Source organism: Xenopus tropicalis, chromosome 3 (assembly GCF_000004195.4).
Source record: "Xenopus tropicalis strain Nigerian chromosome 3, UCB_Xtro_10.0, whole genome shotgun sequence".
In the NCBI taxonomy this organism is placed as follows: Eukaryota; Metazoa; Chordata; class Amphibia; order Anura; family Pipidae; genus Xenopus; species Xenopus tropicalis.
This window is the reverse complement of record NC_030679.2, coordinates 54,496,595-54,568,683: the sequence shown is the minus strand read 5'-3', so window position 1 is coordinate 54,568,683 and position 72,089 is coordinate 54,496,595.

The window sequence follows — 72,089 nt, the reverse complement described above, 5'->3', positions numbered from 1 at the left end:
GAAGGTAAGCGCTGGGGAGCGGGGGGGCGGCATCCAGGAGCCGCCTCAGGCGGCGATATGTCCAGAATCGCCACTGAGTATAAGTATAAATGTGTTGCAGGTACTGTAATGTAATTAATTCTGTTTTTATTGATCTGTGAGGTACAATATACATATATAATACAATATGTATATTCTTAATCAAATGCTTATAAATATTTTAAACTTATTATGCAGTCACCAGAGCTTTGCTGTCACTGCCCAGCAACCTCTTGATATTCACTATGTGGCTATCAAAGCTTAGGGACCTATTTAAGGGTGCCCTAGCCGTTGGGCATGAGCATTCAGATACTAAAGCCAATAAGCTGCCAACTTGGTCAAGAGTATCTTAAATAGTCAAGACTCATCAGCCAATATTGGGCATTGTGTGGGCATTGTGTGGCCACCTGAAGTGGCAGAAGGGCTTTCATGCAGATAAGTGTAGAGTATAAAAATATAAAACCTCCTTATATTGATACTCTAGTAATAGGTCAGGTGATCACTTGAGGAAAATAATGGTGAATTGTTTAAGATATTGGGTGTTGCGATAAGAAATGCACATCTGAAGCAGCTGAATTCAAAAGGCTAATTCTGCCCCATTACAACGGTTTTAGAAAAGATCCTTCTAGAATATGCAGCCACATTTTGATCCCTGATACATAACAAGGGCACTATACAACCGACTACAAAACAGGCACGGGCAATAACGCCAATAAAGATAATGGAGGATCCTAGATATAAAGATAGAGTGACTAAGTTTGGATTATTTGCACTTAACAAGAGTTCTTTATTCACTTTGTATAAATATAGGAAAGAAAGTTAGATTGCTGACTCCCAAAGCCAGTCTAAAATCTTGCCTTAAAGCATACTGACGAAGATGACACAGTCAGACAAGAAAGCTTAATCCAATAACCACAACATTCTGATCCTTTTTAAATTCCCTTGTCACATTTTACAGTCACATAGACCATGTTTGCTTCTGTCCTCTAATTATTTCTTTTTTTTATTTTTCTTTCCTTTAATTATTTCATAACCTAATGGAATCCTTAACATGTTCACTTGTCATTCTAAATGGATTTGTGCTACTGACAAGCATCATTGCCAAAGGCTTTTTACCCAACAGTCAGAGCTACATATAACATTCTTCTAAAATGTACTATGTATCTTCTATTTTTCAGTCCAGAAGACATTTGCTTATAAAAATGTATTTACAAAACATTACATGCTTGCTAGATAGACTAGATTACCGTGCTCGTGTCCTAGCTTGAGTTGGGTGGATTTCCTGTGCTTTGACTTGACCTTACCTTTCTTGTTGGCTCTCTGCCTTCTGATTGTTGCTTGCCTTGACCCTTGGCCTTTCTTCTTTATTTGTATTCCTGTAGCAGTATTCCCGATTCTTTCCTAGGGTACACTGTCCTGTTCCAACATAAGGTGTACATATCATGATATCAAGGGTCGAGAGTAGTGACAAGGAAGGAGCTAGATGTGGGGTTAGCACATTTTTTTCCACTGGTGGAGAGGAAACAAATACTGCCCTGTGCGTGCAGGTACTTAATTAGAATTTTCTTGTGACACAAATGGGGTAGATTTCAGAGATAGACCTCACATTTTATTTTCTCCTGGCCACAATCTGTCTGGTGTGCTCAGCCATGGGTGTATACCATTTAAGTAAGACCCTGCATACTTGGGGGCTGAAAAGGCATGTTCTCCACCAACAGAGAAATGCTTCATATGACAGGGATCTAAAGGCATGTTCTCCACCAACAGAGAAATAATCCATATGACAGGGAATTAAAAGCTACCATGCTACACTGAAGTAAAAGAAGTATACAGACAGTATCTTCCTCTGCTAATTACCTGGCTTTTCCATTTATTCCTTACTAAAGTATCCTGCCCTGATTAGACCCTTTGTAAACACTGCCTAGTGCCTATTGCTTTTAAGAAATCACATAGAATTGTTGAAGTAAGGTGGCCATACATTGTCAGCAAACAAGCAGATATTTCCCCAATAGGCTCCTATGTATAAATGCATTTTCTTTGCTTGGTGTTACTGGTCTATAAATTATTTTTCACTCCTAAATAAAAAATATCCAAACAGCTGCATCCATACAATACCTTTACTGAATTTAAAAAAAATCATACAATCATATGTTATTTTGAATTTCTGAATGCAGCTTGGGATGTTTCTTTCTTTCTTTTTTTGACGAGTACCTAAATAAGTATAAAAATGACTGGGCAAAGAAAGCAATTTTAGAAAGGCATGCTTGAAAAAAAACACAGACATCTGTTATTGCTTTGAAACAAGTTTTACGTAGAAGTGAAGGGGAAATTACTTATAAACACCTTAAGCACTTGATTTGAACTGATCCTATTAGTGTTCTAGAAAAACACCTCCAAGGCTACACAAAACGGCAGTGTGGTCAAAGTGTGTAATTTGGTTTGATCTTTATCTTTCAAAATATGTAAAGCTGCTCCCTTATAATCCGCAAAGTCCTGGAGGACAATTCCTTACCTCTTATCTCACTTACAGTTTTCATTTTTCTACATAATTGGTGTAAACTCCTGTCTAAGTTTATGTTATAAAAAACTTTTGAGTCAATTTGGAATTCCCTTCAAAATGCTGAAAAAGTATGCATAAAAGACATTTAGAGAGATATAAAAAGACGTAAAAATATGCAAGCCACGTATAGCCTTAATGGGACTGCACTAGGCAAATCCATAATGGAGAAGAACCTTGGAGTCCTTGTAGATAATAAACTTGGCTGTAGCAAGCAATGCCAGGCAGCAGCTGCAAGGGCAAACAAGGTTTTGAGCTGTATTAAAAGGGGTATAGATTCACGGGAGGAGGGAGTTATTCTTCCCCTTTACAGAGTGCTGGTAAGGCCCCATCTAGAATATGCTGTTCAGTTTTGGTCTCCAGTGCTCAAACGGGACATTATTGAGTTAGAGAGGGTCCAGAGAAGGGCAACTAAGCTGGTAAAGGGTATGGAAAGTCTCAGTTATGAGACTGGCCAAGTTGGGGTTGTTAACACTGGAGAAGAGGCACTTACGGGGTCATATGACAACTATGTATCAATAGGGGAAATAGGGGATCTTATAATAATCTTTATTTACCAGTAGGTCCTTCTAGCACACAGGAGGGCACCCATTCTAATTAAAACAAAGGAGGTTTGTCTTAATATACAGAAAGGGTTTTTTACTGTGAGAGCTGTGAAGTTGTGAAATGCTTTCCCTGAATCTGTTGGATACATAAGATAGCTGTAAAAAGGGGTTGGATGGCTTTTTAGCAAGTGAGGGAATACAGGGTTATGGGAGATAACTTTTAGTACAAGTTGGTCCAGGGACCAGTCCGTTTGCCATCTTGGAGTCAGGAAGGAATTCCCCCCCCCCTCTGTGCCAAACTGGGGAGCCTTCAGAAGGGGTTCTTTTACCTTCCTCTGGATCAACTAGCAGTTAGGTAGGTTATACTGTATATAGGCATAAAAGGTTAAACTTGATGGACGCGTGTCTTTTTTCAACCAAACTTTCTATGTTACATATGTTTTATATTCGTAGCTAATTCATATTTAGCAAGGAGTAATTCCTATACCAGCTCCTGCCAACAGGTTATTAGCTGACCAAAGGTACTGTAAATGCCATCCAGACACTAACGGTTTATTTACCCATTATGCAAATGAAGTTATACACAAAAATAGAAACAGCCCCACTTACACATTTAAAAACTGCAGTAGTTTGATATACAATACAACCCACTATCCATTGTCTTCTGAACCTATTTTTCCCCATTGATATTCTTCTGTATAGACACTAAATTGGTACCTTAAATGTGTACACTAGCCACCTGGTGGTAAACCCAAAGGACAAGGAGATCCTCCTTTACCCACTGCTTGCATGTAACAAGTAGTGATGAGCGTTCCAGGTTTCACCATCAGCTAATTTTTACACAAAACCAGCAGGTTGATTTCTTTTTCTACTTATGAAAACTTTCCTGACTATAAAAGAATATTTTTGCAAATGTGGGGGCAAATAAGCCACATAAGCCCAAATTAACTTGGGATATACATCACAAGCAGATGCAATCCTATCACATCTCCTGCTTGCCCTTGCTGTCAATGTAAATGGGGAATAATGTCATTAATTCACTGTGAGTTCACAAAATCTACAAGGCAAGGTGACTGACATAATAAGAAAAAAGGTAAGGGGTTATGTTAGAGAAATCATGGTAAAGTGTGCTTCCTACATAGATTTTTGTCTTTATCTCCTGCGTCTTGTTCCATTGAAGGCGAGAAACCATCTAGAAGGATTTTAAAAAATGAATACTCAAAAATCCACACTGCATGGCAGCATTGAATGTATTTCTATAATATTACAATGCCAAACAAGTTTTTGATAATGTGTCCCTTAACCCTTTCACTGCCAATATTAGATTTCTCTTCCGATACAAAACTTTTTTCTGTATTCCATTGTTGCGAGATATGTATATGGATATGGATCTGCTGTGAGACTGTGCTCACTTAACTGACATGATGGCAAATTAAGGCAACCCCCAGACCAGGAGATTTAGGGATAGGCTTTCAAAAACCACACAGAAAGTTAATGATAATATTGATAAATATTGGCCTAGTACTTAAAATTTGTAATTGTATAGGAAACTGGTTGAAGGATATATTACAAAGAGTAGTGGTAAATGGAACATTTTCTAATTAGGCCATTTTTGTTAGTGGAGTACTGAAGGGGTCAGTCCTTGGTCCCTTAAGAAGGACATTAATGAGCTGGAGAGAGTGCAGAGATGTGCAACTAAACTGGTAAACTGGTAAAGGGGGACTATAAGGTTAGACTGGAAAAAAGGCACTTGTGAGGGGACATGATTACTCTTAACAAGTACATTACAGGATATTATATACAGTTAGGGGATGTTCTTTTTTTCCCGTGCACCAGAGGCCACCCCTTTAGAATGGAACTTCCATTTGAAACAGCGTAGGTGGTTTTTCACAGTGAGGGCAGAGAGGTTGTAAAAATGCCCTTCCTAGGTGATATTGTAATGCCAGATAAAGGTTAATGCTTTTAAGAGGGGCCTGGACGATTATATATAGTTTATGTATGTGAGTGTATAGATAGGTCAGAATAGGTTCGGGTGTGCCAGGTTCACTTGGAAGGGTTGAACTTGATGGTCTTTTTTCAACCCACCTCAACTTTGTAACTATGTAACAATGTCAGAAAAAATTAAAGACCCATTCTAAGAAAGCTTCTTTAATTTTCTTCCTCTCTGTATTACTCCTCATTGCAACAAAGGAGCTTTTTGATTCTGTATATATATATATATATGTTGTCATTTTAAAAATAACATTTTTGTTTTTCTCTCTAGATCCTTTCTCACTAGATCCTGTTTAAAATGAGTTGATTTCCTCAAAGACTGGAAAGTTCTCCTAAAGTGTAATCTATGGTGTAACAAAATTCTTCAAAGAAGTCAGCAGAACAAAATAATCATTTATTAACCTAAGACACCAAATGGCATTGTCTGGACAGTATATCTGAAACAATCAGTCTGTTTAAGGAAACCCCACACAGAGCTTATTTTAGTACCTTGAGCACAAAAATGTTCATGGTACAGCTATGGAATGTTAAAGAAGAACAAAACCCTTACTGTTTACGAGTTTACTGCATTTCTTTTTATACATTATAACCTCCTCTCACCACTCTGGCACCAGTAGGGTTGCTGCCCGCATGGTATATTACTGGTCTAGCCAGAAGAACACCTGCCAAAGCTTGGTCTGGAAGTGCAAATTTAATGACAATGTACTTGCTTGTAAATTTGTAATACCCTTCAGTTGTGCCCCTGGCCCATTCACATAAAGTCCAATCTGCCACAGTTTTAACTCGTCTTGTACTAGATAGCTTGTTACATCATCGCCCTGCCCCAGCATGCCATCAGCCTGCCCCTGTCCCTCTAAATACATCACTGTCCCACACCTTTATGTCACCGGCTCTTTATGGCCTAGCCGGTAAAAAAAAAAAACTTTTCAAAGGGTGGCAACCATAGGCTAAAATGGGTTTTTCATTTGTTATTTTCTATTTTTCATGTATAGTTTCTAACTAGCAACTGGCACTGGAGAGGAAAAAGATGGTGTCTGGAAGTCCAGTGATTTGTTCAAAAGATATTTGGGTTATAAGGTACTTGTGGGAATGTACCTTAGAGTTATCCTGTCACTACAAAGCCATACTATCCAGTACTGTAAAGCTGGTTGCCACATGAGAAATATGCTGGTGTTTTTATTGAAGATTACATTCTTACGACGTGAAAATATGTAATATATGTAAGGTTTTGAAATGAGTAAGCTTGACTTAATCATTTGTCATGTAGTTGCAAATTAAAAAAGCTTATATGTTTTCTTTTTTTTGTTGATTTATTTCCTGACCTGACCTTACGTATGACTGACAATTAACAAATTAGCTGTCACTTTTGCAGGAAAATCTGACTATCAACGTGTGAAAATCAAGAGAAGCACATGCTAACAACATCTGCAGGACACCTGGACTTCGTTAGTGGATATATATATATAAAAGATAACTTTTTCCTATAAATAATCGTTTTTGCATTGTTTTACAGATTGGATTATATTAAATCCCTGAATAATCTCCTATGTGGCAAGTTAGAAACAAATGTCTTCAGAATAGCTACCATTTAATTGAGCCAATCTAATTTTGCTTTCTAAATAAAAAGCAACGCTTGCCTGAGAACATTTTAACTGTATAGATTTATAAAGTCTGTTACTCACTGCCTTGCCCCCTGCACTTCCCACATAGTGAACTAAGTTGTGACTTGAGAAATCCCCTACTTAAATATTTCCCTCTGTTTTCTAAAAGAAGTCCCTGTGCCTTAATACCTGCAAGGATAGTTCTCCCTATTGGCCCAGGGGGGTTATGACTATTTCCTGTGATGGTTTAATAGGATGACTGGAAGCTCATGGCTCTTTCTTTCTGGATTTCAACTTCAGGAGGGATGCTGCATTGAGAGCCTGGGACTCAAGGTTCCAGTAAAGGAACAAACCTGTAGTGTAATTTGAGGAACAGGGACCCCAAGCACACCCTAGGCTTATAAAGCAAACTGTTTCATACAAGGTGCTTGTGCCCAAATGTGCTTCATGAATTTCCATTTACTTGAACGCCAATGTACCTGCCCAGAAAAATATTGCACATATACGCCTCATGACACTAGGAGCCCTGGAAACACTGTGCCCTTGACATTAATTGTGTTTACAGGGATTCCACAGCAGGTTGCATCCACAGACACAACTGACTTGCACCAAATGAAGCACACTCTAATGCAATTATAAACGCCAAACACATTAGCTCTGAAGAAATTACTCCTCCTCTATCTCCTGTAATTCTGGCCACAACCTGTGCGTGTTTCAGAAAAATACGCATGTGCATTAGCAAGTATTTTGGCACATTACGTACATACAATTGTGAAACGGTGTTAGAGTTCTGGAAAAATGCAGCACTTAGGGATTTGTATCTATAAAGTGTACTTTGCACACGGAGCTATAAATGTACAGAGTAAAATCAAAAAGGTAGACATTTATCCACACAATAATGATGAAAAATTCACAAGGCCATCATTTTTTGTCTTGTTCCAAACTTGGTTTTTACAAATTGCTCATTGTCATCATATGAATCTGAATGAAAGACTCCATCAAAATACTGCTACTTACGACTGCAACCACTGAAATGTTAATTGTACCACAATCACTTCACTAAATTATTATTCCATTAGTGCTCTGTAATAGCTGTCAATCTGTACTTAAAGGGAAAATATACTCCTTTTTTGAAATGAGCTAATGAAGGAAAGGTGCATAAAAATCTAACCACCTAGATACCAATATACGTAAATGGATTTATATAGGTAAAAAGGGGGGTATAGTTTCCCATAAATAAGTTAACTTCACCAGTCAGCCTCCTTAATTTCTACACAATAGGGGGCAGATTTATCAACATGTGAGTTTAGAGCTTAATGCTTAAAAACTTACCCATGTTCTATTCATTCCTATGGGATTTTTAGATGTATATTTAACAAATGGTGAGTTTTAAATCTCACCCATTAATAAATGTGCTTCTAAAAATCCCATAGAAATGAATAAAACATATGTATTAAGCTCTAAACTCACATTTTGATAAATTTGCCCCTATATATGCCAATCCTGAGTTAAAAGAGATTTCCTGTTTTAATATTTTCAAAATGTTTCAGTCCAGGGTGCCAGAGCTATTCATACAATGTCCATGCATATGATGAGATTTAGCCCAGTCTTTGCTGAACTGTATCTGGGTGTAATGTGTGCCCTATGTAGGCCTAGGTTTTAAACCATTTGCAACTTAAATAAATGTTCTCATGCTGCATGCCTGCCCAAAAGCTTTAAAAGACCAACCCTACCCCCACCCTAGTGGGTTTTTTTTTTGTGTCCTTCTGCATCACTTTTTATTTTGCTCCCATTGGAAGCATTTTTTTCTTTTTAGCATTGGGAAAGCATTAGGGCTGCCAGAAAGCTTAATAGGGACTGGGGGTTTTGGTCCATGAGTTCTTTTATCCCCCCAAGCACATTACCTCTTTTTTTTTGGAGTCCTTGATGTCTGGGATCAGGTGGGCACGGTGGTGCTATGGCAGGTATCACTTGTTTGTCCTTGATCCATCTGCTCTCCCAGGCTGTAGTTGGCATGTCTGGTGGCAGGTGCATGTTCCCCCCCTCATCTGTGTGCCTACAAAGCGTCCAGGCTTTGGCCCCTACACTCCTCTTCATTTTTACAGATGGGAGAGGGAGGTGGCAGTTAGCTAAGCATCAGGAGACGCAGACTTAGTTAGCGGCCTAAGCCTTATGGCCGCCTTTTCTTATACTGGGGCATCATGTTTTTCTTTAAATGGAGGATTTCAGAGCCAGCTGCCTTCCTCACAAGTCTTTTCCAAGGTTGGGGTAATTATAAAAAAAGGGGGGGGGGGTCCCTTTAGGCCAGCACATAGAGTCTCAACGTTTGCAAGTTTGTCTATTCTGTGAGCTGTGCAAATGCAATGCTTGTTGGAGCAGACACCAGTTGCAGGTGATTAGGTAATTACTTGGCATGGCAGTATTCAGCTGTAGGTAATGGGGTAGGTAGGTCCCCTCCCCCTTTCCTTCCTTCTTTGCTGTTAGGATGAAGCCCTAGGAGTATGAGGTAAGGTTCTCTGGGTTACATTTATGTTCTGCTAGTTTCAAGCTGCTGTTACTTCCTTTCATACTACTTTTTCTCATACAGAGTTGGGTTAGTCGTTTACGCTAGGGAAGTAGTGTCTGCAATATGTACTGTATATGTACATTTGTATTTGTGCTAGCCTGGAAGGGGCAGCACTTGGCTCTGATTATTGGAACAACTAATCTGAATGTGCAGCTCATAACACTTCAGTGGTTCCCATGCTGGCAAATTTACCATTTGTACTGAATGTATATTAAAACATTTCAGTGGTTCTCATGCTGGCTAATATACCATCTATACTGAATGTATATGTTAAACATTTGAGTGGTCCTCATGCTGGGTAATATACCATTTAAACTGATATGTATGTTAAAACACTTCAGCAGTTGTCTGGTGGGCTAAGATAACTAACCATTTGAATGTACTGTATATGCTGAAGCATATTTGCAGTACTTTGTGTTGGCAATGTCCAAACTGTAAGTATGGGTAACATATCACTGATAGTGACCCTGTATCATTTTTGTTTAAGCAACATTCAAATCTGTTACAAGCAAGGCTTTCTATTGAAACATGCTTTGGGTATTGCTCACCCAGCAACTATGGCTTATGTAGAAGCAACAGCCAAGCTGGATAATGCAGTATGCATTTTAATGCAGTCTCTATGCTGTATTTTATTTGTATTTAAGGTAGTGGTCAACTGACTTAAGGGTACCACCAAGCAGAATTTAGGTTGTATATGTATTACATCTAACAGGTGTGTTGCATGCAGGTATTATATATTTGTATAAAGGTAAATTCTGAAGGTGGCAGCAACACAGTATTTATGTATTTTTCTCTTCTTTCAATACAGAGACCAATACAAACAGCCAGACTGTGTATAGGTAGGATACACTGGTCTGAAACCAGCATCCATTTTGGCCTCATATGCACTGCTATACTGTGTAGATGCTAAGGGCAACACTCAAGGTGCAGACAGTTATTATACACTACATATGCACTGGCGTGCAACGGATGTTCAAATTATGTGTATGTGTTTAGTGTGACTGAACTCTGAGCTGTGGCCTTACTGTAGACACAGTATTCAATGATGTGTTATCTTCCAGTTATGTTTATGGTTTACAGACCTGATTTGTGCCAGTTGTTCTCAAGACTGGCTGTAGGAGGATTCCCACTATTGCTTTGCTTCTGGGGTAAATGTTATGCATGTTTATCACTTTTTAAATTGCCAGGGCTTCTGATCTGGCAGATACCTCTAGGAACAAGGAGCAGCTCAGAGCAATGTGGCTCACAATGCCTGGTAGGTTGCTATGGTTATCCATATAGCAGGGCATTATGCTATAGTCGATAATGATTAACATGCTCTGGACATTGAGGATCAGTTCACTATTTTCTTAGTCCAGTATTCAGTGGCTGCATTGGTTTAAATAACTTTTTTTGTATGTGTGACTACAGATTTAATAACTATGGCTAGGGGATGTTTAGTGTTTTTGAGATCACTCAATATTGAAACTGTTTAGCACCTTGATTCAATATGGGCTAAAAAGGATCATTACTTTTTTAAAACTACACCATTATTGAATGTCCCAATAGATCCTCTTTTGTCCTTGCCTGTTATACAAATGAAAGATGTGTGTGTCCTTTCCCGAGAACACACTAGGATGTACTTTGACCCACCCAGCTAACAGAATATACTCAACAACCCCACCCTATCTATGGGATTTTAGTGCAGACATCCACTGTAGCCATTTTGTTGAAGGTAGCAGGCAACAACATGATGCAATGAAAATCTCATCTTTTTTCCGATATAAAGTGAAGCAACAATGAGATGAGAGATCTCTCTATGTACAAATAGAGCAAAGAACAGATAAAAGGTGGCCAATCATAATTCTAAAATACTATGGCTATGAAATAAAAGGCACTAAGTTTGCCCAGAAGAAGTAACCCATAGAAACCAACCACATAGAACTTACCAGTCACCTGTTTAAAAGCAAACCTCTTACTGATTGCTATTGGTTACTGCTACTGGTCAAACTTAGCACCTTTTATAACATATGGGGGATAGTGTGAGCAGCAATCTTAGTCACAGTTTCTTGTATTTCTGTGGTCCCGGTATGTACAATTAAAATGTCCCGTAACCCCTTGCATTATTTTCTTTATGTTTCAATACAACTGCTAATCTAATAAAGAGTGGGGGGGCATTTATCAATACTACACTATGGAACATACCCTAGGGTAGCTTTTGTAATTTTACTGCTAGTTTTTTAGCACTAGAGGAACCGCATTAATGCAGTCGTGCATCCCTTCACCGATACTGCTCGCACTTCTGACTCAATTGCATATTATTAAAAATTAGTAGTAGAACAAAAGACATACCAGTTTAGTCTTTAATGAGAGTTTCTGCAGTTTTGTTCATGGTGGGAAACTGTTTCATATAGAAAAAAACTTTCATGCCATTTTTATTATTTCCTATGCTTTATAAATCTATGCTTTATTTTAACTTTAAAACATTACATTTAAGTGATATCTTTGCAATCATTTATTTTTCAGAATATCTACCGGGTCTTTTCAGTTGAATTCTTTGAGCTTATTAATCCGCTGCTAAAATAATTATGCAGCTTAGTGGTTATATGCCTAGTTGTACAGCCAACTCAACACTTTTCTTTTGAAACAAGCAGCGCTGATGTCCATTAACACTAGATAGCTTTGCAGTGCTTCTAGAGTTTCATAAACCAGACACCTGCACAAAATGGATAATTAATATCTACAATAGGCCATTTAAAGTCTTCCGTACAAAAAACCAGAATAGCAGACTGAGCATGTTTTAGCCATTATCCTGGGTAACATAACACCAATATTAGCGCTGGATCCAGGCCAAAGACCAAGGCCCACGCATGAACAGTTCTCTGTGACACATCTCATTAGACACCAGACCCGTAATGGCACAATTTGATGGATCTTTATATGGTATTGAAATACCTCTGGAGAAGAATAAAATACTTTAAGAGTATGCACACACCATGTAATGCGTGCAAGCTTGGACTCTGGGGAGCACTCTTAAAAGGAGCTGCCGTGTTTATTAGCTTACTGAACTGGTAGAGAAGGCCGCACACATCCCAACAGTCATCATTATGGAGAAGACAGATTTATTCATTTAAGTCCTTTTTATAAAAAAAAAAGAGAGAGAATGAAAGTAAAGGTATTATCACAACTAACCAGAACATAAAGTCCCAAGTGAATATTTCGGTGCCATATTTCAACAAAATAAATGTGTCTAGTGAAGAAAAAACCCAGAATCCACTGAAACATTTTACAAGTCGCTTTATTTTTTTTCAAGAAGTTTTGCTGGATTTGCTTTTTAGCTGAATCCTTTAAGGAAATTATAAACATATATTACAATGTGCTGAAATATTCCTCTCCCAATTACATTCCCTCATCTTCCCTGATCCCATCTTGGAAATCTCCAAGCCATCACTTTGCTTTCTATATATCTCCTAACTACTTTACAGCTTAGTATAAAGCCAAGTGACCTGCTTCCTTTCTGATCCTGCATTGTAATATTGGCAAGCAAAACCTGCACAATAATCTCCATAAGTAAGACAATAACTAGAGAATCTTCTTACAGCTGTAATTAAGAAGTTTTAAGTCCCCTTTGACTTGACATCTATTCAGTCAGTTCAGTCAGTATTTGCCATTTCTATGCCCAGACTGTGGAGAGGTAGTCGCATGTATAAGTGATCATATTAAATAGATTAAAAGAAAACGGTGGGTGGGCAATCTCTTACAACATATCCGAAAGGGCAAGGACTAAATTAAAAAAAATACCCACTTGCAGCTGTGACCAATGTCAACAAAGTATCCATAAACAGATAGTATAAAAACAAGATAATTGTGCAAGAAACAATATATATGTTCTTTTTAACAGAAACACAAAGGAAAAGGGATGGGTGAGTGGGATGATCAGTCACCATTATTGGGTGCCAGACATGCTGCCAAGTGTATGCACAGTGCTCCAGTTGCCCATGATGTGAAGGGAAAAGGCGGGGAAGAACCTAAAACCTCCCAACAATCCTGTACTCCCACGTAGTAGCTCCCAGGGGTCCTCACTGCTCCCAGCACCTCCCCACAGTTCGAGGCACCCTTTGTTAACCACTTTGGTTCCGGAAAGTTCATCACAGAGACAGATTAAGTTTAATGGCATTTTGTGTCTAAATAGTTCAGTAAGCAAATGTCAAATTCCAGCCAGAACTTTTGAGTACAGATTTATGGCTGCTTGTTCTATTTTTATGAGCATTAATGATATTTATTGCTCAGCAAAAAAGAAGCAGGTCACATTTACAAATAATTTTCTGCATTACAATAATTCATAGTAACATGGAAAATGATTTCTGTTCGGGCTAGTCCTCAATAGACTTGCATTTTCTTGTAGGAAGGAGTTTTGAGTCGATCAAGGATATTAGTTCAGTGCTGCTGATGAACTCTAACTCCTGATAAAAATATGAAAAGAACTGAATGCTTCTCAAAGCACTGGTGAAAAAACACCTACTCTGCCCATTGACCAATGCATTTGTCTAAAGAAAAAAATTGCCCATTAAAGCCAATGCATTTGGCACAAGAAAAAACTGCATTTTCAGCGGTCTCACAAAGTGAAATGAGGCAGTTTTGCTTACTACTAAATTAGTAATTAATTAGTAATAAATGTGATCTATAAGGAATCTGTCCCTTAGTTCCTGCCTACTCACGGGGGCTGATGTATTCATTTAAGTTCTTAGGAATCAGATAAAGAAAAGGAACGTGAATTACCGTATTTCCCCCATAAGGGTAGTCTTCTCAGGCCCAAGTCAAACTAAATGGCTTCAATATACATTTAGAAATTGGAAATCTACAATTGTAACAATGTATATAAGTATTATACTCCTCTGGGATACAGATAGTCTTACATATCTTTAAAAATATTTACAATTTATTGGGACAGGTGGTGGATATTAAAACAAGCATCTTAATGATATCAGAGCCCCAGGAGGGGATCCCTTCAGTGTTATTGCATTATTATCTTGACTTATTTGAACAGATGTAAATGAGAATGGACAAGAAATCTATGTTTTAAAATATTGAGAATGCGTCCCATTTATACTGTCTGGAAGAAGTGAAAATTACAAGGTTTAAGTGTGCTTAAATATCCAAGAATGAACCACAGATTAAAACAAAAGTAATAAACCACCAAAAATAATTATGCTTAACTGTACTGGAAACATAATCTTTCAGATGGAATTCATTGCGGATATAGAAATATGATAATCAGCTTGACAAACTTAGTTTCCTTCATGGGTTTAGAATTTCTAGAATGTGATTATTCATTGTCTTTGCTGTAACACTGTTATTTTTGCTAATTCTATCCTCTTCAGACAGTAGAATTATAGCAGGTTATGGAAAGCACAAAAACTTACAGTACTTTGTTGCAACTGAAACCAGAGGGAAAAAAATAAGTTTTACTTTGCTGCCCACAGAAACCAAACTGTAAGCCTCCTGTCCTAGCCTTAAAAGGGGTGCAAAACATAACCATTACATAGTGAATTAGGGTTGAAATGTTTAACCCCTCCAAATAACCCCCAGTGAATATATACACATACATACTAATAAACTAAACCAACTGTAGATCTAGAGATCACTAAAGCCTTGGATATTACTTGTTTAAGGAATCACCAAAGTCACTCTTGGGGTGAAGACACACGGAGCTACTAGTAGCAGGTACTTTTCGTGGCTACTAAGGGCTCTGGCACACGGGGAGATTAGTCGCACGCGACAAAACTCCCTGTTCGCAGGTGACTAATCTTCCCGTGAAGATTTCAGTGAAATCGCGCCTCCATGTAAGTCGCCGGTGGGATGGCATTCGCGCCGATTTCAGTGAAATCGCGCCGCCGCGTATGCCATCCCACCGCCGATTTACATTTTTGTCGGTGGGATGCCAATCCGGGGAGATTAGTTGCCCGAGACACGGGAGATTTGTCGCTGGGCGACTAATTTCCCCGTGTGCCAGAGCCCTAAGATAGACAAAGCTGATCGTTTACTGATAATTGTCTCTACATGTGTTTTTAGGCAATTCTCAGTATTGTCTATGGTAAGGTATTTCTTGGTGTTTAGTAGCCATGAAAAAGTAGCTGCTACTAGTTGCTCAGTGTGTCTTCACCCTAAAAGGCCATAATAGAATCTGCCATTACAACTTTACCTGGCAGGGTTTTCCACAAACTCATTGCCTGTGAAAAAACATATACACTGCTTCAAATTAAATTTTATTTCCTCAAGTCTAAGGGGATGGCCTCTTGTTTTTTGTTCCTTTCTATGTATAAGAAAATGTGCTGCTCATTATTTATAATATCCTCTAGAGTAATTGTAAAGAGTAATCATGTTCTCTGGAGAAAACATCCCAAACCTTTCTTTCAAGCTTAACTCTACCTTTCCTCTTACCAGTTTATTTTCATGTCTCTGCACTCTCTCCAGCTCATTAATATCCTTCTTAAGGACTGGGGCCTAAAACAGCACTGCATACTCATGGCTAGGCCTCGCTTGATGTAAAAAGATCCTCCAGAGAGAATACTGTCTGCTCTATTTACACATAGTTTGCATCTATCTTAGTATTACCAAAGGCGTAAAACTTTTTTTTCTAGTTGTGAATATTAATTTGCACAATATCCACCCTTTTGAAGTGATTACAGTGTAATATTGGCAAACACAAATTGCATTGTCTTGGTATGGATGATTCCTATTAGAGAACTACTTCCATCTGTAATTGGGATGCCTACTATGGGACTATTTGTGGGGGGGGGGGTAACACAATCTGCTTTAGGCAAACTTTGTCCCCTTTAACTACATTAGGGGGCCAATTTATTAAAATGTGAGTTTGTTTGTTTTTTTCACGAATCGAGAAAAAATGCAAAAGCTACTATACTCGAGAATAAGACCTGCAAATAGGCAGTATTTATTAAAGAAAAAATCCTAGAAAAGTCGCCAGAAAAAACTCAGCAAGTACAAGCTAGCAAGGATCATTAGAAGTCAATGAGAATTGTCTCTAATTATTTTATTTATGGATTTTTCCAGTTATTCTTACAACTGACTTTTTTATGAGAAAAAAAACATGCGGGAATATTCTGTTATTTTTTCTTAAATAAGCTAGCGTTCGAAAAGAAAAGTCGCACAAGTTTTGTTGTGGTTTTTTTTTTTTCACAAACTTAAAACTTTGATAAATCTGCCCTTTGGCTTAAAGTAATGAAATGAACTCTTTGTTCCATCTTTGATTATTGAATTTAATTTGTTTTTAAAATAAATCAGGAGTAAAAATTTCAATGTGTATCATCAAAGATCATTAAAAAATAAAAAGACGTGAAATTCTTCACACAAGATACACTTTTATAGAAATCTATCCTTTTGTCTAGGCTGAATTCTTTTTTAGCTTCATAGGTTCACAAAAGTACAACTCTGGTACAAAGAGCCCATCATTGGGTGCATAAAGGAAGGAAGAACATATTTGCTTTTTGTCTGCTCTGTAACACAATGGTGAGAGCTAGTAAGCTTTTGTTTTTCCCAAAGCTAAGCCCCAGACCATAAACTATTTTAAAACTGTTGTAAAATAAATAGTTATTTATAAAATCTAGGAAGGGAAAGCTTGTTAACTGTCTACAGAAGAATACAGACACATTTCATGCTCTTCAGCATTCCAGGGCAAGCAGTCATCCACATTTTGTACAAACATTTTGAAATGAAGATAAAAATATTAAAATTCAAAGTAAAAAACAAAATCCCTAATAACAAGAAGACCTGCGCATTCATGGCTTAGATTCGTGGGCAGCAATACCTGGAAGTTTATCGGAAGGCCAAGAATCAGCCCCTTAGGTGGAAGGTTGGTATGAAAGGTTTATGGCACATTTTGTTTCCCAAGGGTATTCTGTCCCTCTAATCATAATTTTGTTCAGATTGATGCCTGAGAGGATCCATCTTCAACAGACTACATTGCTGTACATAGCTTTATGTTATAATTGCAAAAGTATTGCATGAGTGGGGAGATGAGGGGCGTAGCCATGCAGGCGTATCAGACCCAACTATAATTGATAGCAACCCTCCCTAAAATATGCATGAATGTGCTATTAAATTGAATTTCAGTCGCAGGAGGAAGTGTAACATCCAGAAGGTGAATGGGCAGAAGGCACAGGGTAAGTAACACTCTCAAGGATCAAGGTCTAGACTCATTCCCCTAAATGTTACTTCCAATAGAGAAGCCATCGTGTCAGAGTACATTACATCTTTATAGTGCTGAAAGTGCAAAGTCAGATGCATTACTTTACCATAACACATTCACCCATGGGCTTTGTATGTAACCCAATCCTTTCACTGGTGTCCAGTATAGTATATGTCTACATAAAACAGGCAACAACTCATTAAAGACACCAGACTACAAAATGGCCAAATGCACTTTCTAAAAACCCTTTTACCCCGAATAGCTCACTGCAGACAATTGGTAAAGGAGAACTACACCCAAACACAACTTAAGATTATTAAAAAGTAAACATAATTTCAAGCAATATTGCAATATACATCAATTAAAAAATGCAGCCTTTTTATGATTTTAATGTAATAATTTGGTTTGGAACAGTTAACTAAGCCTGGCCCCCTGTTTTCCTGCTGATCTGGCTGACTATTCTAAGACTCGGATAAAAAAAAAGTAATACAAGTCGATTGTCTTCAGTCTTACCTTTAACCACATCCCACAATGCCCTGCACTTTTGAAGTCAATAAGGAAATGGAACATCACAGTGCAATGCATTGGGGGTTATGTAGTTTGTGCATGTTATCTGTAAACTACGGTGACCAGATGACTTGAAAATTCAGGGACACATCTAATAAATACATGAAGGCCACATTTAAAATAAACTGCAATCAGTTCAGCCCTGATAGCTGGATTTTCTATACGTGTCCCTGAATTTGTAACTGATTTTGTCACTGTTTTAGTCCCTCATCCCCTAAAAGGACTTTAAATTATGCATTTTGCAGCTGGATTTCAGCATATCAAATGGTATTTATTCATACTTTTTGAAGGAACAGATTACAGTGATAGGTATATTAAGGGTTTCTGTGTTGTGCTGGGCTCTTTAACAAATTTTGATTCAGAAGTCAGTGTTCCCCTTTAGGCTGTTTATACACATACCAATAAAATTCAATGTAAGGATGTTTTATACAGCTTTCCATATGTGCATACTGCCCAGAAGAGCTCAAACGGAATTGAAAATTGGTCCATTCTTTGACTGGACATATAAAATATATTCTGCCAATTCACCATATCGACCATTGTATTGTGCTTTGCCAGATGAGGCTCCGGAGCTCCTCTTCACTTCCAGCTGTTCCATTTGTTGCCTTGAATGAATTGAACACAAGAATGGTCCTTTACAGTATTTGTCCATTCAGCCCACTAGCTTATTGTTCGGTTACAGTACACACTGCCATTGTATGGTCACCTTTTTTTCACTCATCAATCGCATTTACAGCTCCCTTAGGTTTCTTTGTATGCAGGACTTACTTATTTCCAGCATTTTGCACACACAGACTGCAGAGAGTTGCATCAACTAACAAGAACACTATAAACAGCCAAAGATTAGTTTAGACAGAGAAATGGAAAGCATACGCATTGGCCATGTTAAACAGCAATAGCAGAACACTGCTAAAATGAAAATAATAAGAAGCACATTGTTTAAACTTTCTTGATTTAACTCAGGAAATGCATTTTTTTACCCACAGTACTCATTTGGCTGTTGGTCATGGCACTGTACGAGATAAGAAATATTTTGCACTGCATACATATATTGGCTTCTACTGAAAATAGCCTGCCATCTTAAGTTGAAAACACCACAATTCTTTTAATTGCTATAAACTGAATGTTTTAGATAGCTTTGTCCTGTGTTGTTGTGCTCTGCTCTCTGGCCATTCTTCAAGCTTGCAGTCCTAGTTTAAAAGTAAAACTTTTTGTGTATGTGAATCTGTAATCCTTATGATAAATTAACAATAGCATGACGCAGGTATTTACTGCCTGCATAATATCATAACTGAATAAGACTGAAAAACAATACCTTCTCTATCTAATGAGCCAATCTTTCCTGCGGCTCCAGCACCGCCGTGCTTAGGTCTGTTTAATGGATGCTTTTTGTTTTCATTGGAAAGAGCCACCTGCCGGCAGAGGTGCGATCTCCTTTGGGCTGGGGGTTAAGGCGGCTGCCTCGCAAACAGAAGGTTGTTACATCAGGTCCTGCTGTGGCCTCTTTGAGGTAACGTAGGTTCTGCTAACAACCTTGCCCACCGCTCTACTTGTCCGGCCCCTATTTTACCTAGATACTGGTTTTCCCTTTCTATCTAATGAGCCAATCTTTCCTGCGGCTCCAGCACCGCCGTGCTTAGGTCTGTTTAATGGATGCTTTTTGTTTTCATTGGAAAGAGCCACCTGCTGGCAGCGGTGCGATCTCCTTTGGGTCCGGGGTTAAGGAGGCTGTCTCGCAAACAGAAGGTTTACAAACGGAGACTTGCGGCTACCATTTCTGCTCACTTCTTAGAATAAATTTGCTTCATTGTAAAGAGCCACCAGCCGACGGAGGTGCATGCCTCCTTTGGGCACGTGGTTAGGGTGGCTGCCTTGCAAATGGAAGTTCAAGCGAGTTCAAGCCCTGTCGTGGTCTCGTTAAGATACCGTAAGTTCTGCTTGCAAAAGGGACATTTTGCCTTCAATTTCTGCTCTCCTCTTGGAATATCTTTGCTTCATTGTAAAGAGCCACTTGCCTGGAGTGCTTGCATGCCTCCTTTGGGCATGGGGTTAAGGCGGCTGCCTTGCAAGCGGAAGGTTGTGACATCAAGTCCTGCTGTGGCCTCTTTGAGGTAACGTAGGTTCTGCTAACAATGGGAAGGTTGTGGCTTCAATTTCTGCTCTCCTCTTTTTGAGATGCTTTGGCCCATCATGAAGGGCCATCTGCTACATAATTTCTTCACTTTGCTCTGCGATTTCAGCGTTGTGGTGGAAAAGGCAGCTGCCTTGTAAGTAGACGGTTGTGAGTTCCGCTCTTGGTTTGAAACTGTCTTTGGGATGCTTTTGTTTGAGTGATTTTGCTTCATCGTGAAGAGCCACCGGGCAACAAATTGACAAAGATGAGCGCACGTCACCGGCAGCTTAGAGGATGCTTGTGAAGGACCATCTGCCACCAAATTTGCCAACCTAAGTGTGGGGCTTTAGCAATGTGATGACCAGCCAGGCTGTTTTATAAGAAGAAGGTCGTGAGTTAAATCTGAGAGACTTCCCACATCTGTCTTTTTAGGATGGTTTCCTCACAATTGCCTTGGTTCTTCATAAAGGACCTTTTGCCACAAAATGTGCCCAGCCAATTGTGAGTCTTCAACGACGTAGTGGCTTGAGTGGCTGCTTTGCAAGAAGCAGGCAGCAGGAGGCATGGACTGGCATGGACTGGCATGGACTGGCAGGGTGGCATAAATTGCATGTTCCAAGAAAATGCCCCCCCTGTCCACTTCTTGGAAACTTTCTTCCCAAGCCATGCTGGAACTACTGGAGAGCACCAGGTGTCTCACTTCTAATTTGTGCCCATGGTGGTCCATTTCCTTTCATGCATGCCTGGCTTTCTTCCATGTGCATTTCCTTGGGTTTGACTCAACGCATGTCTCCTTCCTTTGGTTGCATTTCCTTGGGTTTGACTCAACGCATGCCTTCTTCCTTTGGTTGCCCCTGCTGACTCAATGCACACCTTCTTCCTTTGATTGCATTTCCTTGGGCTTGACTCGATGTGACGCATGCCTTCTTCCATGTGTGTTTCCTCGGGGGAACCTTTCCAGCTCAGCCCCTGCCATGGACCTTGGGGCTGCAGCTTGCTCGGTGTGGCGGCGGAGGTGGGAATTGAACTCAGGATGTTGCGCTCTGGGGGCGGTTACCTTGCCCACCGCTCTACTTGTCCGGCCCCTATTTTACCTAGATACTGGTTTTCCCTTTCTATCTAATGAGCCAATCTTTCCTGCGGCTCCAGCACCGCCGTGCTTAGGTCTGTTTAATGGATGCTTTTTGTTTTCATTGGAAAGAGCCACCTGCTGGCAGCAGTGCGATCTCCTTTGGGCTTGGGGTTAAGGCGGCTGCCTCGCAAACAGAAGGTTGCGAGTTCAAGTCCTGGTGCAGTCTCGTTGTGAAGATGTGATTTCCGTTTACAAACGGAAACTTGCAGCTTCCATTTCTGCTCACTTCTTAGAATAAATTTGCTTCATTGTAAAGAGCCACCAGCCGACCGAGGTGCATGCCTCCTTTGGGCACGTGGTTAGGGTGGCTGCCTTGCAAATGGAAGTTCAAGTGAGTTCAAGCCCTGTTGTGGTCTCGTTAAGATACCGTAAGTTCCGCTTGCAAAAGGGACATTTTGCCTTCAATTTCTGCTCTCCTCTTGGAATATCTTTGCTTCATTGTAAAGAGCCACCTGCCTGGAGTGATTGCATGCCTCCTTTGGGCTTGGGCTTAAGGCGGCTGCCTTGCAAGCGGGGCTTTAGCAATGTGATGACCAGCCAGGCTGTTTTATAAGAAGAAGGTCGTGAGTTAAATCCCAGAGTCTTCCCACATCTGTCTTTTTAGGATGGTTTCCTCACAATTGCCTTGGTTCTTCATAAAGAACCTTTTGCCACAAAATGTGCCCAGCCAATTGTGAGTCTTCAACGACGTAGTGGCTTGAGTGGCTGCTTTGCAAGAAGCGGGCAGCAGGAGGCATGGACTAGCAGGGTGGCATAAATTGCATGTTCCAAGAAAATGCCCCCCCTGTCCACTTCTTGGAAACTTTCTTCCCAAGCCATGCTGGAACTACTGGAGAGCACCAGGTGTCTCACTTCTAATTTGTGCCCATGGTGGTCCATTTCCTTTCATGCATGCCTGGCTGCTTTCTTCCATGTGCATTTCCTTGGGTTTGACTCAACGCATGCCTTCTTCCTTTGGTTGCATTTCCTTGGGCTTGACGTGACGCATGCCTTCTTCCATGTGTGTTTCCTCGGGGCACCTTTCCAGCTCAGCCCCTGCTGACTCAATGCACACCTTCTTCCTTTGATTGCATTTCCTTGGGCTTGGCTCGATGCGACGCATGCCTTCTTCCATGTGTGTTTCCTCGGGGGAACCTTTCCAGCTCAGCCCCTGCCATGGACCTTGGGGCTGCAGCTTGCTCGGTGAGGCGGCGGAGGTGGGAATTGAACTCAGGATGTTGTGCTCTGGGGGCGGTTACCTTGCCCACCGCTCTACTTGTCCGGCCCCTATTTTACCTAGATACTGGTTTTCCCTTTCTATCTAATGAGCCAATCTTTCCTGCGGCTCCAGCACCGCCGTGCTTAGGTCTGTTTAATGGATGCTTTTTGTTTTCATTGGAAAGTGCCACCTACTGGCAGCGGTGCGATCTCCTTTGGGCTCGGGGTTAAGGCGGCTGCCTCGCAAACAGAATGTTGCGAGTACAAGTCCTTGGTTTGAAACTGTCTTTGGGATGCTTTTGTTTGAGTGATTTTGCTTCATCGTGAAGAGCCACCGGGCAACAAATTGACAAAGATGAGCGCACGTCACCGGCAGCTTAGAGGATGCTTGTGAAGGACCATCTGCCGCCAAATTTGCCAACCTAAGTGTGGGGCTTTAGCAATGTGATGACCAGCCAGGCTGTTTTATAAGAAGAAGGTCGTGAGTTAAATCCCAGAGTCTTCCCACATCTGTCTTTTTAGGATGGTTTCCTCACAATTGCCTTGGTTCTTCATAAAGGACCTTTTGCCACAAAATGTGCCCAGCCAATTGTGAGTCTTCAACGACGTAGTGGCTTGAGTGGCTGCTTTGCAAGAAGCGGGCAGCAGGAGGCATGGACTGGCATGGACTGGCATGGACTGGCATGGACTGGCATGGACTGGCATGGACTGGCATGGACTGGCATGGACTGGCATGGACTGGCATGGACTGGCAGGGTGGCATAAATTGCATGTTCCAAGAAAATGCCCCCCTGTCCACTTCTTGGAAACTTTCTTCCCAAGCCATGCTGGAACTACTGGAGAGCACCAAGTGTCTCACTTCTAATTTGTGCCCATGGTGGTCCATTTCCTTTCATGCATGCCTGGCTTTCTTCCATGTGCATTTCCTTGGGTTTGACTCAATGCATGCCTCCTTCCTTTGGTTGCATTTCCTTGAGTTTGACTCAACGCATGCCTTCTTCCTTTGGTTGCATTTCCTTGGGCTTGACGTGACACATGCCTTCTTTTCCTCGGGGCACCTTTCCAGCTCAGCCCCTGCTGACTCAACGCACACCTTCTTCCTTTGATTGCATTTCCTTGGGCTTGGCTCGATGCGACGCATGCCTTCTTCCATGTGTGTTTCCTCGGGGGAACCTTTCCAGCTCAGCCCCTGCCATGGACCTTGGGGCTGCAGCTTGCTCGGTGAGGCGGCGGAGGTGGGAATTGAACTCAGGATGTTGTGCTCTGGGGGCGGTTACCTTGCCCACCGCTCTACTTGTCCGGCCCCTATTTTACCTAGATACTGGTTTTCCCTTTCTATCTAATGAGCCAATCTTTCCTGCGGCTCCAGCACCGCCGTGCTTAGGTCTGTTTAATGGATGCTTTTTGTTTTCATTGGAAAGAGCCACCTACTGGCAGCGGTGCGATCTCCTTTGGGCTCGGGGTTAAGGCGGCTGCCTCGCAAACAGAGTGTTGCGAGTTCAAGTCCTGGTGCGGTCTCGTTGTGAAGATGTGATTTCCGTTTACAAATGGAAACTTGCAGCTTCCATTTCTGCTCACTTCTTAGAATAAATTTGCTTCATTGTAAAGAGCCACCAGCTGACAGAGGTGCATGCCTCCTTTGGGCACGTGGTTAGGGTGGCTGCCTTGCAAATGGAAGTTCAAGCGAGTTCAAGCCCTGTCGCGGTCTCGTTAAGATACAGTAAGTTCCGCTTGCAAAAGGGACATTTTGCCTTCAATTTCTGCTCTCCTCTTGGAATATCTTTGCTTCATTGTAAAGAGCCACCTGCCTAGAGTGCTTGCATGCCTCCTTTGGGCTTGGGGTTAAGGCGGCTGCCTTGCAAGCGGAAGGTTGTGACATCAAGTCCTGCTGTGGCCTCTTTGAGGTAACGTAGGTTCTGCTAACAACCGGAAGGTTGTGGCTTCAATTTCTACTCTCCTCTTTTTGAGATGCTTTGGCCCATCATGAAGGGCCATCTGCTACATAATTTCTTCACTTTGCTCTGCGATTTCAGCGTTGTGGTGGAAAAGGCAGCTGCCTTGTAAGTAGACGGTTGTGAGTTCGGCTCTTGGTTTGAAACTGTCTTTGGGATGCTTTTGTTTGAGTGATTTTGCTTCATCGTGAAGAGCCACCGGGCAACAAATTGACAAAGATGAGCGCACGTCACCGGCAGCTTAGAGGATGCTTGTGAAGGACCATCTGCCGCCAAATTTGCCAACCTAAGTGTGGGGCTTTAGCAATGTGATGACCAGCCAGGCTGTTTTATAAGAAGAAGGTCGTGAGTTAAATCCCAGAGTCTTCCCACATCTGTCTTTTTAGGATGGTTTCCTCACAATTGCCTTGGTTCTTCATAAAGGACCTTTTGCCACAAAATGTGCCCAGCCAATTGTGAGTCTTCAACGATGTAGTGGCTTGAGTGGCTGCTTTGCAAGAAGCGGGCAGCAGGAGGCATGGACTGGCAGGGTGGCATAAATTGCATGTTCCAAGAAAATGCCCCCCCTGTCCACTTCTTGGAAACTTTCTTCCCAAGCCATGCTGGAACTACTGGAGAGCACCAGGTGTCTCACTTCTAATTTGTGCCCATGGTGGTCTATTTCCTTTCATGCATGCCTGGCTTTCTTCCATGTGCATTTCCTTGGGTTTGACTCAATGCATGCCTCCTTCCTTTGGTTGCATTTCCTTGGGTTTGACTCAACGCATGCCTTCTTCCTTTGGTTGCATTTCCTTGGGCTTGATGTGATGCATGCCTTCTTCCATGTGTGTTTCCTCGGGGCACCTTTCCAGCTCAGCCCCTGCTGACTCAACGCACACCTTCTTCCTTTGATTGCACTTCCTTGGGCTTGACTCGATGTGATGCATGCCTTCTTCCATGTGTGTTTCCTCGGGGGAGCCTTTCCAGCTCAGCCCCTGCCATGGACCTTGGGGCTGCAGCTTGCTCGGTGTGGTGGCGGAGGTGGGAATTGAACTCAGGATGTTGCGCTCTGGGGGCGGTTACCTTGCCCACCGCTCTACTTGTCTGGCCCCTATTTTACTTAGATACTGGTTTTCCCTTTCTATCTAATGAGCCAATCTTTCCTGCGGCTCCAGCACCGCCGTGCTTAGGTCTGTTTAATGGATGCTTTTTGTTTTCATTGGAAAGAGCCACCTGCTGGCAGCGGTGCGATCTCCTTTGGGCTCGGGGTTAAGGCGGCTGCCTCGCAAACAGAAGGTTGCGAGTTCAAGTCCTGGTGCGGTCTCGTTGCGAAGATGTGATTTCCGTTTGCAAACGGAAACTTGAGGCTTCCATTTCTGCTCACTTCTTAGAATAAATTTGCTTCATTGTAAAGAGCCACCAGCCAACAGAGGTGCATGCCTCCTTTGGGCACGTGGTTAGGGTGGCTGCCTTGCAAATGGAAGTTCAAGCGAGTTCAAGCTCTGTCGCGGTCTCGTTAAGATACCGTAAGTTCCGCTTGCAAAAGGCACATTTTGCCTTCAATTTCTGCTCTCCTCTTGGAATATCTTTGCTTCATTGTAAAGAGCCACCTGCCTGAAGTGCTTGCATGCCTCCTTTGGGCTTGGGGTTAAGGCGGCTGCCTTGCAAGCGGAAGGTTGTGATATCAAGTCCTGCTGTGGCCTCTTTGAGGTAACGTAGGTTCTGCTAACAACCGGAATGTTGTGGCTTCAATTTCTGCTCTCCTCTTTTTGAGATGCTTTGGCCCATCATGAAGGGCCATCTGCTACATAATTTCTTCACTTTGCTCTGCGATTTCAGCGTTGTGGTGGAAAAGGCAGCTGCCTTGTAAGTAGACGGTTGTGAGTTCGGCTCTTGGTTTGAAACTGTCTTTGGGATGCTTTTGTTTGAGTGATTTTGCTTCATCGTGAAGAGCCACCGGGCAACAAATTGACAAAGATGAGCGCACGTCACCGGCAGCTTAGAGGATGCTTGTGAAGGACCATCTGCCGCCAAATTTGCCAACCTAAGTGTGGGGCTTTAGCAATGTGATGACCAGCCAGGCTGTTTTATAAGAAGAAGGTCGTGAGTTAAATCCCAGAGTCTTCCCACATCTGTCTTTTTAGGATGGTTTCCTCACAATTGCCTTGGTTCTTCATAAAGGACCTTTTGCCACAAAATGTGCCCAGCCAATTGTGAGTCTTCAACGACGTAGTGGCTTGAGTGGCTGCTTTGCAAGAAGCGGGCAGCAGGAGGCATGGACTGGCATGGACTGGCATGGACTGGCATGGACTGGCATGGACTGGCATGGACTGGCATGGACTGGCATAAATTGCATGTTCCAAGAAAACGCCCCCCTGTCCACTTCTTGGAAACTTTCTTCCCAAGCCATGCTGGAACTACTGGAGAGCACCAGGTGTCTCACTTCTAATTTGTGCCCATTGTGGTCCATTTCTTTTCATGCATGCCTGGCTTTCTTCCATGTGCATTTCCTTGGGTTTGACTCAACGCATGCCTTCTTCCTTTGGTTGCATTTTTTTGGGCTTGACGTGACGCATGCCTTCTTCCATGTGTGTTTCCTTGGGGCACCTTTCCAGCTCAGCCCCTGCTGACTCAATGCACACCTTCTTCCTTTGATTGCATTTCCTTGGGCTTGACTCGATGCGACGCATGCCTTCTTCCATGTGTGTTTCCTCGGGGGAACCTTTCCAGCTCAGCCCCTGCCATGGACCTTGGGGCTGCAGCTTGCTCGGTGTGGCGGCGGAGGTGGGAATTGAACTCAGGATGTTGCGCTCTGGGGGCGGTTACCTTGCCCACCGCTCTACTTGTCCGGCCCCTATTTTACCTAGATACTGGTTTTCCCTTTCTATCTAATGAGCCAATCTTTCCTGCGGCTCCAGCACCGCCGTGCTTAGGTCTGTTTAATGGATGCTTTTTGTTTTCATTGGAAAGAGCCACCTGCTGGCAGCGGTGCGATCTCCTTTGGGCTTGGGGTTAAGGCGGCTGCCTCACAAACAGAAGGTTGCGAGTTCAAGTCCTGGTGCGGTCTCGTTGTGAAGATGTGATTTCCGTTTACAAACGGAAACTTGCGGCTTCCATTTCTGCTCACTTCTTAGAATAAATTTGCTTCATTGTAAAGAGCCACCAGCCGACAGAGGTGCATGCCTCCTTTGGGCACGTGGTTAGGGAGGCTGCCTTGCAAATGGAAGTTCAAGCGAGTTCAAGCCCTGTCGCAGTCTCGTTAAGATACCGTAAGTTCCGCTTGCAAAAGGGACATTTTGCCTTCAATTTCTGCTCTCCTCTTGGAATATCTTTGCTTCATTGTAAAGAGCTACCTGCCTGGTGTGCTTGCATGCCTCCTTTGGTTTTGGGGTTAAGGCGGCTGCCTTGCAAGCGGAAGGTTGTGACATCAAGTCCTGCTGTGGCCTCTTTGAGGTAATGTAGGTTCTGCTAACAACCGGAAGGTTGTGGCTTCAATTTCTGCTCTCCTCTTTTTGAGATGCTTTGACCCATCATGAAGGGCCATCTGCTACATAATTTCTTCACTTTGCTCTGCGATTTCAGCGTTGTGGTGGAAAAGGCAGCTGCCTTGTAAGTAGACGGTTGTGAGTTCGGCTCTTGGTTTGAAACTGTCTTTGGGATGCTTTTGTTTGAGTGATTTTGCTTCATCGTGAAGAGCCACCGGGCAACAAATTGACAAAGATGAGCGCACGTCACCGGCAGCTTAGAGGATGCTTGTGAAGGACCATCTGCTGCCAAATTTGCCAACCTAAGTGTGGGGCTTTAGCAATGTGATGACCAGCCAGGCTGTTTTATAAGAAGAAGGTCGTGAGTTAAATCCCAGAGTCTTCCCACATCTGTCTTTTTAGGATGGTTTCCTCACAATTGCCTTGGTTCTTCATAAAGGACCTTTTGCCACAAAATGTGCCCAGCCAATTGTGAGTCTTCAACGACGTAGTGGCTTGAGTGGCTGCTTTGCAAGAAGCGGGCAGCAGGAGGCATGGACTGGCATGGACTGGCATGGACTGGCATGGACTGGCATGGACTGGCATGGACTGGCATGGACTGGCATGGACTGGCATGGACTGGCATGGACTGGCATAAATTGCATGTTCCAAGAAAATGCCCCCCCTGTCCACTTCTTGGAAACTTTCTTCCCAAGCCATGCTGGAACTACTGGAGAGCACCAGGTGTCTCACTTCTAATTTGTGCCCATGGTGGTCTATTTCTTTTCATGCATGCCTGGCTTTCTTCCATGTGCATTTCCTTGGGTTTGACTCAATGCATGCCTCCTTCCTTTGGTTGCATTTCCTTGGGTTTGACTCAACGCATGCCTTCTTCCTTTGGTTGCATTTCCTTGGGCTTGACGTGATGCATGCCTTCTTCCATGTGTGTTTCCTTGGGGCACCTTTCCAGCTCAGCCCCTGCTGACTCAACGCACACCTTCTTCCTTTGATTGCACTTCCTTGGGCTTGACTCGATGCGACGCATGCCTTCTTCCATGTGTGTTCCCTTGGGGGAACCTTTCCAGCTCAGCCCCTGCCATGGACCTTGGGGCTGCAGCTTGCTCGGTGTGGTGGCGGAGGTGGGAATTGAACTCAGGATGTTGCGCGCTGGGGGCGGTTACCTTGCCCACCGCTCTACTTGTCTGGCCCCTATTTTACTTAGATACTGGTTTTCCCTTTCTATCTAATGAGCCAATCTTTCCTGCGGCTCCAGCACCGCCGTGCTTAGGTCTGTTTAATGGATGCTTTTTGTTTTCATTGGAAAGAGCCACCTGCTGGCAGCGGTGCGATCTCCTTTGGGCTCGGGGTTAAGGCGGCTGCCTCGCAAACAGAAGGTTGCGAGTTCAAGTTCTGGTGCGGTCTCGTTGCGAAGATGTGATTTCCGTTTACAAACGGAAACTTGAGGCTTCCATTTCTGCTCACTTCTTAGAATAAATTTGCTTCATTGTAAAGAGCCACCAGCCAACAGAGGTGCATGCCTCCTTTGGGCACGTGGTTAGGGTGGCTGCCTTGCAAATGGAAGTTCAAGCGAGTTCAAGCTCTGTCGCGTTCTCGTTAAGATACCGTAAGTTCCGCTTGCAAAAGGCACATTTTGCCTTCAATTTCTGCTCTCCTCTTGGAATATCTTTGCTTCATTGTAAAGAGCCACCTGCCTGAAGTGCTTGCATGCCTCCTTTGGGCTTGGGGTTAAGGCGGCTGCCTTGCAAGCGGAAGGTTGTGACATCAAGTCCTGCTGTGGCCTCTTTGAGGTAACGTAGGTTCTGCTAACAACCGGAATGTTGTGGCTTCAATTTCTGCTCTCCTCTTTTTGAGATGCTTTGGCCCATCATGAAGGGCCATCTGCTACATAATTTCTTCACTTTGCTCTGCGATTTCAGCGTTGTGGTGGAAAAGGCAGCTGCCTTGTAAGTAGACGGTTGTGAGTTCGGCTCTTGGTTTGAAACTGTCTTTGGGATGCTTTTGTTTGAGTGATTTTGCTTCATCGTGAAGAGCCACCGGGCAACAAATTGACAAAGATGAGCGCACGTCACCGGCAGCTTAGAGGATGCTTGTGAAGGACCATCTGCCGCCAAATTTGCCAACCTAAGTGTGGGGCTTTAGCAATGTGATGACCAGCCAGGCTGTTTTATAAGAAGAAGGTCGTGAGTTAAATCCCAGAGTCTTCCCACATCTGTCTTTTTAGGATGGTTTCCTCACAATTGCCTTGGTTCTTCATAAAGGACCTTTTGCCACAAAATGTGCCCAGCCAATTGTGAGTCTTCAACGACGTAGTGGCTTGAGTGGCTGCTTTGCAAGAAGCGGGCAGCAGGAGGCATGGACTGGCATGGACTGGCATGGACTGGCATGGACTGGCATGGACTGGCATGGACTGGCATGGACTGGCATGGACTGGCATGGACTGGCATGGACGCATAAATTGCATGTTCCAAGAAAATGCCCCCCTGTCCACTTCTTGGAAACTTTCTTCCCAAGCCATGCTGGAACTACTGGAGAGCACCAGGTGTCTCACTTCTAATTTGTGCCCATGGTGGTCCATTTCCTTTCATGCATGCCTGGCTTTCTTCCATGTGCATTTCCTTGGGTTTGACTCAACGCATGCCTTCTTCCTTTGGTTGCATTTTCTTGGGCTTGACGTGACGCATGCCTTCTTCCATGTGTGTTTCCTTGGGGCACCTTTCCAGCTCAGCCCCTGCTGACTCAATGCACACCTTCTTCCTTTGATTGCATTTCCTTGGGCTTGACTCGATGCGACGCATGCCTTCTTCCATGTGTGTTTCCTCGGGGGAACCTTTCCAGCTCAGCCCCTGCCATGGACCTTGGGGCTGCAGCTTGCTCGGTGTGGCGGCGGAGGTGGGAATTGAACTCAGGATGTTGCGCTCTGGGGGCGGTTACCTTGCCCACCGCTCTACTTGTCCGGCCCCTATTTTACCTAGATACTGGTTTTCCCTTTCTATCTAATGAGCCAATCTTTCCTGCGGCTCCAGCACCGCCGTGCTTAGGTCTGTTTAATGGATGCTTTTTGTTTTCATTGGAAAGAGCCACCTGCTGGCAGCGGTGGGATCTCCTTTGGACTTGGGGTTAAGGCGGCTGTCTCACAAACAGAAGGTTGCGAGTTCAAGTCCTGGTGCGGTCTCGTTGTGAAGATGTGATTTCCGTTTACAAACGGAAACTTGCGGCTTCCATTTCTGCTCACTTCTTAGAATAAATTTGCTTCATTGTAAAGAGCCACCAGCCGACAGAGGTGCATGCCTCCTTTGGGCACGTGGTTAGGGAGGCTGCCTTGCAAATGGAAGTTCAAGCGAGTTCAAGCCCTGTCGCAGTCTCGTTAAGATACCGTAAGTTCCGCTTGCAAAAGGGACATTTTGCCTTCAATTTCTGCTCTCCTCTTGGAATATCTTTGCTTCATTGTAAAGAGCCACCTGCCTGGAGTGCTTGCATGCCTCCTTTGGGCTTGGGGTTAAGGCGGCTGCCTTGCAAGCTGAAGGTTGTGACATCAAGTCCTGCTGTGGCCTCTTTGAGGTAATGTAGGTTCTGCTAACAACCGGAAGGTTGTGGCTTCAATTTCTGCTCTCCTCTTTTTGAGATGCTTTGGCCCATCATGAAGGGCCATCTGCCACATAATTTCTTCAATTTGCTCTGCGATTTCAGCCTTGTGGAGGAAAAGGCAGCTGCCTTGTAAGTAGACGGTTGTGAGTTTGGCTCTTGGTTTGAAACTGTCTTTGGGATGCTTTTGTTTGAGTGATTTTGCTTCATCGTGAAGAGCCACCGGGCAACAAATTGACAAAGATGAGCGCACGTCACCGGCAGCTTAGAGGATGCTTGTGAAGGACCATCTGCCGCCAAATTTGCCAACCTAAGTGTGGGGCTTTAGCAATGTGATGACCAGCCAGGCTGTTTTATAAGAAGAAGGTCGTGAGTTAAATCCCAGAGTCTTCCCACATCTGTCTTTTTAGGATGATTTCCTCACAATTGCCTTGGTTCTTCATAAAGGACCTTTTGCCACAAAATGTGCCTAGCCAATTGTGAGTCTTCAACGACGTAGTGGCTTGAGTGGCTGCTTTGCAAGAAGCGGGCAGCAGGAGGCATGGACTGGCATGGACTGGCATGGACTGGCATGGACTGGCATGGACTGGCATGGACTGGCATGGACTGGCATGGACTGGCATAAATTGCATGTTCCAAGAAAATGCCCCCCCTGTCCACTTCTTGGAAACTTTCTTCCCAAGCCATGCTGGAACTACTGGAGAGCACCAGGTGTCTCACTTCTAATTTGTGCCCATGGTGGTCCATTTCCTTTCATGCATGCCTGCCTTTCTTCCATGTGCATTTCCTTGGGTTTGACTCAACGCATGCCTCCTTCCTTTGGTTGCATTTCCTTGGGTTTGACTCAATGCATGCCTTCTTCCTTTGGTTGCATTTCCTTGGGCTTGACGTGACGCATGCCTTATTCCATGTGTGTTTCCTTGGGGCACCTTTCCAGCTCAGCCCCTGCTGACTCAATGCACACCTTCTTCCTTTGATTGCATTTCCTTGGGCTTGACTCGATGCGATGCATGCCTTCTTCCATGTGTGTTTCCTCGAGGGAACCTTTCCAGCTCAGCCCCTGCCATGGACCTTGGGGCTGCAGCTTGCTCGGTGTGGCGGTGGAGGTGGGAATTGAACTCAGGATGTTGCGCTCTGGGGGCGGTTACCTTGCCCACCGCTCTACTTGTCCGGCCCCTATTTTACCTAGATACTGGTTTTCCCTTTCTATCTAATGAGCCAATCTTTCCTGCGGCTCCAGCACCGCCGTGCTTAGGTCTGTTTAATGGATGCTTTTTGTTTTCATTGGAAAGAGCCACCTGCTGGCAGCGGTGGGATCTCCTTTGGACTTGGGGTTAAGGCGGCTGTCTCACAAACAGAAGGTTGCGAGTTCAAGTCCTGGTGCGGTCTCGTTGTGAAGATGTGATTTCCGTTTACAAACGGAAACTTGCGGCTTCCATTTCTGCTCACTTCTTAGAATAAATTTGCTTCATTGTAAAGAGCCACCAGCCGACAGAGGTGCATGCCTCCTTTGGGCACGTGGTTAGGGAGGCTGCCTTGCAAATGGAAGTTCAAGCGAGTTCAAGCCCTGTCACAGTCTCGTTAAGATACCGTAAGTTCCGCTTGCAAAAGGGACATTTTGCCTTCAATTTCTGCTCTCCTCTTGGAATATCTTTGCTTCATTGTAAAGAGCCACCTGCCTGGAGTGCTTGCATGCCTCCTTTGGGCTTGGGGTTAAGGCGGCTGCCTTGCAAGCTGAAGGTTGTGACATCAAGTCCTGCTGTGGCCTCTTTGAGGTAATGTAGGTTCTGCTAACAACCGGAAGGTTGTGGCTTCAATTTCTGCTCTCCTCTTTTTGAGATGCTTTGGCCCATCATGAAGGGCCATCTGCCACATAATTTCTTCAATTTGCTCTGCGATTTCAGCCTTGTGGAGGAAAAGGCAGCTGCCTTGTAAGTAGACGGTTGTGAGTTTGGCTCTTGGTTTGAAACTGTCTTTGGGATGCTTTTGTTTGAGTGATTTTGCTTCATCGTGAAGAGCCACCGGGCAACAAATTGACAAAGATGAGCGCACGTCACCGGCAGCTTAGAGGATGCTTGTGAAGGACCATCTGCCGCCAAATTTGCCAACCTAAGTGTGGGGCTTTAGCAATGTGATGACCAGCCAGGCTGTTTTATAAGAAGAAGGTCGTGAGTTAAATCCCAGAGTCTTCCCACATCTGTCTTTTTAGGATGATTTCCTCACAATTGCCTTGGTTCTTCATAAAGGACCTTTTGCCACAAAATGTGCCTAGCCAATTGTGAGTCTTCAACGACGTAGTGGCTTGAGTGGCTGCTTTGCAAGAAGCGGGCAGCAGGAGGCATGGACTGGCATGGACTGGCATGGACTGGCATGGACTGGCATGGACTGGCATAAATTGCATGTTCCAAGAAAATGCCCCCCCTGTCCACTTCTTGGAAACTTTCTTCCCAAGCCATGCTGGAACTACTGGAGAGCACCAGGTGTCTCACTTCTAATTTGTGCCCATGGTGGTCCATTTCCTTTCATGCATGCCTGCCTTTCTTCCATGTGCATTTCCTTGGGTTTGACTCAACGCATGCCTCCTTCCTTTGGTTGCATTTCCTTGGGTTTGACTCAATGCATGCCTTCTTCCTTTGGTTGCATTTCCTTGGGCTTGACGTGACGCATGCCTTATTCCATGTGTGTTTCCTTGGGGCACCTTTCCAGCTCAGCCCCTGCTGACTCAATGCACACCTTCTTCCTTTGATTGCATTTCCTTGGGCTTGACTCGATGCGATGCATGCCTTCTTCCATGTGTGTTTCCTCGAGGGAACCTTTCCAGCTCAGCCCCTGCCATGGACCTTGGGGCTGCAGCTTGCTCGGTGTGGCGGTGGAGGTGGGAATTGAACTCAGGATGTTGCGCTCTGGGGGCGGTTACCTTGCCCACCGCTCTACTTGTCCGGCCCCTATTTTACCTAGATACTGGTTTTCCCTTTCTATCTAATGAGCCAATCTTTCCTGCGGCTCCAGCACCGCCGTGCTTAGGTCTGTTTAATGGATGCTTTTTGTTTTCATTGGAAAGAGCCACCTGCTGGCAGCGGTGCGATCTCCTTTGGGCTTGGGGTTAAGGCATCTGCCTCGCAAACAGAAGGTTGCGAGTTCAAGTCCTGGTGCGGTCTCATTGTGAAGATGTGATTTCCGTTTACAAACGGAAACTTGCGGCTTCCATTTCTGCTCACTTCTTAGAATAAATTTGCTTCATTGTATAGAGCCACCAGCTGTCAGAGGTGCATGCCTCCTTTGGGCACGTGGTTAGGGTGGCTGCCTTGCAAATGGAAGTTCAAGCGAGTTCAAGCCCTGTCGCGGTCTCGTTAAGATACCGTAAGTTCCGCTTGCAAAAGGGACATTTTGCCTTCAATTTCTGCTCTCCTCTTGGAATATCTTTGCTTCATTGTAAAGAGCCACCTGCCTGGAGTGCTTGCATGCCTCCTTTGGGCTTGGGGTTAAGGCGGCTGCCTTGCAAGCGGAAGGTTGTGACATCAAGTCCTGCTGTGGCCTCTTTGAGGTAATGTAGGTTCTGCTAACAACTGGAAGGTTGTGGCTTCAATTTCTGCTCTCCTCTTTTTGAGATGCTTTGGCCCATCATGAAGGGCCATCTGCTACATAATTTCTTCACTTTGCTCTGCGATTTCAGCGTTGTGGTGGAAAAGGCAGCTGCCTTGTAAGTAGATGGTTGTGAGTTTGGCTCTTGGTATGAAACTGTCTTTGGGATGCTTTTGTTTGAGTGATTTTGCTTCATCGTGAAGAGCCACCGGGCAACAAATTGACAAAGATGAGCGCACGTCACCGGCAGCTTAGAGGATGCTTGTGAAGGACCAAAGGCTGGCTTTAGCAATGTGATGACCAGCCAGGCTGTTTTATAAGAAGAAGGTCGTGAGTTAAATCCCAGAGTCTTCCCACATCTGTCTTTTTAGGATGGTTTCCTCACAATTGCCTTGGTTCTTCATAAAGGACCTTTTGCCACAAAATGTGCCCAGCCAATTGTGAGTCTTCAACGACGTAGTGGCTTGAGTGGCTGCTTTGCAAGAAGCGGGCAGCAGGAGGCATGGACTGGCATGGACTGGCATGTTCCAAGAAAATGCCCCCCCCTGTCCACTTCTTGGAAACTTTCTTCCCAAGCCATGCTGGAACTACTGGAGAGCACCAAGTGTCTCACTTCTAATTTGTGCCCATGGTGGTCCATTTCCTTTCATGCATGCCTGGCTTTCTTCCATGTGCATTTCCTTGGGTTTGACTCAACGCATGCCTCCTTCCTTTGGTTGCATTTCCTTGGGTTTGACTCAACGCATGCCTTCTTCCTTTGGTTGCATTTCCTTGGGCTTGACTCGATGCGATGCATGCCTTCTTCCATGTGTGTTGCCTCGGGGGAACCTTTCCAGCTCAGCCCCTGCCATGGACCTTGGGGCTGCAGCTTGCTCGGTGTGGCGGCGGAGGTGGGAATTGAACTCAGGATGTTGTGCTCTGGGGGCGGTTACCTTGCCCACCGCTCTACTTGTCCGGCCCCTATTTTACCTAGATACTGGTTTTCCCTTTCTATCTAATGAGCCAATCTTTCCTGCGGCTCCAGCACGGCCGTGCTTAGGTCTGTTTAATGGATGCTTTCTGTTTTCATTGGAAAGAGCCACCTGCTGGCAGAGGTGCGATCTCCTTTGGGCTCGGGGTTAAGGCGGCTGCCTCGCAAACAGAACGTTGCGAGTTCAAGTCCTGGTGCGGTCTCGTTGTGAAGATGTGATTTCCGTTTACAAACGGAAACTTGCGGCTTCCATTTCTGCTCACTTCTTAGAATAAATTTGCTTCATTGTAAAGAGCCACCAGCCGACAGAGGTGCATGCCTCCTTTGGGCACGTAGTTAGGGTGGCTGCCTTGCAAATGGAAATTCAAGCGAGTTCAAGCCCTGTCGCGGTCTCGTTAAGATACAGTAAGTTCCGCTTGCAAAAGGGACATTTTGCCTTCAATTTCTGCTCTCCTCTTGGAATATCTTTGCTTCATTGTAAAGAGCCACCTGCCTGGAATGCTTGCATTCCTCCTTTGGGCTTGGGGTTAAGGCGGCTGCCTTGCAAGCGGAAGGTTGTGACATCAAGTCCTGCTGTGGCCTCTTTGAGGTAACGTAGGTTCTGCTAACAACCGCAAGGTTGTGGCTTCAATTTCTGCTCTCCTCTTTTTGAGATGCTTTGGCCCATCATGAAGGGCCATCTGCTACATAATTTCTTCGCTTTGCTCTGCGATTTCAGCGTTGTGGTGGAAAAGGCAGCTGCCTTGTAAGTAGACGGTTGTGAGTTTGGCTCTTGGTTTGAAACTGTCTTTGGGATGCTTTTGTTTGAGTGATTTTGCTTCATCGTGAAGAGCCACCGGGCAACAAATTGACAAAGATGAGCACACGTCACCGGCAGCTTAGAGGATGCTTGTGAAGGACCATCTGCCGCCAAATTTGCCAACCTAAGTGTGGGGCTTTAGCAATGTGATGACCAGCCAGGCTGTTTTATAAGAAGAAGGTCGTGAGTTAAATCCCAGAGTCTTCCCACATCTGTCTTTTTAGGATGGTTTCCTCACAATTGCCTTGGTTCTTCATAAAGGACCTTTTGCCACAAAATGTGCCCAGCCAATTGTGAGTTTTGTGTAGTGGCTTGAGTGGCTGCTTTGCAAGAAGCGGGCAGCAGGAGGCATGGACTGGCATGGACTGGCATGGACTGGCATGGACTGGCATAAATTGCATGTTCCAAGAAAACACCCCCCCTGTCCACTTCTTGGAAACTTTCTTCCCAAGCCATGCTGGAACTACTGGAGAGCACCTGGTGTCTCACTTCTAATTTGTGCCCATGGTGGTCCATTTCCTTTCATGCATGCCTGGCTTTCTTCCATGTGCATTTCCTTGGGTTTGACTCAATGCATGCCTCCTTCCTTTGGCTGCATTTCCTTGGGTTTGACTCAACGCATGCCTTCTTCCTTTGGTTGCATTTCCTTGGGCTTGATGTGACGCATGCCTTCTTCCATGTGTGTTTCCTTGGGGCACCTTTCCAGCTCAGCCCCTGCTGACTCAATGCACACCTTCTTCCTTTGATTGCATTTCCTTGGGCTTGACTCGACGCAACACATGCCTTCTTCCATGTGTGTTTCCTCGGGGGAACCTTTCCAGCTCAGCCCCTGCCATGGACCTTGGGGCTGCAGCTTGCTCGGTGTGGCGGCGGAGGTGGGAATTGAACTCAGGATGTTGCGCTCTGGGGGCGGTTACCTTGCCCACCGCTCTACTTGTCCGGCCCCTATTTTACCTAGATACTGGTTTTCCCTTTCTATCTAATGAGCCAATCTTTCCTGCGGCTCCAGCACCGCCGTGCTTAGGTCTGTTTAATGGATGCTTTTTGTTTTCATTGGAAAGAGCCACCTGCTGGCAGAGGTGCGATCTCCTTTGGGCTCGGGGTTAAGGCGACTCCCTCACAAACAGAAGGTTGCGAGTTCAAGTCCTGGTGCGGTCTCGTTAAGATACAGTAAGTTCCGCTTGCAAAAGGGACATTTTGCCTTCAATTTCTGCTCTCCTCTTGGAATATCTTTGCTTCATTGTAAAGAGCCACCTGCCTGGAGTGCTTGCATGCCTCCTTTGGGCTTGGGGTTAAGGCGGCTGCCTTGCAAGCAGAAGGTTGTGACATCAAGTCCTGCTGTGGCCTCTTTGAGATAATGTAGGTTCTGCTAACAACCGGAAGGTTGTGGCTTCAATTTCTGCTCTCCTCTTTTTGAGATGCTTTGGCCCATCATGAAGGGCCATCTGCTACATAATTTCTTCACTTTGCTCTGCGATTTCAGCGTTGTGGTGGAAAAGGCAGCTGCCTTGTAAGTAGACGGTTGTGAGTTCGGCTCTTGGTTTGAAACTGTCTTTGGGATGCTTTTGTTTGAGTGATTTTGCTTCATCGTGAAGAGCCACCGGGCAACAAATTGACAAAGATGAGCGCACGTCACCGGCAGCTTAGAGGATGCTTGTGAAGGACCATCTGCCGCCAAATTTGCCAACCTAAGTGTGGGGCTTTAGCAATGTGATGACCAGCCAGGCTGTTTTATAAGAAGAAGGTCGTGAGTTAAATCCCAGAGTCTTCCCACATCTGTCTTTTTAGGATGGTTTCCTCACAATTGCCTTGGTTCTTCATAAAGGACCTTTTGCCACAAAATGTGCCCAGCCAATTGTGAGTCTTCAACGACGTAGTGGCTTGAGTGGCTGCTTTGCAAGAAGCGGGCAGCAGGAGGCATGGACTGGCATGGACTGGCATGGACTGGCATGGACTGGCATGGACTGGCATGGACTGGCATGGACTGGCATGGACTGGCAGGGTGGCATAAATTGCATGTTCCAAGAAAATACACCCCTGTCCACTTCTTGGAAACTTTCTTCCCAAGCCATGCTGGAACTACTGGAGAGCACCAAGTGTCTCACTTCTAATTTGTGCCCATGGTGGTCCATTTCATTTCATGCATGCCTGGCTTTCTTCCATGTGCATTTCCTTGGGTTTGACTCAATGCATGCTTCCTTCCTTTGGTTGCATTTCCTTGGGTTTGACTCAACGCATGCCTTCTTCCTTTGGTTGCATTTCCTTGGGCTTGACGTGACGCATGCCTTCTTCCATGTGTGTTTCCTCGGGGCACCTTTCCAGCTCAGCCCCTGCTGACTCAATGCACACCTTCTTCCTTTGATTGCATTTCCTTGGGCTTGACTCGATGCAACGCATGCCTTCTTCCATGTGTGTTTCCTCGGGGGAACCTTCTTCTTAGAATAAATTTGCTTCATTGTAAAGAGCCACCAGCCAACAGAGGTGCATGCCTCCTTTGGGCACGTGGTTAGGGTGGCTGCCTTGCAAATGGAAGTTCAAGCGAGTTCAAGCTCTGTCGCGGTCTCGTTAAGATACCGTAAGTTCCGCTTGCAAAAGGCAAATTTTGCCTTCAATTTCTGCTCTCCTCTTGGAATATCTTTGCTTCATTGTAAAGAGCCACCTGCCTGAAGTGCTTGCATGCCTCCTTTGGGCTTGGGGTTAAGGCGGCTGCCTTGGAAGCGGAAGGTTGTGACATCAAGTCCTGCTGTGGCCTCTTTGAGATAACGTAGGTTCTGCTAACAACCGGAAGGTTGTGGCTTCAATTTCTGCTCTCTTCTTTTTGAGATGCTTTGGCCCATCATGAAGGGCCATCTGCTACATAATTTCTTCACTTTGCTCTGCGATTTCAGCGTTGTGGTGGAAAAGGCAGCTGCCTTGTAGGTAGACGGTTGTGAGTTCGGCTCTTGGTCTTTGGGATGCTTTTGTTTGAGTGATTTTGCTTCATCGTGAAGAGCCACCGGGCAACAAATTGACAAAGATGAGCGCACGTCACCGGCAGCTTAGAGGATGCTTGTGAAGGACCATCTGCCGCCAAATTTGCCAACCTAAGTGTGGGGCTTTAGCAATGTGATGACCAGCCAGGCTGTTTTATAAGAAGAAGGTCGTGAGTTAAATCCCAGAGTCTTCCCACATCTGTCTTTTTAGGATGGTTTCCTCACAATTGCCTTGGTTCTTCATAAAGGACCTTTTGCCACAAAATGTGCCCAGCCAATTGTGAGTCTTCAACGACGTAGTGGCTTGAGTGGCTGCTTTGCAAGAAGCGGGCAGCAGGAGGCATGGACTGGCATGGACTGGCATGGACTGGCATGGACTGGCATGGACTGGCATGGACTGGCATGGACTGGCATAAATTGCATGTTCCAAGAAAACGCCCCCCCTGTCCACTTCTTGGAAACTTTCTTCCCAAGCCATGCTGGAACTACTGGAGAGCACCAAGTGTCTCACTCCTAATTTGTGCCCATGGTGGTCCATTTCATTTCATGCATGCCTGGCTTTCTTCCATGTGCATTTCCTTGGGTTTGACTCAATGCATGCCTCCTTCCTTTGGTTGCATTTCCTTGAGTTTGACTCAACGCATGCCTTCTTCCTTTGGTTGCATTTCCTTGGGCTTGACGTGACGCATGCCTTCTTTTCCTGGCATGGACTGGCATGGACTGGCATGGACTGGCATGGACTGGCATGGACTGGCATGGACTGGCATAAATTGCATGTTCCAAGAAAACGCCCCCCCTGTCCACTTCTTGGAAACTTTCTTCCCAAGCCATGCTGGAACTACTGGAGAGCACCAGGTGTCTCACTTCTAATTTGTGCCCATGGCGATCCATTTCCTTTCATGCATGCCTGGCTTTCTTCCATGTGCATTTCCTTGGGTTTGACTCAATGCAACGCATGCCTTCTTCCATGTGTGTTTCCTCGGGGGAACCTTTCCAGCTCAGCCCCTGCCATGGACCTTGGGGCTGCAGCTTGCTCGGTGTGGCGGCGGAGGTGGGAATCGAACTCAGGATGTTGTGCTCTGGGGGCGGTTACCTTGCCCACCGCTCTACTTGTCCGGCCCCTATTTTACCTAGATACTGGTTTTCCCTTTCTATCTAATGAGCCAATCTTTCCTGCGGCTCCAGCACCGCCGTGCTTAGGTCTGTTTAATGGATGCTTTTTGTTTTCATTGGAAAGAGCCACCTGCTGGCAGAGGTGCTGGCATGGACTGGCATGGACTGACAGGGTGGCATAAATTGCATGTTCCAAGAAAATGCCCCCCCTGTCCACTTCTTGGAAACTTTCTTCCCAAGCCATGCTGGAACTACTGGAGAGCACCAGGTGTCTCACTTCTAATTTGTGCCCATTGTGGTCCATTTCCTTCCATGTGCATTTCCTTGGGTTTGACTCAATGCATGCCTCCTTCCTTTGGTTGCATTTCCTTGGGTTTGACGTGACGCATGCCTTCTTCCATGTGTGTTTCCTCGGGGCACCTTCCCAGCTCAGCCCCTGCTGACTCAATGCAAACCTTCTTCCTTTGATTGCATTTCCTTGGGCTTGACTCGATGCGACACATGCCTTCTTCCATGTGTGTTGCCTCGGGGGAACCTTTCCAGCTCAGCCCCTGCCATGGACCTTGGGGCTGCAGCTTGCTCGGTGTGGCGGCGGAGGTGGGAATCGAACTCAGGATGTTGCGCTCTGGGGGCGGTTACCTTGCCCACCGCTCTACTTGTCCGGCCCCTATTTTACCTAGATACTGGTTTTCCCTTTCTATCTAATGAGCCAATCTTTCCTGCGGCTCCAGCACCGCCGTGCTTAGGTCTGTTTAATGGATGCTTTCTGTTTTCATTGGAAAGAGCCACCTGCTGGCAGAGGTGCGATCTCCTTTGGGCTCGGGGTTAAGGCGGCTGTCTCGCAAACAAAAGGTTGCGAGTTCAAGTCCTGGTGCGGTCTCGTTGCGAAGATGTGATTTCCGTTTACAAACGGAAACTTGAGGCTTCCATTTCTGCTCACTTCTTAGAATAAATTTGCTTCATTGTAAAGAGCCACCAGCTGACAGAGGTGCATGCCTCCTTTGGGCACGTGGTTAGGGTGGCTGCCTTGCAAATGGAAGTTCAAGCGAGTTCAAGCCCTGTCGCGGTCTCGTTAAGATACCGTAAGTTCCGCTTGCAAAAGGGACATTTTGCCTTCAATTTCTGCTCTCCTCTTGGAATATCTTTGCTTCACTGTAAAGAGCCACCTGCCTGGAGTGCTTGCATGCCTCCCTCCTTTGGGCTTGGGGATAAGGCGGCTGCCTTGCAAGCGGAAGGTTGTGACTTCAAGTCCTGCTGTGGCCTCTTTGAGATAACGTAGGTTCTGCTAACAACCGGAAGGTTGTGGCTTCAATTTCTGCTCTCCTCTTTTTGAGATGCTTTGGCCCATCATGAAGGGCCATCTGCTACATAATTTCTTCACTTTGCTCTGCGATTTCAGCCTTGTGGAGGAAAAGGCAGCTGCCTTGTAAGTAGACGGTTGTGAGTTCGGCTCTTGGTTTGAAACTGTCTTTGGGATGCTTTTGTTTGAGTGATTTTGCTTCATCGTGAAGAGCCACCGGGCAACAAATTGACAAAGATGAGCGCACGTCACCGGCAGCTTAGAGGATGCTTGTGAAGGACCATCTGCCGCCAAATTTGCCAACCTAAGTGTGGGGCTTTAGCAATGTGATGACCAGCCAGGCTGTTTTATAAGAAGAAGGTCGTGAGTTAAATCCCAGAGTCTTCCCACATCTGTCTTTTTAGGATGGTTTCCTCACAATTGCCTTGGTTCTTCATAAAGGACCTTTTGCCACAAAATGTGCCCAGCCAATTGTGAGTCTTCAACGACGTAGTGGCTTGAGTGGCTGCTTTGCAAGAAGCGGGCAGCAGGAGGCATGGACTGGCATGGACTGGCATGGACTGGCATGGACTGGCATGGACTGGCATGGACTGGCATGGACTGGCATGGTCTGGCATGGACTGGCATGGACTGGCAGGGTGGCATAAATTGCATGTTCCAAGAAAATGCCCCCCCTGTCCACTTCTTGGAAACTTTCTTCCCAAGCCATGCTGGAACTACTGGAGAGCACCAAGTGTCTCACTCCTAATTTGTGCCCATGGTGGTCCATTTCATTTCATGCATGCCTGGCTTTCTTCCATGTGCATTTCCTTGGGTTTGACTCAATGCATGCCTCCTTCCTTTGGTTGCATTTCCTTGAGTTTGACTCAACGCATGCCTTCTTCCTTTGGTTGCATTTCCTTGGGCTTGACGTGATGCATGCCTTCTTTTCCTCGGGGCACCTTTCCAGCTCAGCCCCTGCTGACTCAACGCACACCTTCTTCCTTTGATTGCATTTCCTTGGGCTTGGCTCGATGCGATGCATGCCTTCTTCCATGTGTGTTTCCTCGGGGGAACCTTTCCAGCTCAGCCCCTGCCATGGACCTTGGGGCTGCAGCTTGCTCGGTGTGGCGGCGGAGGTGGGAATTGAACTCAGGATGTTGTGCTCTGGGGGCGGTTGCCTTGCCCACCGCTCTACTTGTCCGGCCCCTATCTTACCTAGATACTGGTTTTCCCTTTCTATCTAATGAGCCAATCTTTCCTGAGGCTCCAGCACCGCCGTGCTTAGGTCTGTTTAATGGATGCTTTTTGTTTTCATTTGAAAGAGCCACCTGCTGGCAGAGGTGCTGGCAGAGGTGCTGGCATGGACTGGCATGGACTGACAGGGTGGCATAAATTGCATGTTCCAAGAAAATGCCCCCCCTGTCCACTTCTTGGAAACTTTCTTCCCAAGCCATGCTGGAACTACTGGAGAGCACGAGGTGTCTCACTTCTAATTTGTGCCCATTGTGGTCAATTTCCTTTCATGCATGCCTGGCTTTCTTCCATGTGCATTTCCTTGGGTTTGACTCAATGCATGCCTCCTTCCTTTGGTTGCATTTCCTTGGGTTTGACGTGACGCATGCCTTCTTCCATGTGTGTTTCCTTGGGGCACCTTCCCAGCTCAGCCCCTGCTGACTCAACGCAAACCTTCTTCCTTTGATTGCATTTCCTTGGGCTTGACTCGATGCGACACATGCCTTCTTCCATGTGTGTTGCCTCGGGGGAACCTTTCCAGCTCAGCCCCTGCCATGGACCTTGGGGCTGCAGCTTGCTCGGTGTGGCGGCGGAGGTGGGAATTGAACTCAGGATGTTGCGCTCTGGGGGCGGTTACCTTGCCCACCGCTCTACTTGTCCAGCCCCTATTTTACCTAGATACTGGTTTTCCCTTTCTATCTAATGAGCCAATCTTTCCTGCGGCTCCAGCACCGCCGTGCTTAGGTCTGTTTAATGGATGCTTTCTGTTTTCATTGGAAAGAGCCACCTGCTGGCAGAGGTGCGATCTCCTTTGGCTCGGGGTTAAGGCGGCTGTCTCGCAAACAAAAGGTTGCGAGTTCAAGTCCTGGTGCGGTCTCGTTGCGAAGATGTGATTTCCGTTTACAAACGGAAACTTGAGGCTTCCATTTCTGCTCACTTCTTAGAATAAATTTGCTTCATTGTAAAGAGCCACCAGCTGACAGAGGTGCATGCCTCCTTTGGGCACGTGGTTAGGGTGGCTGCCTTGCAAATGGAAATTCAAGCGAGTTCAAGCCCTGTCGCGGTCTCGTTAAGGTACCGTAAGTTCCGCTTGCAAAAGGGACATTTTGCCTTCAATTTCTGCTCTCCTCTTGGAATATCTTTGCTTCACTGTAAAGAGCCACCTGCCTGGAGTGCTTGCATGCCTCCCTCCTTTGGGCTTGGGGATAAGGCGGCTGCCTTGCAAGCGGAAGGTTGTGACTTCAAGTCCTGCTGTGGCCTCTTTGAGATAACGTAGGTTCTGCTAACAACCGGAAGGTTGTGGCTTCAATTTCTGCTCTCCTCTTTTTGAGATGCTTTGGCCCATCATGAAGGGCCATCTGCTACATAATTTCTTCACTTTGCTCTGCGATTTCAGCCTTGTGGAGGAAAAGGCAGCTGCCTTGTAAGTAGACGGTTGTGAGTTCGGCTCTTGGTTTGAAACTGTCTTTGGGATGCTTTTGTTTGAGTGATTTTGCTTCATCGTGAAGAGCCACCGGGCAACAAATTGACAAAGATGAGCGCACGTCACCGGCAGCTTAGAGGATGCTTGTGAACGACCATCTGCCGCCAAATTTGCCAACCTAAGTGTGGGGCTTTAGCAATGTGATGACCAGCCAGGCTGTTTTATAAGAAGAAGGTCGTGAGTTAAATCCCAGAGTCTTCCCACATCTGTCTTTTTAGGATGGTTTCCTCACAATTGCCTTGGTTCTTCATAAAGGACCTTTTGCCACAAAATGTGCCCAGCCAATTGTGAGTCTTCAACGACGTAGTGGCTTGAGTGGCTGCTTTGCAAGAAGCGGGCAGCAGGAGGCATGGACTGGCATGGACTGGCATGGACTGGCATGGACTGGCATGGACTGGCATAAATTGCATGTTCCAAGAAAACGCCCCCCCTGTCCACTTCTTGGAAACTTTCTTCCCAAGCCATGCTGGAACTACTGGACAGCACCAAGTGTCTCACTCCTAATTTGTGCCCATGGTGGTCCATTTCATTTCATGCATGCCTGGCTTTCTTCCATGTGCATTTCCTTGGGTTTGACTCAATGCATGCCTCCTTCCTTTGGTTGCATTTCCTTGAGTTTGACTCAACGCATGCCTTCTTCCTTTGGTTGCATTTCCTTGGGCTTGACGTGACGCATGCCTTCTTTTCCTGGCATGGACTGGCATGGACTGGCATGGACTGGCATAAATTGCATGTTCCAAGAAAACGCCCCCCCTGTCCACTTCTTGGAAACTTTCTTCCCAAGCCATGCTGGAACTACTGGAGAGCACCAGGTGTCTCACTTCTAATTTGTGCCCATGGCGATCCATTTCCTTTCATGCATGCCTGGCTTTCTTCCATGTGCATTTCCTTGGGTTTGACTCAATGCAACGCATGCCTTCTTCCATGTGTGTTTCCTCGGGGGAACCTTTCCAGCTCAGCCCCTGCCATGGACCTTGGGGCTGCAGCTTGCTCGGTGTGGCGGCGGAGGTGGGAATCGAACTCAGGATGTTGTGCTCTGGGGGCGGTTACCTTGCCCACCGCTCTACTTGTCCGGCCCCTATTTTACCTAGATACTGGTTTTCCCTTTCTATCTAATGAGCCAATCTTTCCTGCGGCTCCAGCACCGCCGTGCTTAGGTCTGTTTAATGGATGCTTTTTGTTTTCATTGGAAAGAGCCACCTGCTGGCAGAGGTGCTGGCATGGACTGGCATGGACTGACAGGGTGGCATAAATTGCATGTTCCAAGAAAATGCCCCCCCTGTCCACTTCTTGGAAACTTTCTTCCCAAGCCATGCTGGAACTACTGGAGAGCACCAGGTGTCTCACTTCTAATTTGTGCCCATTGTGGTCCATTTCCTTTCATGCATGCCTGGCTTTCTTCCATGTGCATTTCCTTGGGTTTGACTCAATGCATGCCTCCTTCCTTTGGTTGCATTTCCTTGGGTTTGACGTGACGCATGCCTTCTTCCATGTGTGTTTCCTCGGGGCACCTTCCCAGCTCAGCCCCTGCTGACTCAATGCAAACCTTCTTCCTTTGATTGCATTTCCTTGGGCTTGACTCGATGCGACACATGCCTTCTTCCATGTGTGTTGCCTCGGGGGAACCTTTCCAGCTCAGCCCCTGCCATGGACCTTGGGGCTGCAGCTTGCTCGGTGTGGCGGCGGAGGTGGGAATCGAACTCAGGATGTTGCGCTCTGGGGGCGGTTACCTTGCCCACCGCTCTACTTGTCCGGCCCCTATTTTACCTAGATACTGGTTTTCCCTTTCTATCTAATGAGCCAATCTTTCCTGCGGCTCCAGCACCGCCGTGCTTAGGTCTGTTTAATGGATGCTTTCTGTTTTCATTGGAAAGAGCCACCTGCTGGCAGAGGTGCGATCTCCTTTGGGCTCGGGGTTAAGGCGGCTGTCTCGCAAACAAAAGGTTGCGAGTTCAAGTCCTGGTGCGGTCTCGTTGCGAAGATGTGATTTCCGTTTACAAACGGAAACTTGAGGCTTCCATTTCTGCTCACTTCTTAGAATAAATTTGCTTCATTGTAAAGAGCCACCAGCTGACAGAGGTGCATGCCTCCTTTGGGCACGTGGTTAGGGTGGCTGCCTTGCAAATGGAAGTTCAAGCGAGTTCAAGCCCTGTCGCGGTCTCGTTAAGATACCGTAAGTTCCGCTTGCAAAAGGGACATTTTGCCTTCAATTTCTGCTCTCCTCTTGGAATATCTTTGCTTCACTGTAAAGAGCCACCTGCCTGGAGTGCTTGCATGCCTCCCTCCTTTGGGCTTGGGGATAAGGCGGCTGCCTTGCAAGCGGAAGGTTGTGACTTCAAGTCCTGCTGTGGCCTCTTGAGATAACGTAGGTTCTGCTAACAACCGGAAGGTTGTGGCTTCAATTTCTGCTCTCCTCTTTTTGAGATGCTTTGGCCCATCATGAAGGGCCATCTGCTACATAATTTCTTCACTTTGCTCTGCGATTTCAGCCTTGTGGAGGAAAAGGCAGCTGCCTTGTAAGTAGAACGGTTGTGAGTTCGGCTCTTGGTTTGAAACTGTCTTTGGGATGCTTTTGTTTGAGTGATTTTGCTTCATCGTGAAGAGCCACCGGGCAACAAATTGACAAAGATGAGTGCACGTCACCGGCAGCTTAGAGGATGCTTGTGAAGGACCATCTGCCGCCAAATTTGCCACCTAAGTGTGGGGCTTTAGCAATGTGATGACCAGCCAGGCTGTTTTATAAGAAGAAGGTCGTGAGTTAAATCCCAGAGTCTTCCCACATCTGTCTTTTTAGGATGGTTTCCTCACAATTGCCTTGGTTCTTCATAAAGGACCTTTTGCCACAAAATGTGCCCAGCCAATTGTGAGTCTTCAACGACGTAGTGGCTTGAGTGGCTGCTTTGCAAGAAGCGGGCAGCAGGAGGCATGGACTGGCATGGACTGGCATGGACTGGCATGGACTGGCATGGACTGGCATGGACTGGCATGGACTGGCATGGACTGGCATGGACTGGCATGGACTGGCATGGACTGGCAGGGTGGCATAAATTGCATGTTCCAAGAAAATGCCCCCCCTGTCCACTTCTTGGAAACTTTCTTCCCAAGCCATGCTGGAACTACTGGAGAGCACCAAGTGTCTCACTCCTAATTTGTGCCCATGGTGGTCCATTTCATTTCATGCATGCCTGGCTTTCTTCCATGTGCATTTCCTTGGGTTTGACTCAATGCATGCCTCCTTCCTTTGGTTGCATTTCCTTGAGTTTGACTCAACGCATGCCTTCTTCCTTTGGTTGCATTTCCTTGGGCTTGACGTGACGCATGCCTTCTTTTCCTCGGGGCACCTTTCCAGCTCAGCCCCTGCTGACTCAACGCACACCTTCTTCCTTTGATTGCATTTCCTTGGGCTTGGCTCGATGCGATGCATGCCTTCTTCCATGTGTGTTTCCTCGGGGGAACCTTTCCAGCTCAGCCCCTGCCATGGACCTTGGGGCTGCAGCTTGCTCGGTGTGGCGGCGGAGGTGGGAATTGAACTCAGGATGTTGTGCTCTGGGGGCGGTTGCCTTGCCCACCGCTCTACTTGTCCGGCCCCTATTTTACCTAGATACTGGTTTTCCCTTTCTATCTAATGAGCCAATCTTTCCTGAGGCTCCAGCACCGCCGTGCTTAGGTCTGTTTAATGGATGCTTTTTGTTTTCATTTGAAAGAGCCACCTGCTGGCAGAGGTGCTGGCAGAGGTGCTGGCATGGACTGGCATGGACTGACAGGGTGGCATAAATTGCATGTTCCAAGAAAATGCCCCCCCTGTCCACTTCTTGGAAACTTTCTTCCCAAGCCATGCTGGAACTACTGGAGAGCACCAGGTGTCTCACTTCTAATTTGTGCCCATTGTGGTCCATTTCCTTTCATGCATGCCTGGCTTTCTTCCATGTGCATTTCCTTGGGTTTGACTCAATGCATGCCTCCTTCCTTTGGTTGCATTTCCTTGGGTTTGACGTGACGCATGCCTTCTTCCATGTGTGTTTCCTTGGGGCACCTTCCCAGCTCAGCCCCTGCTGACTCAACGCAAACCTTCTTCCTTTGATTGCATTTCCTTGGGCTTGACTCGATGCGACACATGCCTTCTTCCATGTGTGTTGCCTCGGGGGAACCTTTCCAGCTCAGCCCCTGCCATGGACCTTGGGGCTGCAGCTTGCTCGGTGTGGCGGCGGAGGTGGGAATCGAACTCAGGATGTTGCGCTCTGGGGGCGGTTACCTTGCCCACCGCTCTACTTGTCCAGCCCCTATTTTACCTAGATACTGGTTTTCCCTTTCTATCTAATGAGCCAATCTTTCCTGCGGCTCCAGCACCGCCGTGCTTAGGTCTGTTTAATGGATGCTTTCTGTTTTCATTGGAAAGAGCCACCTGCTGGCAGAGGTGCGATCTCCTTTGGGCTCGGGGTTAAGGCGGCTGTCTCGCAAACAAAAGGTTGCGAGTTCAAGTCCTGGTGCGGTCTCGTTGCGAAGATGTGATTTCCGTTTACAAACGGAAACTTGAGGCTTCCATTTCTGCTCACTTCTTAGAATAAATTTGCTTCATTGTAAAGAGCCACCAGCTGACAGAGGTGCATGCCTCCTTTGGGCACGTGGTTAGGGTGGCTGCCTTGCAAATGGAAGTTCAAGCGAGTTCAAGCCCTGTCGCGGTCTCGTTAAGATACCGTAAGTTCCACTTGCAAAAGGGACATTTTGCCTTCAATTTCTGCTCTCCTCTTGGAATATCTTTGCTTCACTGTAAAGAGCCACCTGCCTGGAGTGCTTGCATGCCTCCCTCCTTTGGGCTTGGGGATAAGGCGGCTGCCTTGCAAGCGGAAGGTTGTGACTTCAAGTCCTGCTGTGGCCTCTTTGAGATAACGTAGGTTCTGCTAACAACCGGAAGGTTGTGGCTTCAATTTCTGCTCTCCTCTTTTTGAGATGCTTTGGCCCATCATGAAGGGCCATCTGCTACATAATTTCTTCACTTTGCTCTGCGATTTCAGCCTTGTGGAGGAAAAGGCAGCTGCCTTGTAAGTAGACGGTTGTGAGTTCGGCTCTTGGTTTGAAACTGTCTTTGGGATGCTTTTGTTTGAGTGATTTTGCTTCATCGTGAAGAGCCACCGGGCAACAAATTGACAAAGATGAGTGCACGTCACCGGCAGCTTAGAGGATGCTTGTGAAGGACCATCTGCTGCCAAATTTGCCAACCTAAGTGTGGGGCTTTAGCAATGTGATGACCAGCCAGGCTGTTTTATAAGAAGAAGGTCGTGAGTTAAATCCCAGAGTCTTCCCACATCTGTCTTTTTAGGATGGTTTCCTCACAATTGCCTTGGTTCTTCATAAAGGACCTTTTGCCACAAAATGTGCCCAGCCAATTGTGAGTCTTCAACGACGTAGTGGCTTGAGTGGCTGCTTTGCAAGAAGCGGGCAGCAGGAGGCATGGACTGGCATGGACTGGCATGGACTGGCATGGACTGGCATGGACTGGCATGGACTGGCATGGACTGGCATGGACTGGCATGGACTGGCATGGACTGGCATGGACTGGCAGGGTGGCATAAATTGCATGTTCCAAGAAAATGCCCCCCTGTCCACTTCTTGGAAACTTTCTTCCCAAGCCATGCTGGAACTACTGGAGAGCACCAAGTGTCTCACTCCTAATTTGTGCCCATGGTGGTCCATTTCATTTCATGCATGCCTGGCTTTCTTCCATGTGCATTTCCTTGGGTTTGACTCAATGCATGCCTCCTTCCTTTGGTTGCATTTCCTTGAGTTTGACTCAACGCATGCCTTCTTCCTTTGGTTGCATTTCCTTGGGCTTGACGTGACGCATGCCTTCTTTTCCTCGGGGCACCTTTCCAGCTCAGCCCCTGCTGACTCAACGCACACCTTCTTCCTTTGATTGCATTTCCTTGGGCTTGGCTCGATGCGATGCATGCCTTCTTCCATGTGTGTTTCCTCGGGGGAACCTTTCCAGCTCAGCCCCTGCCATGGACCTTGGGGCGGCAGCTTGCTCGGTGTGGCGGCGGAGGTGGGAATTGAACTCAGGATGTTGTGCTCTGGGGGCGGTTGCCTTGCCCACCGCTCTACTTGTCCGGCCCCTATTTTACCTAGATACTGGTTTTCCCTTTCTATCTAATGAGCCAATCTTTCCTGAGGCTCCAGCACCGCCGTGCTTAGGTCTGTTTAATGGATGCTTTTTGTTTTCATTTGAAAGAGCCACCTGCTGGCAGAGGTGCTGGCAGAGGTGCTGGCATGGACTGGCATGGACTGACAGGGTGGCATAAATTGCATGTTCCAAGAAAATGCCCCCCCTGTCCACTTCTTGGAAACTTTCTTCCCAAGCCATGCTGGAACTACTGGAGAGCACCAGGTGTCTCACTTCTAATTTGTGCCCATTGTGGTCCATTTCCTTTCATGCATGCCTGGCTTTCTTCCATGTGCATTTCCTTGGGTTTGACTCAATGCATGCCTCCTTCCTTTGGTTGCATTTCCTTGGGTTTGACGTGACGCATGCCTTCTTCCATGTGTGTTTCCTTGGGGCACCTTCCCAGCTCAGCCCCTGCTGACTCAACGCAAACCTTCTTCCTTTGATTGCATTTCCTTGGGCTTGACTCGATGCGACACATGCCTTCTTCCATGTGTGTTGCCTCAGGGGAACCTTTCCAGCTCAGCCCCTGCCATGGACCTTGGGGCTGCAGCTTGCTCGGTGTGGTGGCGGAGGTGGGAATTGAACTCAGGATGTTGCGCTCTGGGGGCGGTTACCTTGCCCACCGCTCTACTTGTCCGGCCCCTATTTTACCTAGATACTGGTTTTCCCTTTCTATCTAATGAGCCAATCTTTCCTGCGGCTCCAGCACCGCCGTGCTTAGGTCTGTTTAATGGATGCTTTCTGTTTTCATTGTAAAGAGCCACCAGCTGACAGAGGTGCATGCCTCCTTTGGGCACGTGGTTAGGGTGGCTGCCTTGCAAATGGAAGTTCAAGCGAGTTCAAGCCCTGTCGCGGTCTCGTTAAGATACCGTAAGTTCCGCTTGCAAAAGGGACATTTTGCCTTCAATTTCTGCTCTCCTCTTGGAATATCTTTGCTTCACTGTAAAGAGCCACCTGCCTGGAGTGCTTGCATGCCTCCCTCCTTTGGGCTTGGGGATAAGGCGGCTGCCTTGCAAGCGGAAGGTTGTGACTTCAAGTCCTGCTGTGGCCTCTTTGAGATAACGTAGGTTCTGCTAACAACCGGAAGGTTGTGGCTTCAATTTCTGCTCTCCTCTTTTTGAGATGCTTTGGCCCATCATGAAGGGCCATCTGCTACATAATTTCTTCACTTTGCTCTGCGATTTCAGCCTTGTGGAGGAAAAGGCAGCTGCCTTGTAAGTAGACGGTTGTGATTCGGCTCTTGGTTTGAAACTGTCTTTGGGATGCTTTTGTTTGAGTGATTTTGCTTCATCGTGAAGAGCCACCGGGCAACAAATTGACAAAGATGAGCGCACGTCACCGGCAGCTTAGAGGATGCTTGTGAAGGACCATCTGCCGCCAAATTTGCCAACCTAAGTGTGGGGCTTTAGCAATGTGATGACCAGCCAGGCTGTTTTATAAGAAGAAGGTCGTGAGTTAAATCCCAGAGTCTTCCCACATCTGTCTTTTTAGGATGGTTTCCTCACAATTGCCTTGGTTCTTCATAAAGGACCTTTTGCCACAAAATGTGCCCAGCCAATTGTGAGTCTTCAACGACGTAGTGGCTTGAGTGGCTGCTTTGCAAGAAGCGGGCAGCAGGAGGCATGGACTGGCATGGACTGGCATGGACTGGCATGGACTGGCATGGACTGGCATGGACTGGCATGGACTGGCATGGACTGGCATGGACTGGCATGGACTGGCAGGGTGGCATAAATTGCATGTTCCAAGAAAATGCCCCCCCTGTCCACTTCTTGGAAACTTTCTTCCCAAGCCATGCTGGAACTACTGGAGAGCACCAAGTGTCTCACTCCTAATTTGTGCCCATGGTGGTCCATTTCATTTCATGCATGCCTGGCTTTCTTCCATGTGCATTTCCTTGGGTTTGACTCAATGCATGCCTCCTTCCTTTGGTTGCATTTCCTTGAGTTTGACTCAACGCATGCCTTCTTCCTTTGGTTGCATTTCCTTGGGCTTGACGTGACGCATGCCTTCTTTTCCTCGGGGCACCTTTCCAGCTCAGCCCCTGCTGACTCAACGCACACCTTCTTCCTTTGATTGCATTTCCTTGGGCTTGGCTCGATGCGATGCATGCCTTCTTCCATGTGTGTTTCCTCGGGGGAACCTTTCCAGCTCAGCCCCTGCCATGGACCTTGGGGCTGCAGCTTGCTCGGTGTGGCGGCGGAGGTGGGAATTGAACTCAGGATGTTGTGCTCTGGGGGCGGTTACCTTGCCCACCGCTCTACTTGTCCGGCCCCTATTTTACCTAGATACTGGTTTTCCCTTTCTATCTAATGAGCCAATCTTTCCTGAGGCTCCAGCACCGCCGTGCTTAGGTCTGTTTAATGGATGCTTTTTGTTTTCATTGGAAAGAGCCACCTGCTGGCAGAGGTGCTGGCAGAGGTGCTGGCATGGACTGGCATGGACTGACAGGGTGGCATAAATTGCATGTTCCAAGAAAATGCCCCCCCTGTCCACTTCTTGGAAACTTTCTTCCCAAGCCATGCTGGAACTACTGGAGAGCACCAGGTGTCTCACTTCTAATTTGTGCCCATTGTGGTCCATTTCCTTTCATGCATGCCTGGCTTTCTTCCATGTGCATTTCCTTGGGTTTGACTCAATGCATGCCTCCTTCCTTTGGTTGCATTTCCTTGGGTTTGACGTGACGCATGCCTTCTTCCATGTGTGTTTCCTCGGGGCACCTTCCCAGCTCAGCCCCTGCTGACTCAACGCAAACCTTCTTCCTTTGATTGCATTTCCTTGGGCTTGACTCGATGCGACACATGCCTTCTTCCATGTGTGTTGCCTCGGGGGAACCTTTCCAGCTCAGCCCCTGCCATGGACCTTGGGGCTGCAGCTTGCTCGGTGTGGCGGCGGAGGTGGGACCTTGGGGCTGCAGCTTGCTCGGTGTGGCGGCGGAGGTGGGAATCGAACTCAGGATGTTGCGCTCTGGGGGCGGTTGCCTTGCCCACCGCTCTACTTGTCCGGCCCCTATTTTACCTAGATACTGGTTTTCCCTTTCTATCTAATGAGCCAATCTTTCCTGCGGCTCCAGCACCGCCGTGCTTAGGTCTGTTTAATGGATGCTTTCTGTTTTCATTGGAAAGAGCCACCTGCTGGCAGAGGTGCGATCTCCTTTGGGCTCGGGGTTAAGGCGGCTGTCTCGCAAACAAAAGGTTGCGAGTTCAAGTCCTGGTGCGGTCTCGTTGCGAAGATGTGATTTCCGTTTACAAACGGAAACTTGAGGCTTCCATTTCTGCTCACTTCTTAGAATAAATTTGCTTCATTGTAAAGAGCCACCAGCTGACAGAGGTGCATGCCTCCTTTGGGCACGTGGTTAGGGTGGCTGCCTTGCAAATGGAAGTTCAAGCGAGTTCAAGCCCTGTCGCGGTCTCGTTAAGATACCGTAAGTTCCGCTTGCAAAAGGGACTTTTTGCCTTCAATTTCTGCTCTCCTCTTGGAATATCTTTGCTTCACTGTAAAGAGCCACCTGCCTGGAGTGCTTGCATGCCTCCCTCCTTTGGGCTTGGGGATAAGGCGGCTGCCTTGCAAGCGGAAGGTTGTGACTTCAAGTCCTGCTGTGGCCTCTTTGAGATAACGTAGGTTCTGCTAACAACCGGAAGGTTGTGGCTTCAATTTCTGCTCTCCTCTTTTTGAGATGCTTTGGCCCATCATGAAGGGCCATCTGCTACATAATTTCTTCACTTTGCTCTGCGATTTCAGCCTTGTGGAGGAAAAGGCAGCTGCCTTGTAAGTAGACGGTTGTGAGTTCGGCTCTTGGTTTGAAACTGTCTTTGGGATGCTTTTGTTTGAGTGATTTTGCTTCATCGTGAAGAGCCACCGGGCAACAAATTGACAAAGATGAGCGCACGTCACCGGCAGCTTAGAGGATGCTTGTGAAGGACCATCTGCCGCCAAATTTGCCAACCTAAGTGTGGGGCTTTAGCAATGTGATGACCAGCCAGGCTGTTTTATAAGAAGAAGGTCGTGAGTTAAATCCCAGAGTCTTCCCACATCTGTCTTTTTAGGATGGTTTCCTCACAATTGCCTTGGTTCTTCATAAAGGACCTTTTGCCACAAAATGTGCCCAGCCAATTGTGAGTCTTCAACGACGTAGTGGCTTGAGTGGCTGCTTTGCAAGAAGCGGGCAGCAGGAGGCATGGACTGGCATGGACTGGCATGGACTGGCATGGACTGGCATGGACTGGCATGGACTGGCATGGACTGGCATGGACTGGCATGGACTGGCATGGACTGGCATGGACTGACAGGGTGGCATAAATTGCATGTTCCAAGAAAATGCCCCCCCTGTCCACTTCTTGGAAACTTTCTTCCCAAGCCATGCTGGAACTACTGGAGAGCACCAAGTGTCTCACTCCTAATTTGTGCCCATGGTGGTCCATTTCATTTCATGCATGCCTGGCTTTCTTCCATGTGCATTTCCTTGGGTTTGACTCAATGCATGCCTCCTTCCTTTGGTTGCATTTCCTTGAGTTTGACTCAACGCATGCCTTCTTCCTTTGGTTGCATTTCCTTGGGCTTGACGTGACGCATGCCTTCTTTTCCTCGGGGCACCTTTCCAGCTCAGCCCCTGCTGACTCAACGCACACCTTCTTCCTTTGATTGCATTTCCTTGGGCTTGGCTCGATGCGATGCATGCCTTCTTCCATGTGTGTTTCCTCGGGGGAACCTTTCCAGCTCAGCCCCTGCCATGGACCTTGGGGCTGCAGCTTGCTCGGTGTGGCGGCGGAGGTGGGAATTGAACTCAGGATGTTGTGCTCTGGGGGCGGTTACCTTGCCCACCGCTCTACTTGTCCGGCCCCTATTTTACCTAGATACTGGTTTTCCCTTTCTATCTAATGAGCCAATCTTTCCTGAGGCTCCAGCACCGCCGTGCTTAGGTCTGTTTAATGGATGCTTTCTGTTTTCATTGGAAAGAGCCACCTGCTGGCAGAGGTGCTGGCAGAGGTGCTGGCATGGACTGGCATGGACTGGCATGGACTGACAGGGTGACATAAATTGCATGTTCCAAGAAAATGCCCCCCCTGTCCACTTCTTGGAAACTTTCTTCCCAAGCCATGCTGGAACTACTGGAGAGCACCAGGTGTCTCACTTCTAATTTGTGCCCATTGTGGTCCATTTCCTTTCATGCATGCCTGGCTTTCTTCCATGTGCATTTCCTTGGGTTTGACTCAATGCATGCCTCCTTCCTTTGGTTGCATTTCCTTGGGTTTGACGTGACGCATGCCTTCTTCCATGTGTGTTTCCTCGGGGCACCTTCCCAGCTCAGCCCCTGCTGACTCAACGCAAACCTTCTTCCTTTGATTGCATTTCCTTGGGCTTGACTCGATGCGACACATGCCTTCTTCCATGTGTGTTGCCTCGGGGGAACCTTTCCAGCTCAGCCCCTGCCATGGACCTTGGGGCTGCAGCTTGCTCGGTGTGGCGGCGGAGGTGGGAATCGAACTCAGGATGTTGCGCTCTGGGGGCGGTTACCTTGCCCACCGCTCTACTTGTCCGGCCCCTATTTTACCTAGATACTGGTTTTCCCTTTCTATCTAATGAGCCAATCTTTCCTGCGGCTCCAGCACCGCCGTGCTTAGGTCTGTTTAATGGATGCTTTCTGTTTTCATTGGAAAGAGCCACCTGCTGGCAGAGGTGCGATCTCCTTTGGGCTCGGGGTTAAGGCGGCTGTCTCGCAAACAAAAGGTTGCGAGTTCAAGTCCTGGTGCGGTCTCGTTGCGAAGATGTGATTTCCGTTTACAAACGGAAACTTGAGGCTTCCATTTCTGCTCACTTCTTAGAATAAATTTGCTTCATTGTAAAGAGCCACCAGCTGACAGAGGTGCATGCCTCCTTTGGGCACGTGGTTAGGGTGGCTGCCTTGCAAATGGAAGTTCAAGCGAGTTCAAGCCCTGTCGCGGTCTCGTTAAGATACCGTAAGTTCCGCTTGCAAAAGGGACATTTTGCCTTCAATTTCTGCTCTCCTCTTGGAATATCTTTGCTTCACTGTAAAGAGCCACCTGCCTGGAGTGCTTGCATGCCTCCCTCCTTTGGGCTTGGGGATAAGGCGGCTGCCTTGCAAGCGGAAGGTTGTGACTTCAAGTCCTGCTGTGGCCTCTTTGAGATAACGTAGTTTCTGCTAACAACCGGAAGGTTGTGGCTTCAATTTCTGCTCTCCTCTTTTTGAGATGCTTTGGCCCATCATGAAGGGCCATCTGCTACATAATTTCTTCACTTTGCTCTGCGATTTCAGCCTTGTGGAGGAAAAGGCAGCTGCCTTGTAAGTAGACGGTTGTGAGTTCGGCTCTTGGTTTGAAACTGTCTTTGGGATGCTTTTGTTTGAGTGATTTTGCTTCATCGTGAAGAGCCACCGGGCAACAAATTGACAAAGATGAGCGCACGTCACCGGCAGCTTAGAGGATGCTTGTGAAGGACCATCTGCCGCCAAATTTGCCAACCTAAGTGTGGGGCTTTAGCAATGTGATGACCAGCCAGGCTGTTTTATAAGAAGAAGGTCGTGAGTTAAATCCCAGAGTCTTCCCACATCTGTCTTTTTAGGATGGTTTCCTCACAATTGCCTTGGTTCTTCATAAAGGACCTTTTGCCACAAAATGTGCCCAGCCAATTGTGAGTCTTCAACGACGTAGTGGCTTGAGTGGCTGCTTTGCAAGAAGCGGGCAGCAGGAGGCATGGACTGGCATGGACTGGCATGGACTGGCATGGACTGGCATGGACTGGCATGGACTGGCATGGACTGGCATGGACTGGCATGGACTGGCAGGGTGGCATAAATTGCATGTTCCAAGAAAATACACCCCTGTCCACTTCTTGGAAACTTTCTTCCCAAGCCATGCTGGAACTACTGGAGAGCACCAAGTGTCTCACTTCTAATTTGTGCCCATGGTGGTCCATTTCATTTCATGCATGCCTGGCTTTCTTCCATGTGCATTTCCTTGGGTTTGACTCAATGCATGCCTCCTTCCTTTGGTTGCATTTCCTTGGGTTTGACTCAACGCATGCCTTCTTCCTTTGGTTGCATTTCCTTGGGCTTGACGTGACGCATGCCTTCTTCCATGTGTGTTTCCTCGGGGCACCTTTCCAGCTCAGCCCCTGCTGACTCAACGCACACCTTCTTCCTTTGATTGCATTTCCTTGGGCTTGGCTCGATGCGATGCATGCCTTCTTCCATGTGTGTTTCCTCGGGGGAACCTTTCCAGCTCAGCCCCTGCCATGGACCTTGGGGCTGCAGCTTGCTCGGTGTGGCGGCGGAGGTGGGAATTGAACTCAGGATGTTGTGCTCTGGGGGCGGTTACCTTGCCCACCGCTCTACTTGTCCGGCCCCTATTTTACCTAGATACTGGTTTTCCCTTTCTATCTAATGAGCCAATCTTTCCTGAGGCTCCAGCACCGCCGTGCTTAGGTCTGTTTAATGGATGCTTTTTGTTTTCATTGGAAAGAGCCACCTGCTGGCAGAGGTGCTGGCAGAGGTGCTGGCATGGACTGGCATGGACTGACAGGGTGGCATAAATTGCATGTTCCAAGAAAATGCCCCCCCTGTCCACTTCTTGGAAACTTTCTTCCCAAGCCATGCTGGAACTACTGGAGAGCACCAGGTGTCTCACTTCTAATTTGTGCCCATTGTGGTCCATTTCCTTTCATGCATGCCTGGCTTTCTTCCATGTGCATTTCCTTGGGTTTGACTCAATGCATGCCTCCTTCCTTTGGTTGCATTTCCTTGGGTTTGACGTGACGCATGCCTTCTTCCATGTGTGTTTCCTCGGGGCACCTTCCCAGCTCAGCCCCTGCTGACTCAACGCAAACCTTCTTCCTTTGATTGCATTTCCTTGGGCTTGACTCGATGCGACACATGCCTTCTTCCATGTGTGTTGCCTCGGGGGAACCTTTCCAGCTCAGCCCCTGCCATGGACCTTGGGGCTGCGGCTTGCTCGGTGTGGCGGCGGAGGTGGGAATCGAACTCAGGATGTTGCGCTCTGGGGGCGGTTACCTTGCCCACCGCTCTACTTGTCCGGCCCCTATTTTACCTAGATACTGGTTTTCCCTTTCTATCTAATGAGCCAATCTTTCCTGCGGCTCCAGCACCGCCGTGCTTAGGTCTGTTTAATGGATGCTTTCTGTTTTCATTGGAAAGAGCCACCTGCTGGCAGAGGTGCGATCTCCTTTGGGCTCGGGGTTAAGGCGGCTGTCTCGCAAACAAAAGGTTGCGAGTTCAAGTCCTGGTGCGGTCTCGTTGCGAAGATGTGATTTCCGTTTACAAACGGAAACTTGAGGCTTCCATTTCTGCTCACTTCTTAGAATAAATTTGCTTCATTGTAAAGAGCCACCAGCTGACAGAGGTGCATGCCTCCTTTGGGCACGTGGTTAGGGTGGCTGCCTTGCAAATGGAAGTTCAAGCGAGTTCAAGCCCTGTCGCGGTCTCGTTAAGATACCGTAAGTTCCGCTTGCAAAAGGGACATTTTGCCTTCAATTTCTGCTCTCCTCTTGGAATATCTTTGCTTCACTGTAAAGAGCCACCTGCCTGGAGTGCTTGCATGCCTCCCTCCTTTGGGCTTGGGGATAAGGCGGCTGCCTTGCAAGCGGAAGGTTGTGACATCAAGTCCTGCTGTGGCCTCTTTGAGGTAACGTAGGTTCTGCTAACAACCGGAAGGTTGTGGCTTCAATTTCTGCTCTCCTCTTTTTGAGATGCTTTGGCCCATCATGAAGGGCCATCTGCTACATAATTTCTTCACTTTGCTCTGCGATTTCAGCGTTGTGGTGGAAAAGGCAGCTGCCTTGTAAGTAGACGGTTGTGAGTTTGGCTCTTGGTTTGAAACTGTCTTTGGGATGCTTTTGTTTGAGTGATTTTGCTTCATCGTGAAGAGCCACCGGGCAACAAATTGACAAAGATGAGCGCACGTCACCGGCAGCTTAGAGGATGCTTGTGAAGGACCATCTGCCGCCAAATTTGCCAACCTAAGTGTGGGGCTTTAGCAATGTGATGACCAGCCAGGCTGTTTTATAAGAAGAAGGTCGTGAGTTAAATCCCAGAGTCTTCCCACATCTGTCTTTTTAGGATGGTTTCCTCACAATTGCCTTGGTTCTTCATAAAGGACCTCTTGCCACAAAATGTGTCCAGCCAATTGTGAGTCTTCAACGACGTAGTGGCTTGAGTGGCTGCTTTGCAAGAAGCGGGCAGCAGGAGGCATGGACTGGCATGGACTGGCATGGACTGGCATGGACTGGCATGGACTGGCATGGACTGGCATGGACTGGCATAAATTGCATGTTCCAAGAAAATGGCCCCCCTGTCCACTTCTTGGAAACTTTCTTCCCAAGCCATGCTGGAACTACTGGAGAGCACCTGGTGTCTCACTTCTAATTTGTGCCCATGGTGGTCCATTTCCTTTCATGCATGCCTGGCTTTCTTCCATGTGCATTTCCTTGGGTTTTACTCAACGCATGCCTCCTTCCTTTGGTTGCATTTCCTTGGGTTTGACTCAACGCATGCCTTCTTCCTTTGGTTGCATTTCCTTGGGCTTGATGTGACGCATGCCTTCTTCCATGTGTGTTTCCTCGGGGCACCTTTCCAGCTCAGCCCCTGCTGACTCAATGCACACCTTCTTCCTTTGATTGCATTTCCTTGGGCTTGACTCGATGCAACGCATGCCTTCTTCCATGTGTGTTTCCTCGGGGGAACCTTTCCAGCTCAGCCCCTGCCATGGACCTTGGGGCTGCAGCTTGCTCGGTGTGGCGGCGGAGGTGGGAATTGAACTCAGGATGTTGTGCTCTGGGGGCGGTTGCCTTGCCCACCGCTCTACTTGTCCGGCCCCTATTTTACCTAGATACTGGTTTTCCCTTTCTATCTAATGAGCCAATCTTTCCTGAGGCTCCAGCACCGCCGTGCTTAGGTCTGTTTAATGGATGCTTTTTGTTTTCATTGGAAAGAGCCACCTGCTGGCAGAGGTGCTGGCAGAGGTGCTGGCATGGACTGACAGGGTGGCATAAATTGCATGTTCCAAGAAAATGCCCCCCCTGTCCACTTCTTGGAAACTTTCTTCCCAAGCCATGCTGGAACTACTGGAGAGCACCAGGTGTCTCACTTCTAATTTGTGCCCATTGTGGTCCATTTCCTTTCATGCATGCCTGGCTTTCTTCCATGTGCATTTCCTTGGGTTTGACTCAATGCATGCCTTCTTCTTTTGGTTGCATTTCCTTGGGTTTGATGTGACGCATGCCTTCTTCCATGTGTGTTTCCTCGGGGCACCTTCCCAGCTCAGCCCCTGCTGACTCAACGCAAACCTTCTTCCTTTGATTGCATTTCCTTGGGCTTGACTCGATGCGACACATGCCTTCTTCCATGTGTGTTGCCTCGGGGGAACCTTTCCAGCTCAGCCCCTGCCATGGACCTTGGGGCTGCGGCTTGCTCGGTGTGGCGGCGGAGGTGGGAATCGAACTCAGGATGTTGCGCTCTGGGGGCGGTTACCTTGCCCACCGCTCTACTTGTCCGGCCCCTATTTTACCTAGATACTGGTTTTCCCTTTCTATCTAATGAGCCAATCTTTCCTGCGGCTCCAGCACCGCCGTGCTTAGGTCTGTTTAATGGATGCTTTCTGTTTTCATTGGAAAGAGCCACCTGCTGGCAGAGGTGCGATCTCCTTTGGGCTCGGGGTTAAGGCGGCTGTCTCGCAAACAAAAGGTTGCGAGTTCAAGTCCTGGTGCGGTCTCGTTGCGAAGATGTGATTTCCGTTTACAAACGGAAACTTGAGGCTTCCATTTCTGCTCACTTCTTAGAATAAATTTGCTTCATTGTAAAGAGCCACCAGCTGACAGAGGTGCATGCCTCCTTTGGGCACGTGGTTAGGGTGGCTGCCTTGCAAATGGAAGTTCAAGCGAGTTCAAGCCCTGTCGCGGTCTCGTTAAGATACCGTAAGTTCCGCTTGCAAAAGGGACATTTTGCCTTCAATTTCTGCTCTCCTCTTGGAATATCTTTGCTTCACTGTAAAGAGCCACCTGCCTGGAGTGCTTGCATGCCTCCCTCCTTTGGGCTTGGGGATAAGGCGGCTGCCTTGCAAGCGGAAGGTTGTGACATCAAGTCCTGCTGTGGCCTCTTTGAGGTAACGTAGGTTCTGCTAACAACCGGAAGGTTGTGGCTTCAATTTCTGCTCTCCTCTTTTTGAGATGCTTTGGCCCATCATGAAGGGCCATCTGCTACATAATTTCTTCACTTTGCTCTGCGATTTCAGCGTTGTGGTGGAAAAGGCAGCTGCCTTGTAAGTAGACGGTTGTGAGTTTGGCTCTTGGTTTGAAACTGTCTTTGGGATGCTTTTGTTTGAGTGATTTTGCTTCATCGTGAAGAGCCACCGGGCAACAAATTGACAAAGATGAGCGCACGTCACCGGCAGCTTAGAGGATGCTTGTGAAGGACCATCTGCCGCCAAATTTGCCAACCTAAGTGTGGGGCTTTAGCAATGTGATGACCAGCCAGGCTGTTTTATAAGAAGAAGGTCGTGAGTTAAATCCCAGAGTCTTCCCACATCTGTCTTTTTAGGATGGTTTCCTCACAATTGCCTTGGTTCTTCATAAAGGACCTCTTGCCACAAAATGTGTCCAGCCAATTGTGAGTCTTCAACGACGTAGTGGCTTGAGTGGCTGCTTTGCAAGAAGCGGGCAGCAGGAGGCATGGACTGGCATGGACTGGCATGGACTGGCATGGACTGGCATGGACTGGCATGGACTGGCATGGACTGGCATAAATTGCATGTTCCAAGAAAATGGCCCCCCTGTCCACTTCTTGGAAACTTTCTTCCCAAGCCATGCTGGAACTACTGGAGAGCACCTGGTGTCTCACTTCTAATTTGTGCCCATGGTGGTCCATTTCCTTTCATGCATGCCTGGCTTTCTTCCATGTGCATTTCCTTGGGTTTTACTCAACGCATGCCTCCTTCCTTTGGTTGCATTTCCTTGGGTTTGACTCAACGCATGCCTTCTTCCTTTGGTTGCATTTCCTTGGGCTTGATGTGACGCATGCCTTATTCCATGTGTGTTTCCTCGGGGCACCTTTCCAGCTCAGCCCCTGCTGACTCAATGCACACCTTCTTCCTTTGATTGCATTTCCTTGGGCTTGACTCGATGCAACGCATGCCTTCTTCCATGTGTGTTTCCTCGGGGGAACCTTTCCAGCTCAGCCCCTGCCATGGACCTTGGGGCTGCAGCTTGCTCGGTGTGGCGGCGGAGGTGGGAATTGAACTCAGGATGTTGTGCTCTGGGGGCGGTTACCTTGCCCACCGCTCTACTTGTCCGGCCCCTATTTTACCTAGATACTGGTTTTCCCTTTCTATCTAATGAGCCAATCTTTCCTGAGGCTCCAGCACCGCCGTGCTTAGGTCTGTTTAATGGATGCTTTTTGTTTTCATTGGAAAGAGCCACCTGCTGGCAGAGGTGCTGGCAGAGGTGCTGGCATGGACTGGCATGGACTGACAGGGTGGCATAAATTGCATGTTCCAAGAAAATGCCCCCCCTGTCCACTTCTTGGAAACTTTCTTCCCAAGCCATGCTGGAACTACTGGAGAGCACCAGGTGTCTCACTTCTAATTTGTGCCCATTGTGGTCCATTTCCTTTCATGCATGCCTGGCTTTCTTCCATGTGCATTTCCTTGGGTTTGACTCAATGCATGCCTCCTTCCTTTGGGTGCATTTCCTTGGGTTTGACGTGACGCATGCCTTCTTCCATGTGTGTTTCCTCGGGGCACCTTCCCAGCTCAGCCCCTGCTGACTCAACGCACACCTTCTTCCTTTGATTGCATTTCCTTGGGCTTGACTCGATGCGACACATGCCTTCTTCCATGTGTGTTGCCTCGGGGGAACCTTTCCAGCTCAGCCCCTGCCATGGACCTTGGGGCTGCAGCTTGCTTGGTGTGGCGGCGGAGGTGGGAATCAAGCTCAGGATGTTGCGCTCTGGGGGTGGTTACCTTGCCCACCGCTCTACTTGTCCGGCCCCTATTTTACCTAGATACTGGTTTTCCCTTTCTATCTAATGAGCCAATCTTTCCTGCGGCTCCAGCACCGCCGTGCTTAGGTCTGTTTAATGGATGCTTTCTGTTTTCATTGGAAAGAGCCACCTGCTGGCAGAGGTGCGATCTCCTTTGGGCTCGGGGTTAAGGCGGCTGCCTCGCAAACAGAAGGTTGCGAGTTCAAGTCCTGGTGCGGTCTCGTTGTGAAGATGTGATTTCTGTTTACAAACGGAAACTTGCGGCTTCCATTTCTGCTCACTTCTTAGAATAAATTTGCTTCATTGTAAAGAGCCACCAGCCAACAGAGGTGCATGCCTCCTTTGGGCACGTGGTTAGGGTTAAGATACCGTATGTTCCGCTTGCAAAAGGGACATTTTGCCTTCAATTTCTGCTCTCCTCTTGGAATATCTTTGCTTCATTGTAAAGAGCCACCTGCCTGGAGTGCTTGCATGCCTCCTTTGGGCTTGGGGTTAAGGCGGCTGCCTTGCAAGCGGAAGGTTGTGACATCAAGTCCTGCTGTGGCCTCTTTGAGGTAACGTAGGTTCTGCTAACAACCGGAAGGTTGTGGCTTCAATTTCTGCTCTCCTCTTTTTGAGATGCTTTGGCCCATCATGAAGGGCCATCTGCTACATAATTTCTTCACTTTGCTCTGCGATTTCAGCGTTGTGGTGGAAAAGGCAGCTGCCTTGTAAGTAGACGGTTGTGAGTTCGGCTCTTGGTTTGAAACTGTCTTTGGGATGCTTTTGTTTGAGTGATTTTGCTTCATCGTGAAGAGCCACCGGGCAACAAATTGACAAAGGTGAGCGCACGTCACCGGCAGCTTAGAGGTCCCAAAATAAAGTCCCAATGCTGCACCTTCTCTGGCTGTTTGTCATCCAACTAAAATGTGTAATAAGATCAGACAGAGTCTAAAACTTTGACATAAATCACTGGATACTTGAATTACAATTAAAGGAGACATAGAGCAGTGTTGCTCCACCCACATGTTGGTGGACATTCTCTAACATATTCAAAAAGATCCCTGAAATTTGTGTTACTCATTAAGGTATAATATATTAAGAAAAATAAAGAAAGGCAACTGTTTATGCTGGGAGTTACACTATTTAAATTGCCCTGACCTTCACCCATTGACTCATTTTACATTGCAAATCAAGCGTTTAATTCATCAGCCAATCTAGGAAAGTGATGCACAATAATGAATTTAGATTGTAACTACCAGTTCAAAGTGTTAATACTAATCCAAATGTTTCAATCTCAAAAGTAAATCTGTGCTTGTTAAAATGCAAATATCAAGCTAATTAATAAAGTGCCAGTGCTTAAATAATTTATGAAACAATTATTTGCTAAATTAAAATTCAGAAAGCTACCTTGATTACATATGCAGATAAGTAAAAGAAATCCTAAGATTGTGGAGATATCTCCTATTTCTAGGTATCTGAGTTTTTGGCTACCTAATTTCCTGGGATACTGCAAAGTAGGCAGGAACCAAAGGGTTGGGGTCTCAAAACGACCTTGCCTATTGTTTTGCAATACTATATCCTATAGAACAGAACAGAATAATGCAGTGTTTAGAGCTGCTTGATACTAGATATGTTATGTGTACAGGCACAGGCTGTGTGTGGCAGGTGAACCCATTGCTTGTCCAAAGCTCCAATCATGATTTAACCTTTCTTTGTATTTGAAGAATGCTGGGATTGAGATTGGCCTATTTTGGAGATCTAGCAGGTGCATAAGGCATGTTTTTAGAGGAGGATTACATTAGTTTTGAAGGGGATATAAAGTTTCCTTAAGCCTGACTCTAATGCACTGCCTTGCTCTCCAAATTAGTCACCCCAAACTCTCCCAAAAAGGAGAACAAACTCTACATACGAATATGGCCAGAAATGCCATATTTTATATACTGAACTTATTGCACCATCCTAAAGGTTCATCATCTCCGTAACCCTAATGATCCAGGACTTTAAAGCTGTCACAGGAGCACACCACCTTGGATTTTGTTTTGAGTGTCCGTGACACCGCACATGCTCAGTGTGGTCTGGGCAGCTGTTAAGAAGCTCAGGAATGCTTGTAAAGATTAGGGGTTGTTGCAAATCATCAAGCTGAAAATTAGGTTCGTCTGTCAGCTGATGATACAGGGCTGATCATTATATTCTGCTCTTGTGGTACAATTGTGTTCCATACACGATAACATATGCAATGGCATGTGCGTGTTGTCAAAATGGGGTTCTCAATTTTATCATTTCTGGCAGTCACCATCATAATGATGTGCCTGCCCAGGAGGAATTTTATTGTGTGTTTTAAAATTGCACATAGCTGGAACTCTGGAGTCATTTGAGGTGGCCTTAGATCCAGGTATCTTTTGTGTCAATTGTCACAGACTGGAGGGGCACATAGGCTCTCAGTGTGAAAATGAACAAAAGCAAGGAGTGGCTTTAAACCTTGTACTGTACCTTTAAACAATGAAGTCAATTTTCCCAACAACTGTGACAATTTTAGCATGGCCGCAACTGTGGTTGTAGGCACTGAATGAGTCCTATAAACTTTCCATAGAAGTGTTGCTCCATTCAAAGGTTGCTTTACTACAGCAACCCATTTACAGCATGATAGTGGCACAAAGGCTGCATTCTTAAAAGCAGAACTGACCAATAAAACTAATAACTAAATCCACCAGTAGCCCAAATTATATAAGAGGGAATATGACTTCTCTGCTTGGTTTTATACACATTTTAATACTCTCACACTACTGAAGGGACAGACTGCTTTTAAAGCATCTGGCACATGGCATGCCTTAGTAGTTCTTCCATCTTTATTCTAAATGTCTTTGTAATACTATAATGGGAAGAGGACAATTTTACAGTTTTAGGATAATTTTAAAGGAAAACAAAGAACTGTTGTTCCACCCTCTTTATGAGAAGTAGGAGTATGCCAAATAAATTGTCTGGTGCCCACAGGGGGTAATTCATTAACAAATTAATTAAATAAATCAGTAAATAAAAATATGCTCTTTTGAAAAGTTAAAAACACATTTACTTAGCAGATGCTGCCCAGTACAGGCACAGTATGTCCTCCTGTCTCTAATTTAAAGTTATATTATCATTTTCAAACATTTATTTTTAAACTATGTATTTAAATTGCATGCACTTATTGGAGGTAGGCTGTTTCCTGTAAGTAAATATATTAGGGCTCATTAATGACCGCAAGCGCAATTGCTTACCAACATTTGTTTCCTGCAGTCATTTGTGCATCAACCCCCATTCTTTAAAGGTGCCTGCAAGAAAGTGCACTCTTTGCATTTCAGCTGCTATGCTCCTTCCTACCTTCCTTCCTAGGGCGCTGCCCTACCTACTGATGCAGGAGCGCAGAGGAACCCTGGAACAACCGCCACCTATAGACCAAGCACTAGCTCCAGGGTTCCCTTTGTGCCCTGCGTGCAGCACAGTTGCACCTGAGGAATCGGACACACACATCACTCGTACACTGAAAACTGGAAAGTACGCAAAGTAGATTTCAGCACAATTCTATCCTATTTTCAACAAAATGCAAATGCATTTGTCTTTATATTGATGTATCCCATGCCATTGCGTCTGCTGGAATGCTGGGAAAAAAATGCTACATTTTAAGGAAAAAAAACCATGGTGATTGCTTTAAAGCTGCACTTTGCTTATTGCACTTGTGGACGTAAACAAGCATTAATACATTTTAGTAAAATTGTGCATATTAAAACTAGTATATTGATGCTTTCTTTGCTCTGTTAGGTAGTTGCACATTTTGCCCTGCCCCTGTTGAAGTGGAGAAAAGACTAATCAACTCTCTTGCTGTTTTGTGTGCTCTCACAGGAAGAGGAAATAAATGTCAATTGTGCCACTAGCCTTTTGCTCTCTTATCTGAACCACCCTGATAAGTCATGCTATCTAGACAGGCTATCTAGCCATTATCAGCCATAAAGCAAGACTGCTGCCTTGTAAAAGAAATGAGGGAAATGCAACCGTTTGATTTGTATTCCCTGTGCTAGCACAAGTAATTTTATTACTTGTTTCCAAGGGCAATCTAATATAAGCGCTTCAAAACATACTTTTTTTAAAGAAACGTATTTCTCCTTATCCTTTAGTCAATCCTTTCATCTCATTTTGTGTGTGTTGGACAATTGAATCCATTTCCTTTCCCCTGTAAATATTTATTGCTCACAGATATAACACCCTCAGCCACCTAAAAGCCATTTGTCAGTGTAAATCGTAGTTACCTGTTAATGTTTTAAAATAAAAAGATGAATACATAACTGTACAGAGGCAAACTGAATTAGTATTTACAGGTATATGTCATTATCTATTGAAATCCTGATTATAAGTGACCTTTAAATGTATTAATTGACCTGGAGCAATAGTTTTTGGGTTTTTTTTTGTTTAACCTATATTAATACTTCTCCTGCCTCCTAAACTCAATGGCCATCCTGCTTCTACTTGTGTCTGATATATGGGCGAAGGACCTGGTCTTAGTTATTTGTCATTGATCCTGACTCTTCCACAATTATGTTTTCCTGCTATATGTTAATTTCTGGCCTCTTTATTTGTTATAAGGGACATAACAAAGATTCTCTTTGTACCTCCTAGCAGGTTTGATTATTCATGAAGAATCATCCAGGGACTGACAACATATCACTGTAATGAAACTTTAGAAAGATATAGTGCTGGTCTTAAAACTTGTTTAACGCGTTTGGATCAAGTCTAAAGAGAGCAGGCATATGGGAGGACCCTCTTGCTGACTTTCTGCTCTGGACGCTATGAAAAATGTGTTAATGTGCAGTTGTGCTTTAAAACCCCATCACAGATGGGTAGGAGTACAGCTTCCATTATGATGTAACAAAAATATTCTAGATAATGCTGGGAGCTGAAATTCAGTTGCAACAGAAGCAACACTATTATGTTAGGTTTATGTCCTGTTCCACAATTGAAATCCATCTCCTATCACAAAGCCAAGGCCCAATCACAATTGGCACACAAGCTTTTTAAGCTAAAGGGGGAGAATAATTCGTCATACACACCATTAATTCATTTAAAGAAAAGAACTGCTGCCTGGCATCACTTCAAGGTGAGTTAGAATGCACTGCAGCACTACACAGGTAAAAGCACTTCAAAGCAGTGCACATGACCTTGTTTCACCAGTTTGCAGTACCATGCACTGCTCCTCACCTGGCTTCTTGCAAATTTGCTGTACTTCTTTCAGACATAGGTGGATTTCAGTATGGGGGCTTAGTGGTTGGCACTATTACCCTGCAGCACTGGGGTTTGTCTTTGATTCCAACCTGGATACTATCTGCAAAGGGTTTGTGTGTGTGTGTTTCCTCTGGGTGCCTCATTTTGCTTTCACACTCCAAAAACATACAGAAAACATACAGATTCTGGATGAAATTGACCATTATATGAATGTGATTGAAACATTAGCACTTCATGTATTCCTGTATGTATATAGCACTTCATGATTCAGGACTTTTCTAATTTTGTCCCACATGAACAGCATACATTTGGAGTGGGAAACATCAGGAATCTGTGCTTAAAAACCTAGTGGGTGATCTTCAGCTTATAGGATACAATGGAAATTTTAAAAGAAAAACTTGGTTTCTTGCCAAGGACTCTTGCAGTTTTCTCATAAACCGCAAACTGCAGATCCTGGGCTTCTGCCATCACAAGTGAGCGGCCATGAAGAGCGACCCTTGGATCTCTAAACTATTACAATTTTGCATCATTTCTAGAACCTATCACATCTTTCAAAAAACCATCTGCAACTTTAACCCCTATATGTAATAAAAGGTGTTATGTTTTCACAGGAGCAGTAACTCATACCAACCAATAAGATGTCTGCTTTTGAACTGGTGACCAGTAAATGCTTGCTGCTGATTGGTTGCTATGAGTTACTGCTCCTGGGCAAATTTGTGTCTTTTATTACATAACCCCATAAGGCTTTAATTGCCAAGTCAGATGAAAGCAGTGACTCTAAGTCTGCACTGCATTAATCATTGAAAATATTGGACCGGTTTTTAGCACACATGCTGTGAACAAAATTTCAGCTGGTCATGGATATGATTTTACTTATATCTTAAACACTTTCCTGACTGTCAGGAAACATTTCCAGGAATCAATATCTCAGAAAACTTGACAAACTTGCATAGACACTGAATTACACTGTCTTTTATCTCTTTCATCTCTATCTCTCTCTCTTCTATATATTTTTTTTTAAAAAGCCCAACATTCTAACATTACCCAGTTTATTTCGATAATTAGAGGCAGGACCTGGGTAAAGTCACAAGAAGCACTACCTACTAATATTGCTCAGAAATGAGGTTGTTAAAACCGTTTAAAATATGTAGAAAACATGATATAATATATACAGTGTACTGTATGTGTGTGAATAGTTATGCACACAAAGCTGGGAAAATAGTTTCATCATAAAAGCAATGTACTGGTCTATGTACTGCCTTGGTTCTGACCTGCTGTGCTTCTAATCCACTGCACATGTCCGCTAATTCATTTGCCTAAATTGGACTTTGAAGCTTTCTTGAATGACTCAATGCTAGCAATGAATTGACTAAAATATTCTCAAGCATCTGACAGGATGTTGTGCTGGTTTGTGGTTACCCATTACTCTTAGATAAATGGTAAACTGTGAAAGTGCCAGCTTTTGATATAATTTTTTTTTATTTTACCCTTAGGGTAATCCCTAACTGATGTAGTTTTACACACATGTAATCCAATATTACCCCGTGCAGCTCATAACAGTTTTGTATTTATCTTAAATCCTTTTCCCTTTCAAAGCAACTTAGATCTTCTGTACAGTAAATTAGATGCTTTATTTTGTGCCAACTCACTAAACATTTTTTATTCTATTTATATCATATGGCAGTGCTGTCCAACTTCTGTGGTACAGAGGGCCGGAATTTTTCTTGCCTACATGGTGGAGGGCCGATAATGGAAGCCAGTTTTGACCACTCCCCTTTTTTAAACCACACCCACTTCAAACTACACCCATGCTATCACAAGAGCTTTTAAGACCATCCCCACATTAATGGTGGCAACACAGCAAAAACCCAATGGTTGGTGCTCACTGAAGGGATATCACCCTTCATTTATATATGAAAGTATTATATTATGTCATACACTTAAATTGATATGCCTCCTCCTCTTCTGTGGATAGCACAGCAACCCCCCAGCATATAATTATACCCCTTGGGGACCATATAATGACTATTTCCAAATGCCAAACTCCAGGAACAAACCCCTGCCAGGTTCACCTTCCACAGGCAGCATAGGGCAGGGAGAGTATGGCACACACAGGCAGCATAGAAAAGGCAGAGTATGGCACACACAGGCAGCATAGGGAAGGCAGAGTATGGCACACACAGGCAGCATAGGGGAGGCATAGAGCAGGCAGAGTACTGCCTGCCCTCCCCTTTCTATGTGTGCCATACTATGCTTGCCCTCCCCTGCCTATGTGTGCCATACTATGCTTGCCCTCCCCTGCCTATGTGTGCCATACTATGCTTGCCCTCCCCTGCCTATGTGTGCCATACTATGCTTGCCCTCCCCTGCCTATGTGTGCCATACTATGCTTGCCCTCCCCTTCCTATGTGTGCCATACTATGCTTGCCCTCCCCTGCCTATGTGTGCCATACTATGCCTGCCCCCCCGCCTATGTGTGCCATACTATTCCTGCCCACCCCTGCCTATGTGTGCCATATTATTCCTGCCCTCCCCTGCCTATGTGTGCCATACTATGCTTGCCCTCCCCTGCCTATATGTGCCATACTATGCCTGCCCCCCCTGCCTATGTGTGCCATACTATTCCTGCCCACCCCTGCCTATGTGTGCCATACATTTCCTGCCCACCCCTGCCTATGTGTGCCATACTATGCCTGCCCTATTGCACACACAGGCAGCATACAGTGACACAATGCTGGATGTGTCAGAGGGAATGTCTGAGGTGTGAACAGGGGAACAATGTGGGT